This window comes from Macaca nemestrina, chromosome 11 (assembly GCF_043159975.1).
Source record: "Macaca nemestrina isolate mMacNem1 chromosome 11, mMacNem.hap1, whole genome shotgun sequence".
Classification (NCBI taxonomy): domain Eukaryota; kingdom Metazoa; phylum Chordata; class Mammalia; order Primates; family Cercopithecidae; genus Macaca; species Macaca nemestrina.
Genome location: NC_092135.1, coordinates 37,888,996 through 37,961,084, shown reverse-complemented (window position 1 = coordinate 37,961,084; position 72,089 = coordinate 37,888,996). Strand labels below are relative to the sequence as shown.

Below are 72,089 nucleotides of genomic sequence, written 5' to 3'. Positions count from 1 at the left end.
CTAGTTTCTAGAAATTTTATTATGCAGTCAAATCTTTCACTCTTATTCTTTATGACTCTTGAATTTGGCATCATTCTTAGATATGCTTCCTCAATCCACAAAGTTTAATATATTTGTGCATACACATATATGTGCATATGCACTTTATATATCTTTGCTTTATTTATATATTTACATTTCACCTGATATCTCAGCTGCATTTTATTATGGTGTTCCATTATAAGGTAGATATAAAAATATATTTTTGCCCTGAATGTGTGACTTTATTTATTTATTTATTTATTTATTTATTTATTATTATTATACTTTAAGTTCTAGGGTACATGTGCATAACGTGCAGGTTTGTTACATATGTATACTTGTGCCATGTTGCTGTGCTGCACCCATCAACTACTCAGCACCCATCAACTCGTCATTTACATCAGGTATAACTCCCAATGCAATCCCTCCCCCCTCCCCCTCCCCATGATAGGCCCCGGTGTGTGATGTCCCCCTTCCCGAGTCCAAGTGATCTCATTGTTCAGTTCCCACCTATGAGTGAAAACATGCGGTGTTTGGTTTTCTGTTCTTGTGATAGTTTGCTAAGAATGATGGTTTCCAGCTGCATCCATGTCCCTACAAAGGACACACACTCATCCTTTTTTATGGCTGCATTGTATTCCATGGTGTATATGTCCCACATTTTCTTCATCCAGTCTGTCACTGATGGACATTTGGGTTGATTCCAAGTCTTTGCTATTGTGAATAGTGACGCAATAAACATACGTGTGCATGTGTCTTTAGAGCAGCATGATTTATAACCCTTTGGGTATATACCCAGTAATGGGATGGCTGGATCATAAGGTACATCTAGTTCTAGATCCCTGAGGAATCGCCATACTGCTTTCCATAATGGTTGAACTAGTTTACAATCCCACCAACAGTGTAAAAGTGTTCCTATTTCTCCACATCCTCTCCAGCACCTGTTGTTTCCTGACTTTTTAATGATCGCCATTCTAACTGGTGTGAGATGGTATCTCATTGTGGTTTTGATTTGCATTTCTCTGATGGCCAGTGATGATGAGCATTTTTTCATGTGTCTGTTGGCTGTATGAATGTCTTCTTTTGAGAAATGTCTGTTCATATCCTTTGCCCACTTTTGGATGGGGTTGTTTGTTTTTTTCTTGTAAATTTGTTTGAGTTCTTTGTAGGTTCTGGATATTAGCCCTTTGTCAGATGAGTAGATTGCAAAAATTTTCTCCCATTCTGTAAGTTGCCTGTTCACTCTGATGGTAGTTTCCTTTGCTATGCAGAAGCTCTTTAGTTTAATGAGATCCCATTTGTCAATTTTGGCTTTTGCTGCCTTTGCTTTTGGTGTTTTAGACATGAAGTCTTTGCCCATGCCTATGTCCTGAATGGTATTACCTAGGTTTTCCTCTAGGGTTTTTATGGTATTAGGTCTAACATTTAAGTCTCTAATCCATCTTGAATTAATTTTCGTATAAGGAGTAAGGAAAGGATCCAGTTTCAGCTTTCTACTTATGGCTAGCCAGTTTTCCCAGCACCATTTATTAAATAGGGAATCCTTTCCCCATTTCTTGTTTCTCTCAGGTTTGTCAAAGATCAGATGGCTGTAGATGTGTGGTATTATTTCTGAGGACTCTGTTCTGTTCCATTGGTCTATATCTCTGTTTTGGTACCAGTACCATGCTGTTTTGGTTACTGTAGACTTGTAGTATAGTTTGAAGTCAGGTAGCGTGATGCCTCCAGCTTTGTTCTTTTGACTTAGGATTGTCTTGAAGATGCGGGCTCTTTTTTGGTTCCATATGAACCTTAAAGCAGTTTTTTCCAATTCTGTGAAGAAACTCATTGGTAGCTTGATGGGGATGGCATTGAATCTATAAATTACCTTGGGCAGTATGGCCATTTTCATGATATTGATTCTTCCTATCCATGAGCATGGTATGTTCTTCCATTTGTTTGTGTCCTCTTTTATTTCACTGAGCAGTGGTTTGTAGTTCTCCTTGAAGAGGTCCTTTACATCCCTTGTAAGTTGGATTCCTAGGTATTTTATTCTCTTTGAAGCAATTGTGAATGGAAGTTCATTCTTGATTTGGCTCTCTGTTTGTCTGTTACTGGTGTATAAGAATGCTTGTGATTTTTGCACATTAATTTTGTATCCTTAGATTTTGCTGAAGTTGCTTATCAGCTTAAGGAGATTTTGGGCTGAGACAATAGTGTTTTCTAAATATACAATCATGTCATCTGCAAACAGGGACAATTTGACTTCTTCTTTTCCTAACTGAATACCCTTGATTTCTTTCTCTTGCCTGATTGCTCTAGCCAGAATTTCCAACACTATGTTGAATAGGAGGGGTGAAAGAGGGCATCCCTGTCTTGTGCCAGTTTTCAAAGGGAATGCTTCCAGTTTTTGCCCATTCAGTATGATATTGGCTGTGGGTTTGTCATAAATAGCTCTTATTATTTTGAGGTACGTTCCATCAATACCGAATTTATTGAGCATTTTTAGCATGAAGGGCTGTTGAATTTTGTCAAAGGTCTTTTCTGCATCTATTGAGATAATCATGCGGTTCTTGTCTTTGGTTCTGTTTATATGCTGGATTACTTTTATTGATTTGCAAATGTTGAACCAGCCTTGCATCCCAGGGATGAAGCTCACTTGATCACGGCAGATAAGCTTTTTGATGTGCTGCTGGATCCGGTTTGCCAGTATTTTATTGAGGATTCTTGCATCGATGTTCATCAGGGATATTGGTCTAAAATTCTCTTTTTTTGTTGTGTCTCTGCCAGGCTTTGGTATCAGGATGATGTTGGCCTCATAAAATGAGTTAGGGAGGATTCCCTCTCTTTCTATTGTTTGGAATAGTTTCAGAAGGAATGGTACCAGCTCATCCTTGTACCTCTGGTAGAATTCAGCTGTGAATCCATCTGGTCCTGGACTTTTTTTGGTTGGTAGGCTATTAATTATTGCCTCAATTTCAGAGCCTGCTATTGGTCTATTCAGGGATTCAACTTCTTCCTGGTTTAGTCTTGGAAGAGTGTAAGTGTCCAGGAAATTATCCATTTCTTCTAGATTTTCTAGTTTATTTGCGTAGAGGTGTTTATAGTATTCTCTGATGGTAGTTTGTATTTCTGTGGGGTCGGTGGTGATATCCCCTTTATCATTTTTTATTGTGTCTCTTTGGTTATTGTGTCTTTTCTTCTTTATTAGTCTTGCTAGCGGTCTGTCAATTTTGTGATCTTTTCAAAAAACCAACTCCTGGATTCATTGATTTTTGGAGGGTTTTTTGTGTCTCTATCTCCTTCAGTTCTGCTCTGATCTTAGTTATTTCTTGCCTTCTGCTAGCTTTTGAATGTGTTTGCTCTTGCTTCTCTAGTTCTTTTAATTGTGATGTTAGAGTGTCAATTTTAGATCTTTCCTGCTTTCTCTTGTGGGCATTTAGTGCTATAAGTTTCCCTCTACACACTGTTTTAAATGTGTCCCAGAGATTCTGGTATGTTGTATCTTTGTTCTCATTGGTTTCAAAGAACATCTTTATGTCTGCCTTCATTTTGTTATGTACCCAGTAGTCATTCAGAGCAGGTTGTTCAGTTTCCGTGTATTAGAGCGGTTTTGATTGAGTTTCTTAGTCCTGAGTTCTAGTTTGATTGCACTGTGGTCTGAGAGACAGTTTGTTATAATTTCTGTTCTTGTACATTTGCTGAGGAGTGCTTTACTTCCAATTATATGGTCAATTTTGGAATAAGTGTGATGTGGTGCTGAGAAGAATGTATATTCTGTTGATTTGGGGTGGAGAGTTCTATAGATGTCTATTAGGTCTGCTTGCTGCAGAGATGAGTTCAATTCCTGGATATCCTTGTTAACTTTCTGTCTCGTTGATCTGTCTAATGTTGACAGTGGGGTGTTGAAGTCTCCCATTATTATTGTATGGGAGTCTAAGTCTCTTTGTAAGTCTCTAAGGACTTGCTTTATGATTCTGGGTGCTCCTGTATTGGATGCATATATATTTAGGATAGTTAGCTCTTCCTGTTGAATTGATCCCTTTACCATTATGTAATGGCCTTCTTTGTCTCTTTTGATCTTTGATGGTTTAAAATCTGTTTTATCAGAGACTAGTATTGCAACCCCTGCTTTTTTTTGTTCTCCATTTGCTTGGTAAATCTTCCTCCATCCCTTTATTTTGAGCCTATGTATGTCTCTGCATGTGAGATGGGTTTCCTGAATACAGCAGACTGCTGGTTCTTGACTCTTTATCCAGTTTGCCAGTCTGTGTCTTTTAATTGGAGCATTTATCCATTTACATTTAAGGTTAATATTGTTATGTGTGAACTTGATCCTGCCATTATGATATTAACTGGTTATTTTGCTCGTTAGTTGATGCAGTTTCTTCCTAGCCTCGATGGTCTTTACATTTTGGCATGTTTTTGCAATGGCTGGTACCGGTTGTTCCTTTCCATGTTTAGTGCTTCCTTCAGGGTCTCTTGTAAGGCAGGCCTAGTGGTGACAAAATCTCTAAGCATACGCTTATCTGTAAAAGATTTTATTTATCCTTCACTTATGAAACTTAGTTTGGCTGGATATGAAATTCTGGGTTTAAAATTCTTTTCTTTAAGAATGTTGAATATTGGCCCCCACTCTCTTCTGGCTTATAGAGTTTCTGCCGAGAGATTAACTGTTAGTCTGATGGGCTTCCCTTTGTGGGTAACCCGACCTTTCTCTCTGGCTGCCCTTAAGATTTTTTCCTTCATTTCAACTTTGGTGAATCTGACAATTATGTGTCTTGGAGTTGCTCTTCTCGAGGAGTACCTTTGTGGCGTTCTCTGTATTTCCTGGATTTGAATGTTGGCCTGCCCTACTAGGTTGGGGAAGTTCTCCTGGATGATATCCTGAAGAGTGTTTTCCAACTTGGTTCCATTTTCCCCCTCACTTTCAGGCACCCCAATCAGACGTAGATTTGGTCTTTTTACATAATCCCATACTTCTTGCAGGCTTTGTTCATTTCTTTTTCTTCTTTTCTCCTTAGGTTTCTCTTCTCGCTTCATTTCATTCATTTGATCCTCAATCGCTGATACTCTTTCTTCCAGTTGATCGAGTCGGTTACTGAAGCTTGTGCATTTGTCATGTATTTCTCGTGTCATGGTTTTCATCTCTTTCATTTCGTTTATGACCTTCTCTGCATTAATTACTCTAGCTATCAATTCTTCCACTATTTTTTCAAGATTTTTAGTTTCTTTGCGCTGGGTACGTAATTCCTCCTTTAGCTCTGAGAAGTTTGATTGACTGTAGCCTTCTTCTCTCATCTCGTCAAAGTCATTCTCCGTCCAGCTTTGATCCGTTGCTGGCAATGAGCTGCGCTCCTTTGCTGGGGGAGATGCGCTCTTATTTTTTGAATTTCCAGCTTTTCTGCCCTGCTTTTTCCCCATCTTTGTGGTTTTATCTGCCTCTGGTCTTTGATAATGGTGACGTACTGATGGGGTTTTGGTGTAGGTGTCCTTCCTGTTTGATAGTTTTCCTTCTAACAGTCGGAGCCCTCAGCTGTAGGTCTGTTGGAGATTGCTTGAGGTCCACTCCAGACCCTGTTTGCCTGGGTATCAGCAGCAGAGGCTGCAGAAGATAGAATATTTCTGAACAGCAAGTGTACCTGTCTGATTCTTGCTTTGGAGGTTTCCTCTCAGGGGTGTATCCACCCTGTGAGGTGTGGGGTGTCAGACTGCCCCTAGTGGGGGATGTCTCCCAGTTAGGCTACTCAGGGGTCAGGGACCCACTTAAGCAGGCAGTCTGTCCCTTCTGAGATCTCAACTTTTGTGTTGGGAGATCCACTGCTCTCTTCTAAGCTGTCAGACAGAGTCGTTTGCGTCTGAAGAGGTTTCTGCTGCTTTTGTTGTTGTTTAGCTTTGCCCTGTCCCCAGAGGTGGAGTCTACAGAGACAGGCAGGTTTCCTTGAGCTGCTGTGAGCTCCACCCAGTTCGAGCTTCCCAGCAGCTTTGTTTACCTACTTAAGCCTCAGCAATGGCGGGCGCCCCTCCCCCAGCCTCGCTGCTGCCTTGCTGGGAGATCGCACACTGCTGTGCTAACAATGAGGGAGGCTCCGTGGGCATGGGACCCTCCCGGCCAGGTGTGGGATATAATCTCCTGGTGTGCCCGTTTGCTTTAAGTGCAGTATTGGGGTGGGAGTTACCCGATTTTCCAGGTGTTTTGTGTCTCAGTTCCCCTGGCTAGGAAAAGTGATTCCCTTCCCCCTTGCGCTTCCCAGGTGAGGTGATGCCTCGCCCTGCTTCAGCTCTCACTGTTCGGGCTGCAGCAGCTGACCAGCTCCGATTGTCCGGCACTCCCTAGTGAGATTAACCCAGTACCTCAGTTGAAAATGCAGAAATCACCGGTCTTCTGTGTCGCTCGCGCTGGGAGTTGGAGACTGGAGCTGTTCCTATTTGGCCATCTTGCTCCGCCCCAGAATGTGTGACTTTTTAAAAGAAATCATGAAATCATGTATTTATGTATGCAGCACTATTGAATATTTTCCCTGTTTCAAGGTGTAATCCAAGTATTGAAAAAGAGCAGTGGGAATGTCAGAGTAGGTGTCTAATCTAATGATAACTAGATTCTAAACAGGAATAAGAGAAAATAAATAGGTTAATCAATCAAATTTTGAAAGATATGGTGTGAAAGCTATTTTAAGTTAAGAATTTAACAGTGATTTTACTTCTGCAAAGCCAAAGAAACTATCAACAGAGTAAATAGAATAGACAACCTGCAGAATAGGAGAATATATTTGCAAACTATGTATCTAATCTTTAAGGAATTCAATCAAACAAATCAACAAGCAAAAAACAAACAACCCCATTAAAAGATGAGCAAACAACATGAACAGACACTTCTCAAAAGAAGACTTACGTGTGACCAACAAATGTATAAAACAATGCTCAATAACACTTATCATTAGGGAAATGCAAATCAAAACCACAATGAAATATCATCTCTCCTCAGTCAGAATGGCTATTATTAAAAAGTCAAAAGCTAACAGGTGCTGACAAGGTTGCAGAGAAAGAGGAATGTCTATACACTGCTGATAGAAACACAAATTAGTACAGCCATAGTGAAAAGCAGTCTGTCGGTTTCTCAAATAACTTAAAACAGAACTACCATTCAACTGATCAATACCATTATTAGGCATATACCCAAAAGAATGTAAACCGTTCTACCATAAAGACACAAGCACGCATATGTAACTCTCAGCACTATTCACAATAACAAAGACATGGAACTAAACTAGATGTCCATCAATGCTGGATTGGATAAAGAAAATATGGTACATATGCCCTATGGAACACTACACAACTATAAAGAAATGAAATAATGGCCTTGCAGCAACACAAATTGAGCTGGAGGCCATTTTCCAAAGTGAATTAATGCAGAAACAGAAAAATAAATACCACATGTTCTCATCACTTATAAGTAGGAGCTAAACATTAAGTACACAAGGACAAAGAAGATAAAATAGACAATGGGGCCTATTTGAGGATGGGAGGTGGGAGCAAGGTGAGGATGGAAAAACTATCCATTGAGTACTATGCTTATTACCTGGGTGACAAAAGAATCTGTATATTAAACCCCTGTGACATGTAATTTAACTATATTACAACTGCACAGTTATTCCTCAACCTAAAATAAAAGTCAGAAAGAAAATTTATAAATAAATACATAAAATAGATAGGGTATAAAATGAAATTCTAAGATGATCCCAAAAACTCCCACCCTCTGGTGCACAGGCATCTATAATTGCAAAGCTTTGAGTGTGGGCAAAGTTTTGAGTGTGAATGTGATTGGATACTTGCTTCCTCAGTTACATTTGGTTTTATAAGCCTCCATCTTAGCCAGCTGGAGAGATAGACTCCTAATGCCTTTGAAGAAGAATGCTTTCCTGTTGTAGGAGAGGCACATGGCTAGTATCAGAGGGCAGTCTTTGGTTGCTGAGAGAACCATCTAGCCTGTCAGCAAAAACGAACCTCGGTCCTTTAACAGCAACTGAGAAGATGATCTCAGCCGGGCGCAGTGATTCACGCCTGTAATCCCACCACTTTGGGAGGCCAAGGTGGATAAATCACTTGAAGTCAGGAGTTGGAGACCAGCCTGACCAACATGGTGAAACCCTGTCTCTACTAAAAATGCAAAAATTAGCCAGGTGTGATGGCGGGTGCCTGTAATCTCAGCTACTCAGGAGGCTGAGGCAAGAGAATTGCTAGAACCCGGGAGGTAGAGGCTGCAGTAAGCCAAGATCATGCCATTGCACTCCAGACAGGGCAACAAGAGCTAGACTCTATCTCCAAAAAAAAAAAAAAAAAAAAAAAAAAAAAAGGTGGGGTGGGCAGTCCAAGATGGCCAAATAGTGACAGCTCCAGTCTACAGCTCCCAGTGTGAGTAAGGCAGAAGATGGGTGATTTCTGCATTTCCAACTGAGGTACTGGGTTCATTTCACTGGGGCTTGTTGGATAATGGGTGCAGGACAGTGAGTCCAGTGCACCGAGCATGAGTCAAAGCAGAACGAGGCATCACATCACCCAGGAAGTGCAAGGGGTCAGGGATTCCCTTTCCTAGCCAAGTAAAGCTGTGACAGATGGCACCTGGAAAATCAGGTCACTCCCACCCTAATACTGTGCTTTTCCAATGCCTTTAGCAAATGGCACACCAGGAGATTATATCCTGCACCTGGCTCGGAGGGTCCCACGCTCATGGAGCCTCGCTTATTGCTATCACAGCAGTCTGAGATCAAACTGCAAGGTGGCAGCAAGGCTGGGGGAGGGGCACCCGCCATTGCTGAGGCTTGAGGAGGTAAACAAAGCTTCCAGGAAGCTCGAACTGGGTGGAGCCCACCACAGCTCAAGGAGGCCTGCCTGCCTCTGTAGACTTCACCTCTGGGGGCAGGGCATAGCCTAACAAAAGGCAGCAGAAACCTCTGCAGACTTAAATGTCCCTGTCTGACAGCTTTGAAGAGAGTAGTGGTTCTCCCAGTATGGAGTTTGAGATCTGAGAACTGACAAACTGCCTCCTCAAGTGGGTCCCTGACCCCTGAGTAGTCTAACTGGGAGGCACCTTCCAGTAGGGGCAGACTGACACCTCACACAGCCAGGTACCCCTCTGGGACACAACTTCCAGAGGAACAATCGGCAGCAACATTTGCTATTCAGCAATATTCGCTGTTCTGCAGCCTCCATTGCTGATACCCAGGCAAACAGGGTCTGGAGTGGACCTCCAGCAAACTCCAACAGAACTGCAGCTGAGGGTCCTGACTGTTAGAAGGAAAACTAACAAACAGAAAGGAACATCCACGCCAAAACCCCATCTATATGTTACCATCATCAAAGACCAAAGGTAGATAAAACCACAAAGATGGGGAAAAAAACAGAGCAAAAAAGCTGAAAATTCTAAAAATCAGAGCGCCTCTTCCCCTCCAAAGGAATGCAGCTCCTCAACAGCAACAGAACAAAGCTGGATGGAGAATGACTTTGACGAGTTGAGAGAAGGCTTTAGAGGATCATACTTCTCCGAGCTAAAGGCGAAAGTTTGAACCCATCACAAAGAAGCTAAAAACCTTGAAAAAAGATTAGACAAATGGCTAACTAGAATAACCAGTGTAGAGAAGTCTTTAAATGACCTGTTGGAACTGAAAACCATGGCATGAGAACTATGCGACAAATGCACAAGCTTCAGTAGCTGATTCAATCAACTGGAAGAAAGGGTGTCAGTGATTGAAGATCAGATGAATGAAATGAAGTGGGAAGAGAAGTTTAGAGAAAAAAGAGTAAAAAGAAATTAACAAAGCCTCCGAGAAATATGGAACTATGTGAAAAGACCAAATCTACATCTGTTTGGTCTACCTGAAAGTGATGGGGAGAATAGAACCAAGTTGGAAAACACTCTGCAAGATATTATCCTGGAGAACTTCCCCAACCTAGCAAGACAGACCAACATGCAAATTCAGGAAATACAGAGAATGCCACAAAGATACTCCTTGAGAAGAGCAACTTCAAGAAACATAATTGTCAGATTCACCAAAGTTGAAATAAAGGAAAAGATGTTAAGGGCATCCAGAGAGAAAGGTCAGGTTACCCACAAAGGGAAGCCCAACAGACTAACAGTGGATCTCTTGGCAGAAACTCTACAAGCCAGAAGAGACTGGCAGCCAATATTCAACATTCTTAAAGAAAATAATTTTCAACCCAGAATTTCATATCCAGCCAAACTAAACTTCATAAGTGAAGGAGAAATAGAATCCTTTACAGACAAGCAAATGTGGAGAGATTTTTTCACCACCATGCCTGCCCTACAAGAGATCCCGAAGGAAGCACTAAACATGGAAAGGAACAACCAGTACAAACCACTACAAAAACATACCAAATTGTAAAGACCATCCATGCTAGGAGGAAACTTCATCAACTAATGAGCAAAATAACCAGCTAACATCATAATGATAAGATCAAATTCACACATAACAATATTAACTTTAAATGTAAATGGGCTAAATGCTCCAATTAAAAGACACAGACTGGCAAATTGGATAAAGAGTCAAGACCCATCAGTTTGCTGTATTCAGGAGACCCATCTCACATGCAGAGACACACATAGGCTCAAAATAAAGGGATGGAGGAAGATCTCTGAACAAATGGAAAACCAAGCAAATGGAAAACAAAAAAAAAGGTGGGGATTCCAATCTAGTCTCTGATAAAACAGACTTTAAACCAACAAAGGTCAAAAGAGACAAGACCATGACATAATGGTAAAGGGATCAATTCAACAAGAAGAGTTTACTCTCCTAAATATATATGCACCCAAAACAGGAGCACTCAGATTCATAAAGCAAGTCCTCAGAGACCTACAAAGAGACTTAGACTCCCACGCAATAATAATGGGAGACTTTAACACCCCACTGTCAACATTAGACAGATCAACGAGACAGAAAGTTAAAAAGGATATCCAGAAATTGAACCCAGCTCTGCATCAAGAAGACCTAATAGACACCTACAGAACTCTCCACTCCAAATCAACAGAATATACATTCTTCTCAGCACCACATTGCACTAATTCCAAAATTGACCACATAGTTCGAAGTAAAGCACTCCTCAGAAAATGTAAAAGAACAGACATTATAACAAACTGTCTCTCAGACCACAGTGCAATCAAATTAGAACTCAGGATTAAAAAACTCACTCAAAACCGCTCTAATACAAGGAAACTGAACAACCTGCCCCTGAATGACTACTGGGTACATAACGAAATAAAGACAGAAATAAAGATGTTCTTTGAAACCAATGAGAACAAAGACACAACATATCAGAATCTCTGGGACACATTTAAAGCAGTGTGTAGAGGGAAACTTATAGCACTAAATGCCCACAAGACAAAGCAGGAAATATCTAAAATTGACACCCTAACATCACAATTAAAAGAGCTAGAGAAGCAAGAGCAAACACATTCAAAAGCTAGCAGAAGGTAAAAAATAACTAAGATCAGAACAGAACTGAAGGAGATAGAGACACAAAAACTCTCCAAAAAAATCACTGAATCCAGGAACTGATTTTTTGAAAAGATCAACAAAATTGATAGACTGCTAGCAAGACTAATAAAGAAGAAAAGACAGAAGAATCAAATAGATGCAATAAAAATGATAAAGGGGATATCACCACCGACCCCACAGAAATACAAACTACCATCAGACAATACTATAAACACCTCTATGCAAATAAACTAGAAAATCTAGAATAAATGGATAAATTCCTGGACACATACACTCTCCCAAGACTAAACCAGGAAGAAGTTGAATCACCAAATAGACCAATAACAGGCTCTGAAATTGAGGCAATAATTAATAACTTACCAACCAAAAAGAGTCCAGGGCCAGTTGTATTCACAGCTGAATTCTACCAGAGGTACAAGGAGGAGCTGATACCATTCCTTCTGAAACTATTCCAATCAATAGAAAAAGAGGGAATCCTCCCTAGCTCATTTTTGAGACCACCATCATCCTGATACCAAGGCCTGGCAGAGACACAACAAAAGAAGATAATTTCAGACCAATACCCCTGAACATCAATGCAAAAATCCTCGATAAAATCATTGCAAACGGAATCCAGCAGCACATCAAAAAGCTTATCCACCATGATCAAGTGGGCTTCATCCCTGGGATGCAAGGCTGGTTCAACATACACAAATCAGTAAACATAATCCAGTATATAAACAGAACCAAAGACAAAAACCACATGATTATCTCAATAGATGCAGAAAAGGCCTTTGACAAAATTCGACAGTGCTTCATGCTATAAACTCTCAATAAATTAGATATTGATGGGATGTATTTCAAAATAATAGGAGCTATTTATGACAAACCCACAGCCAATATCATACTGAATGGGCAAAAACTGGAAGCATTCCCTTTGAAAACTGGCACAAGACAGGAATGCTCTCTCTCACCACTCCTATTCAACGTAGTGTTGGAAGTTCTGGCCAGGGTAATCAGGCATGGATAGAAATAAAGGTTATTCAGTTAGGAAAAGAGGAAGTCAAATTGTCCCTGTTTGCAGATGACATGATTGTATATTTAGAAAACCCCATCGTCTCAGCCTAAAATCTCCTTAAGCTGATAAGCAACCTCAGCAAAGTCAATGGATAAAAAAATCAATGTGCAAAAATCACAAACATTCTTCTACACCAATAACAGACAGAGAGCTAAATCATGAGTGAACTCCCATTCACAATTGCTTCAAAGATAATAAAATACCTAGGAATCCAACTTACAAAGGATGTGAAGGACCTCTTCAAGGAGAACTACAAACCACTGCTCAGTGAAATAAAAGAGAACACAAACAAATGGAAGAACATTCCATGCTCATGGATAGGAAGAATCAATATCATGCAAATGGCCACATGGCCCAAGGAAATTTATAGATTCAATGCCATCCCCATCAAACTACCAATGACTTTCCTCACAGAACTGGAAAAGGCTACTTTAAAGTTCATATGGAACCAAAAAAGTGCCCGTATTGCCAAGTCAATCCTAAGCCAAAAGAACAAAGCTGGAGGCATCACACTACCTGGCTTCAAACTATATTACAAAGCTACAGTAACGAAAACAGCATGGTACTGCTACCAAAACAGATATATAGACCAATGGAACAGAACAGAGCCCTCAGAAAAAATACCACATATCTACAACCATCTGATCTTTGACAAACCTGACAAAAACAAGAAATGTAGAAAGGATTCCCTATTTAATAAATGGTGCTGCGAAAACTGGTTAGCCATATGTAGAAAACTGAAACTGGATCCCTTCCTTATACCTTATACAAAAATTAATTCAGGATGGATTAAAGAGTTAAATGTTAGGCCTAAAACCATAAAAACCCTAGAAGAAAACCTAGGCAATACCATTCAGGACATAGGCATGGGCAGGGACTTCATGTCTAAAACACCAAAAGCAATGGCAACAAAAGCCAAAATTGACAAATGGGATCTAATTAAACTAAAGAGCTTCTGCACAGCAAAAGAAACTACCATCAGAGTGAATGGACAACCTACAGAATGGGGAAAAAATTTTGCAGTCTACTTATCTGACAAAGGGCTAATATCCAGAATCTATAAAGAACTTAAACTTATAAGAAAAAAACAAACAACCTCATCAAAAAGTGGGCAAAGGATATGAACAGACATTTCTCAAAAGAAGACATTTATACAGCCAACAGACACATGAAAAAATGCTCATCATCACTGGCCATCAGAGAAATGCAAATCACAACCACCATGAGATACCATCTCACACCAGTTAGAATGGCGATCATTAAAAAGTCAAGAAACAACAGATGCTCTAGAGGATGTGGAGAAATAGGAACACTTTTACACCATTGGTGGAATTGTAAACTAGTTCAACCATTGTGGAAGACAGTGTGGTGATTCCTTAAGGATCTAGAACTAGAAATACCATTTGACCCAGCCATCCTATTACTAGGTATATACCCAAAGGATTATAAATCATGCTGCTATAAAGACACATGCACACGTATGTTTATTGCAGCACTATTCACAATAGCAAAGACTTGGAACCAAACCAAATGTCCATCAATGATAGACTGGATTAAGAAAATGTGGCACATATACACCATGGAATACTATGCAGCCATAAAAAAGGATGACTTCATGTCCTTTGTAGGGACATGGATGCAGCTGGAAACCATCATTCTCAGCAAACTACCTCAAGGACAAAAAACCAAACACCGCATGTTCTCACTCATAGGTGGGAATTGAACAATGGGAACATTTGGACACAGTGTGGGGAACATCACACACCCGGGCCTGTTGGGTGGGGGGAGGGGGGGATAGCATTAGGAGATATAACTAATGTAAATGATGAGTTAATGGGCGCAGCACACCACCATGGCACATGTATACATATGTAACAAACCTGCATGTTGTGCACACGTACCCTGAACTTAAAGTATAATAAAAAATAAAGAATAAAAAAATAAAAAAGATGATCTTAATTATTCCATCAAATAAATGGAAGTCCTATAACTCCTATAAGTTATTGATTTAAGCTAATAGATTTTATTCCCAAAGTAGGAAATATGTTGGACTTGGAAACAAAGTACATTAGTATTTAGTCTATTCTTTTTTTTCTAAAGTTATTGATTTAAGCTAATATATCATTTCAAGTATTGCTTTAGTTATATTACCTGAGATTTGATATGCAAGATTTTTATCATCACTAATTCCTAAATAAAATTGTATGTCTATTATGAGTTTTCCTTTTTCTGTCCTGAGTTGAGTTGTGTCTTAAAACCTATAAAACTTTCACGTTTTTTTAGTGTTCTTTTTGCTCTTGATTTCTAACAGTCAGAATGTAGTTAGGGAATTTGTCTTTCATGAGGAAAATTATTTGAAATTTCTTGGAGCTGGCTTTATAGCTTTATATCTGGCAGGAGAGTAAATGGTTCATACTATTCTTTCGTTGGGTGAACTATTAGATAAATGGCCATTAAATTAAACTTGCTAGTGTCTTAATCAAATCTTACAGATGCTTCCAGACTTTTTGCCTGTCAGATGTCTCAATTACTAAATAGATGTGTTAATAATCTCTAACCGTGATAATGAATTCATTAGTTTCTACTTTAACTTTGTCAATATTTGCTTTATGTATTTTAAGTGTGTTTCTTGGAACATAAATTGAGAAACATTACTTTATTGCTGAAGTAAACTTTAACCTTATTTCTGGTAAGGTGCTTTATATTTAGTCTATTATATCTAATATAGCAATATGAGCTTTCTGTTGGTAAATATTTACCTAGTATACGTTGTTCTAGAATTTTATTGCAAAAACTTTTGTGTCCCCTTATTTTGTATTTTATGACTTTGCAAATTGGACATAGCTAGAATTGTTTTTAATTGATTCCGGTTATTATTGCTTTTTGAATTGGAGAGATTAGTCTTTATACATTAGTTGTGATTACTGATATATTTGGTGTTTTTTGTTGTAATAACTCCAAACTGTACAATGATAGGTTAGTAAAATGAACTTACCTACTGGGATCCAATTCTTCATGAGTCTTTTGTGTTTCTGCCAATCGTCCAAGCAAAGGCACTAAACAAAGAGGTCTTTGTTCTGGAACATCTTTTAAAAGTCATTTCTATAGTAAACAGCTTTGGAAGCTAGAGATAGTGTCTCCCTCTGGAGCAAAGAGAAAATGTATTTACTGTTTACTATAATAAAGTTATCTCCTTCTCAGGCAAAGGTAAGGTAAGCAAACAGTTGATCATAAAAGATTCATTTCCCTAAGCTCAAGATTCTTCTTCTGTAACACAATCTATTTCACTGGTGTAACCTGGCCCTTTTCATGTTGCCCTATGGAAATTGTGGATCAGGGAATTAGCACTGATACTCTGTTGCAATGACTGTGAATTATATAGTCTCATCTCTAATCATGAAATTTTGTCATCTTTTGTCAGTGTTCATGAAACTATGGCAAGCTAAGTTGTTAGTTTGGAAGTAGGATAAAATCTGAGGAACTTTGTGTTCTTTGCCTCCGCTACCCCTGTAACAAGGCTTCAATAGTGATCACCTGATGACACAGTGTTTCCTATATACATCTATCTCCATCTACCTCCTATCCCAAGGTCATAACATATATCATTTCACACATAAGCATTTCAGTATGGGTCTTTAACGACTAAGAACTCTCTAAAGATTAAATATCATGATTTCATCTAAAACAATTTATTTTTATTATCAAATATTCAGTCAGAGTCTACATTTCACAAATAGTTTAATATTTGTTATTTCTTATATTTGATATTTGAAACAGGATCTGATCAAAGTCCACACACTGCAACACCGTTTGGTAGTTCTCTTAGTCTCTTTTAATCTATACATCATTGTTACCCTACCCTCCTACTTTGCTGCCCTTTGAAATCACCTGAGAATCTTCAAAACATACAAATGCCTGGTTTTCATCCTCATAAATTTAAATTCATTTAGTATGGGCTGTGATCTGGGTGTCAATCTTTTTAATAGAAAACCACTGCTATTGATAATGCTTCTCTCTTTCACGCACCCACCCCTGCATCGCCCCCCACTTCTACTCTCTCCTTGTCCCTCTTTATTTCTGTCTTGTCTGGCAAGTTAGTTTTTGTCTGTAGAATTTTATCATTTTCTAGATTCTACTGATTGCATCCCTAATTGTCATATAGCATGTTCCCCCAACATCAGAATTTAATGTAAATCGGTAGTTAAATCTAGGAGTTTTATTAGAGTTAGATTTGACTGTTTGGTAAAGCATTTTTAAACATGGCATTCTGTATTATTATTATTAGGATTTCTGTACTATTTGATTATCTCTATTTGTGTGATACTAGTAACCATTGGTGAATATTGTCTACATCTTATTTTATCACGTTCTTCATTTATTATCTGAAATGCATGTATAAAGAAGTTGAATTTTTTCTCTATATCTCAGTTTTCAAAATAATAAGTTCCCTACCATCCTCCAAAAATTATAGATAGATTCCAAAGATGTAGATGCACACACATAAGCACACCTAAATATATTTCATTTTTAAGTAGTGTTAACTCATGGCTATAACAAAGTTTTGTCTTCCAGGAAACTATCCAATTTGGCTCATGTATGTATTTTATATGATCTTTGTTGTCTGTGGTAGCTTTTCTGCTTTACATAGTACAAGTTGATGCAGACTCACCATGTGCATTTCCTACCCTAAATTTGGAATCAGCCATTTCACTAGAAGCTTTGGTTTCTTTTTACAGCCTTTTAAAGAAAATAGTAAGGTATTAGAGAGAGCACAGCATGGTGTCCCATTTGCTTGATTCTGGACTTTTCAGTGGCTATGAGAGGCTCCTTCTAATTTTGTTTTTAGGGCCAAAGGATTGTATGCAACCTCATCAAAAAGGAGCATATTTCTCCTTTTTTCTATATTAAAAATACTGGCCTTTAACATTACCAATACAATTTTGGATTTGTTCCATCCTGAAATACACATATAAAGTAGTCATGGACAGCAATACCAAGACTCCTTCAAAAGTGTGGTTATTAAAAACATGACCGGGTGGGGTGGCTCACCCCTGTAATCCCAGTACTTTGGGAGGCTGAGGTGGGTGGATCTCTTGAGGCCAGGAGTTCAAGAACAGCCTGGCCAACATAAAGAAACCCCATCTCTACCAAAAATACAAAGATTAGCCAAGCTTGGTGGCACATGCTTGTAATCCCAGCAACTCTGGTGGCTGAGGCAGGAGAATAGCTTGAACCCAGGAGGGAGCTTGCGATGAACCAAGATTGGGCCACTGCACTCTAGTCTGGGTGACAGAACAAAGCTCTGTCTCAAAAAAAACCTACCAACAAGCCAAACAAACAAACAACAAAAAAAGGAAAAAAAAAAAAAAAAAAAAGCAGTTTCAGCTTTGTTTTACCCTTAGACTATATCCCACTAAATATATACAGACAAATTGCAGTATTTTGAGGTAACTTAAAGTAGTTCCTCCTGTGCAGTTACACTTAATAACTGGATAGACATTTATTCATTTGCTTATTTGTCTCATTTTGAATCAAATTTTCTAGGGGTTTCAACTGAGTTAATTTTGTTTTGTAATTATGCAAAATAATTTCATGGTTTCAAAATTATGAATTAAACAGGTATCTGCGGAAAATCCATCTTCTATCTTTCTCGTTTTCAATTTGTTTTCATCCTCACTTATACATATCTGTCTTAGACCACGTTCCGTAGAAGCAGCTCCTAAGATAGAAATTTATGTGCTTGTAATTTAAGGAAGTATTTTAGGAGAAAGTGAGTGTGACATACAGAACAAGGGAAAGGAAGGCAAAAATATGATTTCGCCTAGAATATACGTGTTGTCTTGGTGTAGGGAGCTCTCGAGAGAGAAATGCATCGTAATTAGCAGCACCTTGAAAGAAGGGTGGTAGCTCTTATACTCCAGAATCATTTATGGTGAGGTGCTTACTAAGGGGACAAAATTCCCCAGGCAGCAGGCTGCCATTTCACTTGGGTTTACTCTGTGGAAAAGAGAACTGTGAACTCTTAGCAGTCACAATTATAGCATCTGGATGCACCAGCCTTATACATGGAATCTGGTGCAATAAATTCACTGCAGTAATTTATTGAAGTGTGTCATTTGATTGTAAAGGCAAACCTTTTATTCCCTTTACTTTTTTTTTCTTTTTCACAAATTGAAGATTTGTGGTAACCCTGAGTCTAACAAGTCTATTAGGGCCATTTCTGCAAAAACACATGCTTACTTCATCTCTGTGTGACATTTGGCAATTCTCAAAACATTTCAAACTTTTTCATTATTACAATATGTGTTATGGTGTGGTCTTTGATGTTGTTATTGTAATTGTTCAGGGGCACCATGAACCACGCTCATGTATGAACTGGCTACTCCCTGTCTGTCTCTTTTTGTTGGGACCACTCTATTTGTTGAGGCATAGCAATATTTAAATTAGGCCAATTAAGTGTTCTAGACAAAAATAGGGTCACACTTTGCCATTTTAAGTCAAAAGCTAGAAATGATAAGGCTTAATGAGGAAGGCATAGTCAAAGCTGAGATAAGTCAAAAGGTAGAGCTCTTGAACTAAAGAGTTTGCCAAGCTGTGAAGGCAAAGGAAAAGTTCTTGAAGAAAATTAAAAGTGCCACTCCAGTGAACATATGAATGATAAGAAAGTGAAACAGGCTTCTTGCCAATATAGAGAAAGTTCGACTGGCATAGATGGAAAATCAAACCAGCTACGATATTCTTTTAAGCCAAAGCCTAATGCAGACTAAGGAACTAATTCTCTTCAAATCTATGAAGTCTGAAAAGGGTAAGAAAACTGCAGTAGAAACGTTGATAGCTAGCAGAGGTTGTTCGTACGGTTTAAGAAAAGAAGTCATCGCCATAATATAAAAATGCTGGCAAAACAGTAAATGCTGATGGAGACGCTGTAGCGAGTTATCCAGGCGGTCTAGCTGAGACAACTGCGGAAAGTGGCTACACTAAACAACAACTTTTCAATGTAGTCAAAACAGCCTTATCTTGGAAGAGTGTAACAGGTAGAACTTTCATAGCTAGATTGTTGAAATGACAACAAAAGATTTAGAATATTCCATAAACTTAACTGATCAAGCGGTGGTAGGGCTTGAGGGTATTGACTCCAATTTTAAAAAGATTTCTGTGAGTTAAATACTATCAAATAGCATAGCATGCTACAGGAAAATCTTTTGTGAAAGAATCAACTGATGCAGCAAACTTGACCCTTGTTTTATTATAAGAAATTGCCACAGCCAACCAACTTCAGTCGTCACCACTCTGATCAGTCACATCAAGATGAAGGTAAGACCCTCTACCGGTAAAAATAGTATGATTTGTTAAAGGCTCAGATGATAGCATTTTTTAGCAATACAATATTTTAACTAATGTAAGTATATTTTTAGACAAAATGCTATTGCATACTTAATACACTACAGCCTTTTGTGTAAGTGAAACGGGGATAGTTGCCTTGACCCCTTTGCAGGACTCATGAAGGGGTGACTCCCTTACTCAGCCCATAGCTCTCAACCCCTTGCTGGAGGGAGAGCATGCAGATGAGCGGGTGCAGAGGGCAGGATGGGTGCTTCTGGGAAACTGGCAGGAACAGAACTCGACAGGCCTGAAGCAGCATCTACAGGTTGCCAGTTACTCCCAGAGCCCCAGAGGGCATGTGTTAGAGTGCTTCTTCTCTTCTCTCCTTCTCTGCTGCTCCACTGCTCTGCCGCTTTGCCGCCTGTGGAGCCTGGGGTTTTTATGGATACAGGTTGGGGGACTTGGCAGGCCAGGGTGGTTTTGGAAAAGGCAACATTCGGTGGGAAAACAGAAATGCTCTTTGGGCTGGGGGTCTAGGCTTGAGTGTGAGGCTTCACCAGGGACCCTCTCTTTTCTGCCTAGTATTTCCCTGCCTCCTATACAAATTATTTGCATAACTTTTAAATGTACTAGGAAACAAAAATATGTGTGTCACTTTCTATTGCAATATTCATTTTATTGCAATAGTCTGGGATTGAACCAGCAGTATCTTCAAGGTATTCCTGTAACTTTCAATGTAAATGTTTTATAGTCACTCTATGGAGGATGGGAAGGACACACTCCCAATGGAATAGTTCGAATATCACGAAGACTGATGACACCACATCCACTAACAGCATAGGGAAATATTTGTAACTCATGCCATAGGGTTTTCTAGAGTGAGCAGGGTTGGTACAGGCTGGTCCAGGTGGCAAGAGTAAATAAAGCAAGACTGGAAATAAGAATGTGGTTGAAAGGTGGGCCAGGGTGCACATTTCCACTTGACGGATGGGGTCTGCATGGTTAAAACTTCCCACTGACCTTAAGGTAAGGTCATGCCTGTTTATTTTATTTTAAATCAGATTCCCAAATGTGATGAAAAAGGGGGAGAGGTATTAGTTTGAAAGCTATCTTTACTCAAACACTGAAACTGAAGTCTTCCTCTTTAATACAAGGATTTGTGGCCAATACAGGTGATTTTAATTTAGTCTTGTGAAAGTTGTCAGAATTAAAATGGAGTCACTTGAGTTAAAAACCCTGACAAATCAAGCCTATGAATGCCATGAAGAGAAGGGTCTCATGCACAAATTCTTGATAACAAAAACTATCACAAAAGACTGCAAAAACCACAGCCTTGTACAAAGACCATCACAACCTTACACAAAATAATACTTCTGCAAGGACATCTGCTCAGCAGCTGTCTGTCCAGCTTCACACTGGCATCACCCTTGTTATTGATCCTTGTAGCCAAGGATAGTTATCTCAAAACAATTATGTAATCCTCTCTATATTTCCTCTAAAAACCTTTGTCTTCCTTTACCTTCTTGAATATGCACGTAGTTTATTACGGCACACATATTTCCCTTGCAATACCTCTTCCCTAATAAGTGTTATTTTCTTTTAGAGTCTTCCTCTCTGTTGTTTAAGTTGAAAGCCTATAAACCTACTTGAAGACTGGCTTATAATTATAAATTCCCAGGATAGATATTTTTGCTCTCAATTCAGTACCAAAGTTGAAGGAAGTGAGTTTCTTTGGTGTCCCCTCTACATGATCTATTTATTTCTTTCTGCCTTACACAGATGGTATGACCTTTTGGGATTCCATCTTTATACATAAATCTTTTACAACACTGTTTTCCTAATGTGGACCCTAAACTTTAACCCCAATGGCCCATTGGTACTCTGGGAAGCCAACCAAATATAAGCTCCAAGCCATCACTGGCCTATAGATACCTTCACTTCTACCCCAGGATTCCTACTTTAAGTTTATTTTGGCCTCTAAAAGTTCTGTATTTCCTTGTAGCTCTACTATGTATACATAATGTGTATGTCTGTGTGCATGTGTGTTTGTGTGAGTTTTAACACTTTTAATGTTTTCATTTTGTTTGTTTTGTTTTGTTTTTAGCAAAAGGACTATTCAGGGTGTCTTGATGGTCATTCTCAAAAAACAAAGTTTTGTTATCTTTTTGTACACTCTAAACTAATTTAAATAAAATGAAAATACATAAGTTCTTAATAACAGTAGAAGTCACCAATTAAACCATATGAACAATGTGGTTTTTGGTAATAGTTCCTAACTTAGTTCAATTTCTTCTTTCTCCAATTTGGTAGTTAGCATTTTTCTAAGACATTTTTTATTTAATTGTTGTTTTTCAGTTTTTAATATAATATATATAGTATTAAAATGTTAATATTCTCTATTTCTATGTAATTTATTTTAATTCCTGAAATTATGTGTACCTGTATATTTTTGTCCTGATTATATTTGCAAAAGCATTTTTGCTTTATTATTTTTATTTCATTACATTCTCCTTATACATTTTTCATATTTTAATGTAAAATGAAAAATCCCTATGAAATAACCTTGTTTTTTTTAATATCTAGTACTAGATTTCTATTGCTTTTATACCAAAAGTATTTTTTGGCTGGATATAGAAGATTTAAGACACAATCTTTACTATCACTCTCAAAACTGTAAAATTCTCAATCATCTTTTTTTTTTTTAGCATTTTGCATATTTGAGGAAGAAGAAATTTTGGAGACATTCTATCCTAAAACGGTAAAGAAGTAATTGACCTGTTGTAGTTTGTTAATTTCTTTTTTACTCAACATAAACTAGGTGAAATGTGTTATCGTAACAATAGACATATAGATTGAAAAGAAAGCAAAAGATCAGCACAGTTCCCAACAGGAGTTGAGTAGACCACCTACGGTAACACTGCAATGTCTATTGCCTTCCAAACTGCTGGATCACCCACTATTTTTCAAACGTAATACTATATTCGGTAAAGATCAAAATGAGATATGATATTTGCCCTTAATCAACTTGTATTTTAATTGCAATGTCAATTGCAATATGAAGACATGAGTGACTGAGAATGTAAAATAAACTGTCAAATTATTTGCTAATGAATGTGAAAGGATGTCAATTCATGGCTGAAAATATTTAAGTTTAGGATAAATCACAATTTCTCCTTGACAGAAAGGTTGCTAACACCTAGTAAAGTTGATTCTAATCTCATTCAGGGCTGTGTTCATTTTTCTGCTCTGTTCCTCTATTGAGGTCTGCATTTCTTGTCCATATGTGACTCTTAGAAAATTCATTTAAAAACTATTTCCAGGCCCACTTGGAAAGTCAAGAGAGTTTTGTCTGTTTTATAAATGTGTGATTAAATTTACTTCACATTAATAAAATACCATTTTCAGAGCTGGGATGTTCCCTGAGCTTCACAGAGTCAATGAATATACTTATAAGAGGAGATATCATCTTTATGAATTAAATTAAGTGATGAAAGATAGTTGCCTGTCCTGTTTTATTTCTAAATTATTTTCCTACTATTCAATTTCTTTTCTTGAATTATATTTATACTAGTAGCTTGGAAAATCATCATCCACTCACTACATACATTTCCGTGTAACTGTTATTATTACAAATCATTTATTTACTTTTTGATTCACTTTTCTTCCACGAAATGTATTAAAAACCAAATGAAGAGGAACTGTTAATAAGTAAGATAAATGAATTGAAAGGCCTTTGACTAAATTGAATAGAAAATCTTTTTTTCTGTCATTCTTGCCAAGATAATTTTTATATGCTGCTATCGAAACCAAAGACTGAAGTATGACTTTTTTTTTTAGAGAGTATTTTACCAAAGCCAAGTTATGATTACGTTTACAAGATTATTGCACATTGCATAGTACCTTCCTTGTCAGAGGAAATTCAATCTGTTGAAATCTAATGACATAAAAAACCAAGATGATTAATTTCTACCACCTCACTTTACTCAATTCGTAGAAGAATTAAAAAATTCAAGTTTTACCCTCTACCCAATCTGAGTAAATGCTTTGCCATTTGTAAGTCTTCTGATAAATCCAGCAAACTATCAAAGATGAACATCATCATTCAGTACTTTTTCAATCTTTTTTTTCACTAGTACATGTAGATTACTATTTTTCTATTTTGAAATAAGAAATTGATGTGATGAAAATTTCATTTTTAAGTACTGGATGTTCTGTTAAGAGGTTTGGACCATATTTATATAAGTGTGTAAAACATTACTTAATGAGGAGTGAAATAACAGATTTTACTGTGCAAGTAGAACTCAATGACAAAGAGGGACAATAAAAGGTCTCTGTGATAGAATTCTTCTATATGTTCTATTCTGAGGTTACTGTAGTTCTCCAGTCATTACTTTAGGTGAAATAGATCAACCTGGGGAAGTTCTCAGCTTGTCAAATGATTTCGGAGAGTATAGCAAGGTTAAACTGAAGATCTGCTTAACTGATTCCCTGGCTTAGTTCCAGCATGTGCAATGATGCAGTTCTGAAGTGCAAAGTGCTTAATCATTAAGCTTACTCTGGAAGGAAAACACTTTACAAGTTTCACTACACAAGTATGATGTTGAATTCTCTTTGAATGCAAGTCTTTTCAACTCAAGGTGAATTTCCACTCTGTATTAATTTCTGGATGCTGGCTTTTGTAATTTTGCTGCCCATGTTATTAAATGTCCTTGAAGGATTTTGATGCACTTCTGAGCACCCACTATAGGCACTAAGAAACATACAAATAAGTAAGAGATTTCCAAAAGTCAAGGAGGAATGAGAGACTGCCAAAATCACATAAACAGCATATGAAAAATTCCATGTAAATTGTACAAAGAAAAAAAAACACAAAAAGTTTTAACAGAGAAATTTTATTATCAAGAGGCACCAAGAATTTCTTTATAGATGATATGAAATTTAAGATAATGACAGGAAATGGGGATAAGGAAGCAGAAAAGGTGAAAAGTAGGATATGTTCCTTGGAGAGATAAGACTGAGCAAAAATCAGGTAGGCAGAAAGCTTTAGAGCGCAAGTGACAAACTACAAGCAGTCCAATATGGTTAGATCATAGAGGACTTGTGGAATTACATTTGAAAAATAGTTATAGATAATTCATAAGTGATGTTGGATATTAGTTTTGGTTGATATGTGTTAGCCACTGAAGCTTTTTAAACAGGGAGTATCAAGCCAGAATGTGGGTAAGCATTTACTTAGCTGAGTAGTAAGGATGAATTGAGTTGGGAAGAGTTAGAAACCAGATTTATTTGTGGTTTATAGAAATAGTAGTATCCCAAATTTGTCTAATAGTAAAAAATGAATTGAAGTTTGTGGCTTTCTAAGATAATGCAGAAATTGAAATTGTACAAATATGGGAGACAGAAAAACAAAGAAGAGAAGATTTGTAGGATGCCGTGGTTTGAATGTTTGTTTCCTCAAAAACTCATGTGGAAATTTAATCATCATTGTAGCACTATTAAAAGGTGTGACATTTAAGGGGTTATTAGGTCATGAGGACTCCAGCCTCATGGGTGCATTCAATGCCTTAATAAGAGAGTTTTTAGTTATGGGCTCCCTTTCTTTTTTCCCTCTTTTGTTCTGTCATGTTTTGACATAACAAGAAGATCCTTGCAAGACACCAGCACCTTGATATTTGACTTCCAGTCTCCAGAACTGTGAGTTAATAAGTTTCTTTTTATTATAAACTACCAGTCTGTATCCTATTATAGCAGTAACATAAGGACTAAAATATATGGGAAGGTGGTAAGACTTTTGAACATGTTAAATTTTAAATAAAAGCAGGTGAACATACCCAGGAAATAAGAGAGAGAAAAAGTTTAGTTCATGAGGAAGTTGTCAGAGCAAGTAATAAATATTGAGGAGCAATTGACTGAGGACTAGCCGTTGAAGCCTTTGATTTTGCGTCAAAATGTGTTCTGCCCCTCCCATAACCTAAAGTAGATCCCCTTCTTAGTTTTTTTTTAGTTATTTTCTTTTCTGTTTTATTTTTTAAAATGCATGATTACATTTATTTTGGTGTCTATTTGTTTGACATCGGTCTCCACAAGGAGACTATGTAACTGTTAAAAAAACATGAACCTTTCAGGTGCAGTGGCTCATGTCTTTAATTCCAGTGCTTTGGGAGGCCAAGGCGGGCAGTTCACTTGTGGTCAAGAGTTCGAGACCAGACTGGCCAACATGGTATAACCCTCCCTCTACTAAAAATACAATACAAAACAAAAAATAGCATGGCATGGTGGCAGACACCTGTAATCCCAGCTACTCAGGAGGCTGAGGAAGGAGAATTGGTTGAACCTGGGAGGCAGTAGTTTCAATGAGCTGAGATCGTGACACTGCACACCAGCCTGGGTAACAGAGTGAGACTCTGTCTCAAAACAAACAAACAAACAAACAAAAAAAATGAACCACAGTTGATGTCTCAAATGAAAAAGATTTAATACAATAGTTTGTATTTGGGGGTGGGGTAAACAATAATGAAGTGACAACTTTATTTTAGCTGTCTTGATCCCTCTCATAACACCAGGAGACCATTGTCTCAGCTTCATTTTTTTTTTTTAGAGACGCTCAGTGAACACTCCATAGATTTTTTCAATGTCTCCAAAAAACTTGCCTGCTTTGTCTTATTTTTTCACTCTCTCCTCATCTCTCACATCCCAATGCCCTTCAACTAAACTTGACTCTCCAGAGTGCCCAACGTGTGCCCTTCCTCACAGTCAGTTACTTTTCCCTAATGAAGTAATTTAATTAGTCTCCATCAACTTTTTCCAGTGAATTGCAAATTTAACATAAAGGACTAATCAAAGGGGTGTGTGTTGACATCCGGAACATATTGGTGTGTAGAGGTGAATGACCAGATAGTGGACATGGCTTACGTCATCTTTTGAGCTTGGGGAAAAAGATCCATTAACCAAGCCTCAGTTTTTATAAAAGCAACAAAGTATTAGAAAAAGTTCCAAGAGAAGAAGTGTTCCCAGGCTGGTGGGACTGAGAAGTAAGGCAGTTTTTCCTTGCCCAGCTATGCCTCTTGATTTCCATGTGGCAGAGAAGGGCTCCAGCTCCTTTTCTGCTGCTCCTGACTCCAGCAATCTCTGTGACTATCTGTGAATGATCCAGGGAAAAAAGATGAGCCCTTCTGCTCTTGGTGCTCTCCCTCTCTGAGTATTTAAATCTGTAATATTGTATTGTATTTTATGCTGAAATTTATTAGAGAATAGATATTACCACACATGAAAATGGTGACTATGGGCTGAGCACAATGACTCATGCCTGTAATTCCAGCACTTTGGGAGGCTAAAGTGGGAGGATAGCATAAGGCCAGGAGTTCAAGGCCAGCCTGGACAATAAAGTGAGATCCATCTCTACAAAGAATAAATTGAAAAATTAGCCAGGCATGGTGGCATGTGCCTGTAGTCTTAGTTACTTGGGAGGCTGAGGCTGGAGGATCTCTTGAGCTTAGGAGTTTGAGATGGTAGCAAGCTATGATCACACCACCGCACTCCAGCCTAGGCAACAGAGAAACTCTGCCTCTAAAACAAAAAATGGTAAATATGGAAAGTGATGGTTCTGTTAATTTGTTTGACTGTAGTAATTATTTGTACTATCTATATGTCTACTGAAACAGCATTTTGTACACCTTAAATCTAGACAATTAAAAAATCTGAATCAGGTTTTTTACTCTTTAAAGACTAATTGTATTTATGGAAAATCTGCCCCCCTCGGTTTTTGACCTCAATGAGAAACTCATGTTTCTCTTTAAAAAACTTAGTTCTGTCTTGGGTTTTTATGTACCAATCTCTTACCTTAACATGCTAAGAGAGCAGCATTTCCTCTACCCTATCCACATGGACTTATATTATAAATCATTTTACTTTGATTCCTCAAGGTCAAGTTGCTGTCAAAATATAAGAGTGGTCAAAAGCCTCAGTTTTTTCTCTTTCTTTTTTTTTTTTTTTTTTTTTGACAAGAGGAACCTGAACAGTCTGCTGAAGCACCTGATGTTTGGCCTTTCTGAATGTCATGGAACATGTGTGAGTATATTTCTTTTTTGTTTGTTTGTTTGAGAGTTTTGCTCTTGTAACCCAGGCTGGAGTGCAATGGCACAATCTTGGTTCATTGCAACTTCTGCCTCCCAGGTTCAAGCAATTCTCCTGCCTCAGCCTCCCAAGTAGCTGGGATTATAAACATGTGCCACCATGCCCAGCTATTTTTTTGGATTTAATAGTGATGGGGTTTTACCATGTTGGTCAGGCTGGTCTCGAACTCCTGATCTCAGGTGATTCATCTACCTTGGCCTCCCAAAGTTCTGGGATTACAGGCATAAGCCACCCTGACTGACCCTTGTTAGTGTATTTTTAAACAATTGTTACATTAGAGAAAAACACACTTGCAAAGTCTATGTAATATAAAATGATCTTAATTTTTGTAATTTGATGCAATATTTGAATAGGATTACTGCAGGTTAAGGAATATGGGTTTTTAAAAAAAAGGAGAATGAAGTGTGAAGTGAAGAAATATGTAAGAAAAAAAAGTTAGAAGAAAGAAGAGAGGTTTCAAAGGGAAGGCAACCACAAAGTCAGGGGAGAAGAGTAAAGCAAAAAAAAAAAAAAAAAGTAAAAAATTTTATTCAAAACCTATATGAGCTCAGCTTTTGTCAGGCTTTTGGGGCTCATTTACACATTCTAACTGTAGACAAACCTTGCCTGATTCTCATGCCCCTCAAAACTCTGAATACCATTTCTCAAGAATATATCAATCCTCAAAGCCAAACAGAGTAGACAAGGAGGTAAACACAAGAAACTGGCACATAACATGTCTCCCAGGAGGTACAAGGCAGAATGGTGAGCCTGATTGAAAAGAAAATTGGCATCACATAAAGAAGAAAATAAAAATAGCAGCATCCCAGCATGTACAAATAATTCATGCAAAACTTTGGATGTCTGTGTAAATCAAAGCTGTACATTTTTGTCATAAATTAAATCATACTATGCCTGCTATTTGTCACTAATATTTATACTTAAAATATATTATGAGAAAAAATGAATGAAAAAGAAAAACGTACATATTAGATAGATAGATAGATAGATAGATAGATAGATAGATAGAGGTATATGAGTATCTTTCCATGCCAATAGATGTAGGATAGCATTAATTTATTAGTATCTTGTCTGGTTTAGGAAAATTTCAATAGATATTTGTTGAATACATTGATTTTAATAACCACTAAGAATTCCTTAAACAATATTATTTAACAAATTAATCATTGTTCGATATTTCAGTTTCATTTTTATTACTCATATCCCCTCTTATCTTCTTCCCCACCCTCCTTCCTTCTTCCATTTTTTCTTTCTTTCTTTCTTTCTTTCTTTCTTTCTTTCTTTCTTTCTTTCTTTCTTTCTTTCTTTCTTTCTTTCTTTCTTTCTTTCTTTCTTTTTCTTTCTTTCTTTCTTTCTTTTCCTTCTTTCTTTTTTCTTTCTTTCTTTCTTTTTTCTTTCTCTCTCTTTTCTTTCTTTTTCTTCCTTCCTTCCTTCCTTTCTCTCTCTCTTTTTCTTTCTTTCCTTCCAGTTTTTAAATAATTCCATTTTAATTCTGTACTAGAAATAAAATTGTTGAATAAGATGGTATGCACATTTAAGTTTACTAGATTGGGCTTTAAAAAGTTTTTAATATTTTATATTCCATGTAAATTTATGAGACAACCCATTTGTCACCCTGGGCAGTATTTTTAATAATTTCTATATGTTACAATTTCAAGTATCAAAAATATTGTGTTGAAATTCTGTATTTCTTTGAGCCCAGTACTGGAACATTTTTTTGTTACTTTATTGGCTACTTGCATTTATTCCTTTATGAAATGCTGGTTTGTGTCCTTTGCAGAAAATGTGTAACTTTTGGTTGCCTGGCATTAATTTCTGTTTTCTGTAATCTTCCTGATTAACCTCTGTAGATTAGTCCTTTCTCTTATCAGGTAATAGTTTAATCAGCTGCTGAGCCCATTCCTATTCAAGGCTTAGACAAGTGAGTCAATCATAAACTCCTTGACTAAAATGTGAACCTGGAGCACACTAAAAAAGAGACCAATAAAATCATTGCAATTCATTCATTCTAGTCATGTCCTGCCCTCACTCTGCTTCTCTACCTCTTTCTCTTATTTCCACATCTGTGTAGCTCCCAGGTATCTCCATTTCAAACCTAGGTGCCTGGCATTCCCTTAGATTACATGATTACTCACAGTTTCTAGCGGTTGCCATCAGAGATTAATGGTTCAAATTTCTATCTTTTTTTTTTTTTTTTTGACGGAGTCTGTCTCTGTCACCCAGACTGGAGTGCAGTGGCATATCTCTGCTCAATGCAAGCTCCGCCTCCTGGGTTCACGCCATTCTCCTGCCTCAGTCTCCCAAGCAGCTGGGACTACAGGGGCCTGCCACCACACCCGACTGATTTTTTTTGTATTTTTAGTAGAGATGGGGTTTCACCATGTTGGCCGGGATGGTCTCAAACTCCTGACCTAGTGATCCACATGCCTCAGGCTCTCATAGTGCTGGGATTACAGGTGTGAGCCACCGCACACAGCCAAAATTCTCTCTTTTATCCTATTAGGTTGTAGACCTTTAAAAATTATTGACTTATAAAGCTTATTTTATATTTAGACTTTTAAAGCTGTGGCACACATATTATTGAATATTGCTTTGCAATTTTTAATTTGTCCTTTATATTTTTAAGATTTCTGTCAAAAGAAAGTTATACAGTTTATATGTTTAAATATGCTAATCTCTTAAATTAGGAAACATTCCCTCCCAAAGATTACAAAATATGTTAAAATAAATCTTTAAAGTATATTTTCGTGATTGCTCTAGAGTACTTATTGTTAGATATCCGAAGTGAAAAGACAGAAGTAATCTCTTGAAATATGGGTGATCCTGTGGAGCTTAAAATGTAAACTTTTAGGGACATTGATCGGTGCTATTATGCTATTTTCTTTAGTGTGTAAACATAGAAATGGAATTACTAATATTTTCTGAAATCCATTATAATGATCCCTCTGAGTGATTTTTTACGTAATCCAAATTGGGCCTGAAATAAGCCTTGTCTACTGGATGTTATCTTATTTTTCATATTTAAAAGTCAGTTTTTAAAATCTCATGTCTAGAGTAGAATATTCCAAATGGAAGAAAATAATCATCTGAATTTCTTATTAAATAAAAAGACTAGCCTGCCTCTTTTCTGAATATTATAATAATGTAATTCTGAGCTGTTGTCCTGGAATCAGCATATTTTTAAAAACTCTTTAGGAAAGTATTGGTTTCGTTATTCATCTGTCATCACTACCACAGCCCCTGTCGTAGGAGTCAGGTAGTGAAGAGGAGGAATGTGGCTTTCAAGACATTTTTTTACTTTCCAGAGCACAACCCAGTATTGGCCCTTTTTCTAGCACTTTTAGGTTGAAAGCTGCAAATAACAGTCTCTAGTTTTTTGTTTTTGTTTTGTTTTCATCTTTTAGTAGCTTTGAGGATATACACAAACACAGTCTTAAAGGGCAGCAAGGGGAAAAGTGTTCTATTGCTCATTATAGAGATTCTTTAAGTGTGAAGCAAGATATTAAAATATTACCTGTTGGAATTTTTCTCTTTATTCTGCAATGGACCCTCCTTCCTGCCAGTGGCAACTCTGAAAGACATTATTCTTTGCCAAACAGAAAGACTTAGAAAAACATAATAACATCCTTGACTTTTGCTTTTCTTGACCTTTACAAGTTACAAGTTGATGGCCAACAGGCTGTAATCTCTCAGACATGGAGCTTCGTCTCCCACTACCTTAACTAGTTGAAATTAACATAGCCTGGGGGAAGCTAAAAAGTATTAATAGAACCCAGAGTATTACATGTTAGTTGATGACTCTGAAAATAAACCTGTGTTCTCCTCCCCACTAGCATTCTGCTGGGAAGTGGTGGAAAACAGATTTCCTCAATGTGTCTGGATTTTCTAAGCATTAGAAAGATAGCTACTCATCATATGTGTGAAGCCCTTGGAAATCACTGAATGGGAAAGGTGGCAATGATGGCAGGTGGGCTTGGCATAACCTCAGAATTCCAGTGTAGTTATATGCTTCCTGTGGCATAAGAGCAGCAATGAGGAGCTAAAAGATACTGAAATCTGGTGATATATATTTTTTATTTATTGAAATAATATATATATTTTATTTGTTCTGACCTCTCTCTCTCTCTCTCTCTCTCTCTCTCTCTCTCTCTCTCTCTCTCCCCCCCCCCCCCTCTCTCTCTCTCTATATATATATAGATAGTCACTGTATATACAGGTAAATACACTGTAATTACCTACAAGGAACCACAATGATAGGATGGATGAAATTGAGTCTGTTCCAATGTGCACATCTTTGAGGATGATCATGAATAAAATCAGGAACTTCCTCCCTCCAAAACCCACCAGACCAATACTTAAACCAATACATCCCAGGAAATGTAGTCACATCCTCAAGCAGGAGGAAGAAGAGCCTTTAAATGAATGAAATTTCCCTGAATAGTTTCGAGTGAATTTTTCCTAATGGGTGGAATGAGAGACTTAAATAGATTTTTTTTCCAATTATAGAGACATCAGAGAAAGTTATATTTCACCAAACTGCTAAAACTATAGTTAATTATAATATTAAATTTTCTTGGGTGGAAAACAGATGTCCTTATATGCTAAAGAAATTTGAAAGGAGAGGATTGCATATTAGAATAAATGTTATGTTTTGAATCTAGCAAAGATTTTCTGTGGAGCTTGCCACTCCACATTTTAAAATTCAAAAAAGGAAAAGTTTTGGTGGCATGTGACATCCAGGTAATTCCGGTCCTCTAGGAAATCTTCCTCAAGTAGCCATTCTGCCAACTCCTGGAGCTAAAGCGGTACTTAAATAAGCATCAGAGAATAAATAAATGCAGGGCATTATATGCACTACATTTTGCTGGATGCATATTAGTTATTTTGCTTTACTTATTTGCTTACTTTGAGTAAGAACTTACTAAACACAATGCAGTCAACCAATATAGAATCCTATCAGCACAAAAGAGTCTGATGCAAGTTTAGCTTCCCCTAATGCTGCCTCTGCACTTGCCTCTGGATGATGGGTTAAGGATGAAAAGGATCTTTACAATGAAAATATGGTCTCAGAAAGGGAATCTTCTTGTGCTATAATTAGTTCAAGTTGAACTGATTCTAAATAATTACTAGGTAATTCTCTAGAAATGCCTTACATTGCTTGTTTACATTAGAAAAAAAGCAATTTTTTAGAGCACTTGATATTTTCAGGTGGAACGAGTCCAGGTTAAATAACATGGTGAAAGATTCTGCCAAATTGGTAAATTCTCCTGGGATTCCTTGGTGGGTGGGGATGGGGAGAAGACAGATGAATACACAGTGTGGTCCAGACAGAAGGAGGGCATGAGACAGCAAAGGTGAAGAAGTAAAGACAAGAAAGAAGAGGTTCAATCTAGCTAAATTAGAAATGAATGCTTTATGTGTCCATCAAAATTATATCTGTATGAACTTGTGAATATTTTCCTATCATAATATGTTTTCAGTTTGATGCTTTCATATTTATCTACCTATCTATCTACCTACAGTTTTGTTTGCAGCTGTCATTGTTTGTAGTTATTCTATTTCTATTTCTATGTATATCTATGTTTATATTATTGTTTATAGTTATTCCATTTCTATTTCTATGTACATCTTTACTGCCTTTCTCTATCACTATCTTAATGGGTGTTTATAGTCAATTAATGTATGTATGTATGTAGGTGAATGTGTGTGTGCGTGTATGTGTATACATACAGAACCTCATACCTCAGAAATGTTGCAGGTTTGTTTCTAGAGCATGCAATAAAGTAAATATCTCAGTAAAATAGTCACACATATTTTTGTTTTATAGTATATATAAAAGTTGTATTTATACTATTTAGTATTGTAATGCCCAGACCATTTGTTCCCCAAAGAAGACCACCAGAGTCCAGTGTCAAAGCCAAGCGGCAAGGATCTTTACTACAAGTTCGAACTTGGTCCCTCCATTCCACAGTATACAAAAGGGCCCCGAACAATGCGAGCGTTTGCTTTTTATAGCCCGAAAGTTGCAGGGGAACAAAGAAATTCTTTTGGCTCCCGCGCTTTCAGTAACCTTGAACGGCTGTCTCCTTATCGGAGACTTTCCAGGTGGTGTTTGTACTGGGCTCAGGGAGTTTTGAGCCCGGGGCTGAGGAATGTGCCCAGCTCCTTTCATTCCCCCCTTCTTTTCAGGTATCTTTAGAGCCAATCTTGGGTCTTATAAGTCTGATTCTGTTTCAGCATTTACAGGTTGGTATTGGGCTCTGAGGACCATGAGTTGTACGGTGTCAAATCTCTCCCTAACAAATTGTAAAATTCTGTTAACAACACAATGTCCTACGGTAAGGAGAAATAGTAAACTTAGCAGGGGTCCAAGGAAGGGGGCTAACAGAGAAAACATAGAGGAATTTCACCATTGGTCTGCAGCTGAAGCAAACTGCCGTGTTTTTACTTCAGTGCTTAACTTGCGTAACTGTTGGACCCGGTCCTCTACAAGTCCTGATTCATTTATGTAGAAACAACAGTCTTCTTTTAGAAATATACATGTACCACCTTTTTCTGCAGTGAGTAGGTCTAGGGCTCTCCGGTTCTGCAAGGTTACCTGAGCTAGGGACGTGAGCTGCCACTGAAGGGAGGCAAGGGACTCAGCCGACTCCTCCATAGTAACGGCAAATTGTTGGTATAACTTGTTACTTTCTATGAGGGTGTGACCTAGGGCTCCCCCCGCCAGTCCGGCCGCAGTGAAGGATGCGGTGAGGGAGATTCCTGCAATGAGGGGGAGGAATATGGCTCGTGCAGGTCTCGGTCTAGGGTCTGGGTGAATAACAGCACTAGTCCAGTTACCGGTATACCCTAGGAACTCGCCAGCAGTTAGTAGAGTCAACCGGGGAACTAATGTGACAGTGAGACACAGTAGGTTGTTAACAGAGGGACTAGGTAGGTTTTTAGATAAGGTTCCATTACACCAGAAGAATATGCCTGATGGAGCCCTTAAGGTGATATTAGGGGGCGTTGCAGTGATGCTACAGAGGCTGGAATTGGTTTCTGAGAAACAGTAGGGAAGCTTCTCCTGACTGGGGTTTAGGTATAGGGGCACGTTTAGGATAGGAGCATATGAGAGGTTTCGGAGGTTGTTAGCTTGGGCAAAGGTAGAGGATCCCCATGACAGAGGGACAGCGGTTAGCGGTGGATGCCCTAGAGTGGCACACAGAAAGCAGCCAGACAGGCTGTGAAGTCCTGTAAGGTTAGCAAGTTCTAGTCCTTCCTGTAATAACTTTAACCAGGAGAAAGGACGTAAGTCTTGTTAGTCTGTTTTCTTGTCGTTGGATATTCCCGTGGACTGGGGCAGTACTTGCACTAGGCCTCGCCACATATAGAGGTGACTGCTAGGCCATGTGGAGGAGGGGGAGTAGTATACAGCCCCATGTTGAGGCGTGGTCCAGCGGGAGTTCTAGGGGTCTCTAACTATTCATGTATATGAAAAGTCTCTATTCCCGTCTATGATGGAAGGGCCACTTAGGGTCTAACTGTTTTCTCTCTCCCCAATAATGGGGTCTATGGATGTTATAATAGTTATAAGGACAGCCGGCATTTTGGTGCCACCAATAGTGTTTACAATTGTATTTAGTCTGATCAAACTCAAAGCATATTATTGGTGTCATAGGTTTGGCTATTTGGAAACCAGTAAAATTTAGTAGAATTGGGCTGTTGCACCCTGAGGAGGGGCAATCAGCACTGGCCAATAATTTCCCGGGCTTATGAGGTTGTCCAGGGTGGGTTCGGTTTTCATAAAGCCAGAATCTCCAGACAAAGGGATTAAGAGCTGGTTTTGTGATTTCTCCAGCGGCCACTAGGGCGACTAACGTTAGGGTTAGACTACCTAACTGCATGTTTGCAGTGAGCTATGCTGCCGGCGCAGGGTGAGTTTTAAGGGGTTGTTTTTAGTTCTGTCCACAGTCCACATGTCTGGTGCTTCAGCCGCTGCCGTGATTGGTCCCAGGAGGTCGGAGGTTGGGTCCACCGGCTTGACGTGGGTGTAGTGGATCCACGACGCGATGCCTTCTACCTTTAGGGCGGTGGGTGTGGTTAGGAGTACCTGGAGTGGTCCTTTCCACCTGGGTTCTAGGGTCTCTTGTCGGTGTCGCTTGACCAGGACCCAGTCTCCCGGCTGGTATGGATGGGGTGTCGGCGGGGGACCAGTCTCATATAGTTCCTTCAGCTTGGGCCAGATTTCTTGATGAATTTTCTGCAAGGCTTGTAGGGAAAATAAGAGTTCAGAGACATTTTCTGTTTCAGACTTGAGCAGATCATCTTTTAGGCTGGGAACTAAGGGTGGGGGTCTGCCATACATAATTTCATAAGGGGTAAGGCCCAGTCTGTAAGGGGTATTACGGGCCCGGAACAGAGCATAGGGGAGAAGGACCACCCAATTAGCGCCAGTCTCCATAGTTAATTTAGTTAAGGTCTCCTTTAAGGTCCGATTCATTCTCTCTACCTGTCCTGAACTCTGGGGCCTGTAAGCGCAATGTAGTTTCCACTTTGCCCCAAGGATGGAAGCCAAATCCTGACTTACCTTAGCGACGAAGGCCGGCCCATTATCTGACCCTACTGGACGGGGAAGCCATACCTGGGGAGGATATCTTCCAGGATTTTCTTTGCTACAACCTGAGCAGTTTCTTTCTTGGTGGGGAATGCTTCAGTCTACCTTGAAAAAGTATCTACAAAGACAAGTAAGTACCGATACCCGTATTTTCCTGGCTTTATCTCAGTAAAATCTATTTCCCAGTAGATACCGGGCCTGGTTCCCCTGAGCCTTGTTCCTGTTGCAGCCTGGGATTGGGGGTAGGCATTGTTAAGCTGGCAGACTTTGCAACTTGTCACGATGTTGCTGGCCATCTCAGCTGTATGTCTGAATTTGAGCTTAGAGCGTCTGATCAGGTCTATCATCCGCTGAGCACCCAGGTGGGTGGTTCGGTGGATGTGTTCTAACACTTGTTGTCCTAATTTTTCTGGTAGGATGGTTTGGTCATTAGTATCAGTCCACCACCCATTCTGGATCTATTTCAGGGGAAGCTTGTCAATCCATTGGAGATCTTGTTCTGAATAATCAGGGAAATATGGCAAGTCCCGGGGGCCCGGGTCAGGAAGCTGGAGTGCAAGGAGTTGGCTGGGAGCCTTCGCCACTTTTCTTGTAGTTTGGTCCACCAGAAAGTTGCCTTGAGTAGTTGGAGTAGTTAGTTTCTGATGCCCTGGGCAATGCACAATGGCTAACTTTTCTGGCCTCCATAGGGCTGTTAGCAGGGCTAGGATTTTTTGCTTGTTTTTTATTTCTTTTTCTTTAGCCGTCAGTAATCCCCACTCCCTGTAAATGGCCCCATGTATATGCGCTGTTGCAAAAGCATATCGGCTGTCTGTATATACCGTCAGCTTTTTCCCCGCCCCTAAGGTAAGAGCTTGGGTGAGCGCTATCAGTTCGGCCTTCTGGGCCGATGTCCCCGGGGGCAGGGGTTCCGCCCAGATTACCTCAGTCTCTGAAGTCACTGCCGCTCCAGCGTACCTCTGGCCCTGATGCATGAAGCTGCTCCCATCAGTGAACCAGACGAGGTCGGCGTCAGGAAGTGGGCGGTCTTGCAGGTCTTCTCGAACTCCGTGCACCTGAGCTAGTATCTCGGTGCAGTCGTGGAGTGGGGCGTCCAGGTCTGGGTTGGGCAGCAGCGAGGCAGGGTTTAAGGTCGTTGGGGGCAGGAAAGTTATCCCAGGTCTTCATGGAGAGCTCCATTGAACAGGGTAGGAGAGTTTTTGAATCTTTGCGGCAGTCTGGTCCATGTTAGTTGGCCACTTATGCCCCTATCAGGGTCATTCCACTCGAAGGCGAAGAGCTTTTGGCTCTGAGGGGCTAAAGGCAAACTGAAGAAAGCATCTTTTAAATCTAAAACAGTGTATCATTGATGTTTAGGGTTTAGGGTACTCAGGAGGGTATATGGGTTAGGCACAGTTGGATGTATGTCTACAATCCTCTTATTGATTTTTTTTTAAGTATTGTACAGGTCTGTATTCTCCACTATTTGGTTTTTGTACCGGCAACAATGGAGTATTCCAGGGTGAGTGACATGAGTGAAGGACCCCTTGGTCAAAGAGCCGGCAGATATGCGGGGCAATTCCTTTTTTGGCCTCTAGAGGCATCGGGTATTGGCGTGCCCGCACGGGGTCTGCCCCAGGTTTAAGTTCAACAAATAAAGCAGGATGGTTTTGCTAGTCCTAAGCCCCCCGTATCGACCAAGAACTGGACCGGGGACCCCTCTATTTGCAAAGTTATCCTAGGTTCGGGGAGGGGATCCGAACCCTGTCTTTCCTAGTCTTTATCTTGAGTGACTAGTACGGGTGTAGGCCTAGGGGGTCCCTGTCCTCGTTGTTTCTTTTTGGGGCAGTCTCTTACACAGTGGCCAGCCTCCTTGCAGTAGGCACATTGGTCTTTTCTCAGATTATCATGCCTAGGGGGCCACCTGGGTTGGGTGTACTCTGGCTGTAGATGCTCTTTCTGTACCACTGCTGCCAGGACCTTGGTCATTTTTTCAGTGGCCTTAAATTGCCTTTCCTCTGGAGTATCTCTGTTATTGTAAACCCGCTGGGCTATCTGAAGGAGGTCCTGAATCCGCTTTCCTTCCAAGTCTTCTAATTTCTGGAGTTTTTTTTTTTTTTTAATATCTGGGGCTGCCTGATTTACGAAAGACATTACAACAGCTGCCTGACTTCCTGGAGCCTCTGGATCTATGGGGGTGTACTGTCTAAAAGCTTCCATTAATCTCTCTAAGTAGGTAGCTGGGCTCTCTGTCTTTCCCTGTAGAATAGAATATACTTTGGCCAAATTAGTGGGCTTGCGAGCAGCTGCCCGGAGACCTGCCATTAGAGTCTGGCAATAAAGGTGTAGTCGTCCCCTACCTTCTGCCGTGTTGTAGTCCCACGCCGGCCTGGTCAGAGGAAAGGTTGCGTTTATAAGGTCAGGGTTGGCAGTTGGTTGACCGTTGTCCCCCGGGACCAGCTTTCTAGCTTCTACCTGTATTCTTTTTTTTTTTTTTTTTTTTTTTTTTTGCTCTTCCGTGGTAAACAAGATTCGGAGGAGCTGCTGACAATCATCCCAAGTGGGCTGGTGGGTGAACATGACACTATCTAGTAAAGCCAGTAAATTTTGGGGGTTGTCTGAAAACCGAGCACTCTGAGTCGTCCAGTTATACAGATCACTGGTGGAGAATGGCCAGTACTGGAGCTTGGGGATTCCTGTGTCATCTGGGGGTCCTATTTCCCGAAGGGGTAAAGCCACCATGGAGTCAGGCGGCTGGGGGGGGGCTAGTCCGCGAAGTGCGCCCTCACGTCCGCCCCGCCAGCCCTTCAAAGTTACTTTCCCTTTCAGCGGGCTCATGAGTGCCGGCCACCTCCCCTCCGCCTGCTCCCTCCTGCGACTCAGCCCGGGGGCGGGTCTGGGTGCGGCGGCCGCCTCCCGTCCGCCTGCTCTCTCCCTCTATCTGTCATCCCGTGTCCTCTCTCCTTTACACTCAGTCTCTTTCTCTTTCTGATTTCCCTCTCTGACTCTCCACGTCTGCCGTTTCCTCCCCTTTCTTTTTCCGATTTCCCTTCTCACTTTCTCCCTTTCTCCCTCTCCTGTCTCTTATGGTCTCTCTCTCTCACTCATTCTCACTTTCTGTGTCTCTTCCTGTAAAGGAACGTGGGTTAGAATCCCTGTAAAGGAAATCTGATCTGACTTATTAATGATATCTAGTCGCAGGTGCGCTTTGGAAGTCCGGGAACCGGGCCGCATGCGCACCGGAAGCCGGAAGTCCGGGAACCAAGGCGGTTCAGATCGCGCGTGCGCGCCAGGAAGCTGGAAGCCCGGGAACCGGGGCAATTCAGACCACACGCGCGCGCCTGGGAACCGGGGCAATTCAGACCGCACGCGCGCGCCCGGGAACCGGGGCAATTCAGATCACATGCGCGTGCCCGGGAACCGGGGCAATTCAGACCGCATGCACGTGCCCGGGAACCGGGGTCAGAGACAGCTAGATCAGACGAGAGCCAGGGGACGTCTCCCACTGGCCTCCACTGGCTGTCCTATAGCGCGTCCGCCAGGACTGTGCCAGCTCCAGTTTCAGACCTCGTGAGTCACAGATTCAGATTCAGAACAGACATACAGACACAGACAGACAAACGGAGACGAGCCAGCTCACCTATCAGTAGATCGATCCTAGCAGATCCGTTGACCAGGGGTCTGGTGGGCTTGGGGAATCCCATATGGGCCCCCAGATGTAATGCCCAGACCATTTGTTCCCCAAAGAAGACCACCAGAATCCAGTGTCAAAGCCAAGCGGCAAGGATCTTTACTACAAGTTCGAACTTGGTCCCTCCATTCCACAGTATACAAGAGGGCCCCGAACAATGCGAGCGTTTGCTTTTTATAGCCCGAAAGTTGCAGGGGAACAAAGAAATTCTTTTGGCTCCCGCGCTTTCAGTAACCTTGAACGGCTGTCTCCTTATCGGAGACTTCCCAGGTGGTGTTTGTACTGGGCTCAGGGAGTTTTGAGCCCGGGGCTGAGGAATGTGCCCAGCTCCTTTCAGTATACGATAGCATTGTGTCTGAAAACACTGTACATATCTTAATTAAAAACAATTTATTGCTAAAAGATGCTAACAATCTGAGCCTTCAGAGAGTTGCAATGTTCTTCTTGGTGGAGGGTCTTGCTTCCATGCTGATGGCTGCTGACTGATCAGGGTGGTAATTGCTGAAGTTAATGGTACCTGTAACAATTTCTTAAAACACAACAACAGTGGAGTTTTGTTACATCGATTGATTCCTCCTTTCACAGAAAATTCTTCTGTAGGATGCAATGATGTTTGTTTTCATGCCAGTATTTAATCCATGGTAGAACTTCTTTCTAAATTGGAGGCAATCCTCTCACACCATGAAGCTGCTTGAGTAACTACATTAATAGAATATTCTAAATGTTTTGTTGTCATTTCAACTATGTTTACAGCATCTTCACTTGGAGTGGATTCCATCTCAGAAGCACTCCCCGCCCCACCTTTTTTTTTTTTTTTGAGATAGAGTCTCACTGTATCGTCCAGGCTGGAGTGCAGTGGCATAATCTTGGCTCACTGCAACCTCCGCCTCTCGTGTTCAAGCAATGCTCCTGCCTCAGCCTCTCGAGTGGCTGGGATTACAGGTGTGTGCCACTATGCCCAGCTAAGTTTTGTATTTTTAGTAGACACAAGATTTCGCCATGTTGACCAAGCTGCTCTTGAACTGCTGGCCTCAAGTGATCTGCTCACCTTGGCCTCCCAAAGTGCTGGGATTACAGGCCTGAGCCACTGCACCTGGCCATGAAACCACTTTCCATGCTCATATATAAGAAACAACTCCTTATCTCTTCAAATGTTATCGTGAGATTGCAAAAAATTCGGTCCCATATTCAGGTCCCACTTGTAATTCTAGTTCTCTTGCTATTTCTACCACATCTTCAGTTATTTCCTCCACTGAGGTTTTTTACCCTTTATGAGAGTTGGAATCAATCTCTTCCAAATTCCTGTTAATGTTGGTATTTCGACTTCCTCCCACGAGTCATGAATGTTCCTAATGGCATCTAGAATGGTGTCCTTTCCAGGTTTTCAACTTACTTAACCAAGGTCTATCAGAAGTTTCACTATCTATGGCAACTCTAGCCTTACAAAATGTATTTCTTAAATAATGAGACTTCAAAGTTACAATAATTCCTTGATCCATGAGCTGCAGAATGAATGTTGGGTTAGCAGGCAGAAAACATTAATCTCCTTGTACATATTCATCAGATCTCTTGGGTGACTAGATGCATTATCAGCGACCAGTAATATTTTGAAAGACATCATTGTTCTGAGAAGTAGGTCTCAAGAGTGGGCTTAAATACTCAATAGGTTTACTGCAAAGTGATGTGCTGTGATCCAGGATTTGTTATTCCATTTATATAACACACGCAGCATAAATTTAACATAATTATTAAGGGCTCTAGAGTCTTTGGAATGGTACAGGAGCATTGGCTTCAATTTCAAGTCACCAGATGCATTAGCCTCTAGCAGGAGAGTCAGTCTGTTTTTTTTGTTGTTGTTGTTGTTTGTTTGTTTGTTTTTTGTATCCTTGAAGACAGGTATTGACTTTTTCTCTCTTGCTATGAAAGTTCTACATGGTATCTTCTTCCAACATAAGGCTGTTTGTCTATATTGCAAGTCTGCTGTTGAGTGTAGCCACTTTCCTCAATGATCTTAGCTAGATCTTCTGGATAACTTGCTGCAGTTTCTGCATCAGCACTTGCTGCTTCACTTTACACCTTTATGTTATGGAAATGACTTCTTTCCTTAAAACTCATGAACCAAACTCTGCAAGCTATCATTTTTTCCTTCTGCAGCTTTCTTACCTTTCTCAGAGTTCACAGCATTAAAAGAGTTAGTGTCTTGGTCTGGATTATGTTTTGATTCAGGAAAGTGTTACAGCTGGTTTTATCTTCCATTCAGGCCACTCAAACTTTCCCCATATCAGCAAGAAGACTGTTTTGTTTTCTTATCATTCTGTGTGCACTGGAGTAGCACGTTTAATTTCCTTCAAGAACTTTGCCTTTGCATTCAGTTTGGCTATCTGTTTGATGCAAGAGGCCTATCATGATTTTAGACACAACTTCCTCATGAAGCTCAATCATTCCTAGCTTTCGATTTAAAACAAGAGACATGTGAATCTTTCTTTCACTTGAATATTCAGAGGCCATTTTAAGGTTATTAATTGGCCTAATTTCAATATTGTTGTGTCTCAGAGAACACAGAGAGGGTATAGGAGAGGGAGGTAAGTGGGAAAACAGCCAGTTAATGCATTGGCACAGTTCATGGAACCCAAAAACAATTACAATAGTAACACCAAAGATCACTGACCACAGGTCACCATAACAGATACAATATTGTGAGAATTACCAAAATGTGACAGAGACCTGAAGTGAGCACATACTGTTGGAAAAATTACATCGACAGATTTGCTTCATGCAGTGTGGCCAGAAACCTTCACTTCGTAAAAAATATGTTGCTTCTCAGCCTTTTGACTAAGATCAAGTGTAAAAAATGCAATATCTGCAAAGCACAATGAAGAAGGTGCAAGAAAATGAGATATGCTTTTATCTACATATGTACATTACATATATATGTATGTGTAGGGGTGTTTTTATGTGTAGCTTTCCACTTTCCATACTGAGGGCTTTTTGCAGTTTGTACTTTTTATCTGTAAAAAAATTATTTTACATACATCTTGTGTACAAGTGAGAATATTTATTTAGGCTAAATTCCTAACACAAGAAAGATTTCCAAGGGAAGATACAGTCTGTATGCTTATAGATATGCCAGATTATGGCCATAAACATTTTATACACTTACCAAAACTTCACACCACATAAAGGTGCAAATTGTCATGAGATTCCAGAAAACAAGCAGGGTGAGAAGGACTTTCAAACAGTTTAGGGGCTTAAAACAAGGCATGAGGGCTTGATCAAAGAGATATGGTGTCTACCCCAGAAAAAGGATAGCAGGGCAGATGCACATTCATTACATACAAAGAAGTTAAAGTTAATAAAGTAAATATTACATTTCCATATAAAGGAGTTACTTAAAGTAAATAAGGTAAATATTAAAGATACGTTTCTCACTGCCAAAGTTGTTAGTTATAAATATGAAAAGGAAGAAAATTAGAATAAACCTTTAGTGTTGGATTGAGATTTGAAGTATTGGTGTTGACGTACGGTTTTTAATGTAGAGAGAGGGATGGTTGGATAGATAGACAGATGGTTGGATAGAATGGACACATAGAAAGATAGAAGGATGATAGATAGATGATAGATAGATAGATAGATAGATAGATAGATAGATAGATAGATAATAAACTAATATATATGTAAATAAATACATTTATTCCTATGTTATCTTCACTCATGGTCTTTGGAAACAATTGCTTACCCAATAGCAATGAACCCACCCAGTATTTGAATATTGTTTCTAAATACTCTTTTTTCATTAAGAAATGATCAAAAGGAATTGCAGAAATGGCTGGTTTCAAGGCTTGTGAAGGTAAAGCATAAAATGAAACTAGAATTCTTGTGACATTAGGCAAGAAAGTGCTCAAAGGATGTATACAAAAGAACACAAAAGCATAAGAAAGTGCTCAAAGGAAATATACAAAGAATACAAAAGCCAGTTTAAATGAGCTCCCACTGGCCAAATCTGACATACCTTGAGAATTAAATAAATAATTATAATAACACATTATAATCCAATGAGTGAAATAGGAAACCATAGCATAATGGAGATTAAAAATTAAATTAATTTGAAATTCTGATGGAGAATAAGATATTTACAGCATTTCAAAATACCTTCTCACAAAATACCCATAATTAAATGGGGGAAAGAGTTACCTTATAATAGAGAAGACTAGAATACAACATTTTAAACAAGTGATAAATATCATTAATAATGAGAGAACTGGAAAGAGTAAGCCATTGGATAGGATGTAATAAGAGGAATGTAGCATCATTTTTGTGATGTTTCTGCAAAAAATGCAGCTCTGAAACTAATCATAAGGCAACATCAGACAAATATTCTAAAGAAAAAGCTGTCCTGTAGTCTGAAAACGTGTCAAACTCATGGAATTTAAGGAACTGTTCCAGATTAAAAGAGATTAGAGAGACATTACAGCTAAATGTAACAGGAAATTCTGAATTGGATTAGACATTATTGGGGCAACAGGAAACACCTGAATAGACCCTGCTAATTAGATAATGGTAATATATCAAAGATAATATTCTGATTTTGACGGTTGTCTTGTTTATGTAGGAGAATAGCCTTGCCTGTAGAAAATACACAGTAAAATATCGGGGAATAATGGATGAGGTAGTGCCAAAAAGTGTTATTTGCTCTGTATTTCCAACGAGAGAGAGAGAGAGAGAAACTATTTATTATGTATTTTGAAATTTAACCATACTTGTTAAAAGAATACCAACAAAAACATATTATGCAATAGAAGAAATTAAAAATTGATGATTTTTGATAGTCTCACATTATTTCTATACATTTCTGCAGTATTCAATATTCACTGCAAATTATTTTTTCTGTTCTCACCTTAATCCAGAAAAGGCATGATGATATCATGGTTATTTTCTCACAGCTTTCTGAAATCTTGTTCTCATCTTCTTTCCCAGACTCATTCTTTTTTCCAGCTAAAAATAAAGAGAATTGGAGTAAAAAGAAATTCTCTAACATGAGAGGGAAAAGCCTTTGAAGTGATCTCTTCTGGAAGTTTTATGTTCATTGCTGTCCTTCAGTTTTCCCAAAATGCTCAGAAGCCAAATATTTCCTGTGTTATGTCTGTAATTTGGTAGTTTTCATTTAAATTATGCATTACAAATGAATATCCATCCTAAAACAATTGGAATGATTAATTCTATACTAAATTTTTCATCTGACAGAAGGCAGTGTTTTATGCCAACACTTACATAGCTAAGAGGCTTTTGAGTTTCTTAGATTTTAAAGTTCTTGACTTTTAAGTCAGAAAGACACATTTATGTTGTCAGGAATCAAGCTAAAAACCAAGTTAAAACTCCTTTAGTCCAGGTTTCTAGTTTAGATTTTCTACTTCTTTCTAGATTTTATTTTAAAATCTGCATTTCAGAAACCATATTTTCAAGAAATTAATTATTGAAAACTAGTACGATTTACAATGAGAAATATATGTGGAAAAATTAATGGCATAAAAGTTAAGACTTGCTTTGGTTAACAGGTACAAAATTCTAGTCAGAAGAAATCATTTCTAATATTTGATAGTACTGTGGAGGAACTATAGTTAACAATGATTTCTTGTATATTTTAAAATGGCTACAGGAGAAGAATTCTAGTATTCTGAACACTAAGAAAAAAATGAATGTGTGAGGTGATGACTATCCCACTTATTCTGATTTGATATTACACATTGTATACAGGTATCAAAATATCACATGTAGCCCAAAATATGTACAACTATTATATATCAATTTTAAAAGCTATACACAAATAAAGAGAATTAATGGCACCAAAAATTAAGACCTGCTTATTAAATCTAAATGCATATTTTTAAGTACAAATCACTTTACTATTTTCAGGAAATTTTAAAATAACTGTTAAAATCTTATGAACTGAAATTTATGATGACTATATTACTGCACCTTTTAATTATATAAGCTGATTTTTAAAATATTTTATAGAAAAATAATAAATACAGTAACAATGCAGACTTTTCTATCATAAAAAGGCAGTATTTTTATTTTTAGAGTATTATGCAAATGTGTATATATTTATATATAATTATAGAAATAATACATATATACACATATATTAATCTCTCTACATGTATAAGTTATCATTAAATGGTCTATTTGTTTTCTGGAGTTGCTGTAACAAAGTACCACCAATTAAATGACTTAAAACAACAGAAATGTATTCTCTGAAAGCTCTGCAGCCTAGAAGTCTGAAATACAGGTGCTGGCAGGACTATGCTGTCTCTAAAATCTCTAGCGGGCATCCTCCCTGACCTCTTTCTATCTTCTGGTGCATGCCAACAATCGTTGGTGTTCTTTGTCTTGCAGATACATCACCCCAATTTCTGCTTCTGCTGTGACGTGGCATCCCCCATGTATATCTGTCTTCCCTCTGTGCCTGTCTCTGTATTCAAGCTTTCCTCCTCTCATAAAGACACCAGTCATTGGATTAGATTCCATTCTAAAGCAGAACTCATGTTAACCTGATTATGTCTTTCTAAATAAGGTCTGATTTACAAATAACATCATGTTTTGAGGGTCCAGGTTCCTGACATGGGACAGGAATTTTGGGAAACACGAATCCAATACTGATGATAACCATTTCTTCCACACTTTAGTCATGATTATTGTGTAATGAAAATTTTCTATGGGAAGGATATATACACATAATGAAAAAAATTATAAAATTGCATTGTAAGGTCCTATTTTCTGAATCCCTCTGTAAGAGTGGAATAGAATTTGTGATGAGGGTATAGGCTTTGTGATGATACCTAAAGTCTCCAAATTCCTAGCTCTGTGATCTCAGGAAAGTAACTAAACATCTCCCACTGTTTATCTGTTTATATGGTATACAAAGCAACTGGACAAAATAATAAATAAACTTCTGGGCCTGTAATCCCAACACCTTAGGACACTGATGCAGGAGGATCCTTCAAGCCCAGGAATTCAAGACTGTAGTGAGCAGTGATTGTACTACTGCACTCCAGCCTGGGCGACAGAGTGAGACCCTGTCTCAACAAAATTAAAAAATAACAAAAACAAATAAGTAAACCTAAGTAGGTCATCAATCTTTTAATTGTCAGTTTGAGTTTTCTATTTTTTTTTTTTTTTCTTTTTTTGAGACTGAATCTCACTTTATCGCTCTGTCACCCAGGCTGGAGTACAGTGGTGTGATCTTGGCTTACTACAATCTCCGCCTCCTGGGTTCAAGCGATTCTCCTGTCTCAGCCTCCTGAGTAGCTGGGACTACAGGCGCCTGTACCAGGCCCAGCTAATTTTTGTATTTTTAGTAGAGATGAGGTTTCACTGTGTTGACCAGGCTGGTCTTGAACTCCTAACCTCAGATCATCCACCCACCTGGGCCTCCCAAAGTGCTGGAATTACAGGTTTGAGCCACTGCACCCGGTGAAGTTTCTTTTATTTATTTATTTATTTATTTATTTTAATTAATTTATTATTATTATACTTTAAGTTGTAGGGTACATGTGCATAACGTGCAGGTTTGTTACATATGTATACTTGTGCCATGTTGGTGTGCTGCACCCATCAACTCGTCATTTACATCAGGTATAACTCCCAATGCAATCCCTCCCCCCTCCCCCCTCCCCATGATAGGCCCTGGTGTGTGATGTTCCCCTTCCTGAGTCCAAGTGATCTCATTGTTCAGTTCCCACCTATGAGTGAGAACATGCGGTGTTTGGTTTTCTGTTCTTGTGATAGTTTGCTAAGAATGATGGTTTCCAGCTGCATCCATGTCTCTACAAAGGACACAAACTCATCCTTTTTGATGGCTGCATAGTATTCCATGGTGTATATGTGCCACATTTTCTTAATCCAATCTGTCACTGATGGACATTTGGGTTGATTCCAAGTCTTTGCTATTGTGAATAGTGCTGCAATAAACATACGTGTGCATGTGTCTTTATAGCAGCATAATTTATAATCCTTTGGGTATATACCCAGTAATGGGATGGCTGGGTCATATGGTACATCTAGTTCTAGATCCTTGAGGAATCGCCATACTGTTTTCCATAATGGTTGAACTAGTTTACAATCCCACCAACAGTGTAAAAGCGTTCCTATTTCTCCACATCCTCTCCAGCACCTGTTGTTTCCTGACTTTTTAATGATCGCCATTCTAACTGGTGTGAGATGGTATCTCATTGTGGTTTTGATTTGCATTTCTCTGATGGCCAGTGATGATGAGCATTTTTTCATGTGTCTGTTGGCTGTATGAATGTCTTCTTTTGAGAAATGTCTGTTCATATCCTTTGCCCACTTTTTGATGGGGTTGTTTGTTTTTTTCTTGTAAATTTGTTTGAGTTCTTTGTAGGTTCTGGATATTAGCCCTTTGTCAGATGAGTAGATTGCAAAAATTTTCTCCCATTCTGTAGGTTGCCTGTTCACTCTGATGGTAGTTTCTTTTGCTGTGCAGAAGCTCTTTAGTTTAATGCGATCCCATTTGTCAATTTTGGCTTTTGCTGCCGTTGCTTTTGGTGTTTTAGACATGAAGTCTTTGCCCATGCCTATGTCCTGAATGGTACTACCTAGGTTTTCCTCTAGGATTTTTATGGTATTAGGTCTAACATTTAAGTCTCTAATCCATCTTGAATTAATTTTCGTATAAGGAGTAAGGAAAGGATCCAGTTTCAGCTTTCTACTTACGGCTAGCCAATTTTCCCAGCACCATTTATTAAATAGGGAATCCTTTCCCCATTTCTTGTTTCTCTCAGGTTTGTCAAAGATCAGATGGCTGTAGATGTGTGGTATTATTTCTGAGGACTCTGTTCTGTTCCATTGGTCTATATCTCTGTTTTGGTACCAGTACCATGCTGTTTTGGTTACTGTAGCCTTGTAGTATAGTTTGAAGTCAGGTAGCGTGGGAAGTTTCTATTTGTTACCAATTTTGTGAATTAGATACACAATATATACTTCTCATGTGTTTGTTACTGCTTTCCCCCTACCTCCCTCTCCCTGTAAAAATATGAGTATATTTATTTCACATACTAATTGATGACGGTGCTCATTATAAAAACTACATTTTTATGAATGACCCTACTAGTCCTACTAGTCTGCCACAATATACAAAACAATTTAATTCAGGATTTATTTAGAAACAAGAACCACAAATTTAATATAGAGTTCAGATATAATATGCTCTGAAGAGCATTAGGAATTGACTAAGTAAGCTTTGCTAGCTTTATGATCTTAGCAAGTCATTTCCCCTATATGAGCCCTAGTTTCTTCCTGTATAAATGATAATAATTGTCTTTCAGGCTTGTGAGATTCCAGGAATTAGACAGGTGCATAAGGTAGATAGAACTACCTCCAGTGTAACAAACATGGGGGATTGCTGCTCAGTGTCATCAGGGACTCCTTCAAGTGTGTCTTCCTGTACAGAAAAGGTAAAAATAATAACATCACTTACATTTGTTATACACAATATTTTGCAAGATAATAACATCTCAGATTTCCGTACAGCTAGAGTTCCACTTGTTTTTTAAATTCAGTCAACCAGGGACATTTATTTGTAATTTGAAAGATACATTTGAGGAGAGTATCATACTTTTATGATTTCTTCTGACAAGTGTGGTATTAACATTGTGTGCGTGTTTGTGTGGTTGCATTATTAGGATCACTATCTTTGTTCTTTGAGTGCTGTGTTAGTCTATTTTATGTTGCTTGTAACAGAATTTCTGAACCTGGGTAATTTATAAGAAAATGGATTTATTTCTTAAGTTCTAGAAACTGAGAAGGTTGAGAAGCCATATCTGGTGAGTGCCTTCTTGCTGGTGGAGACTCTCTGAAGAGTTTTGAAATGGCACAGCACATCACACAGCAAGGGGCTGAGCATGCTAGCTTGGATGTCTCTTTCTTTTCTTGTAAAGCTACCTACCCCACTCCCATGATAATCCACTTATCCATTAGCCCATGAATCCCTTAATCCATGAATGGATTAATTCAGGCTCTGCTCTAGTGACCAGATCACCTCTTAAAGGTGATTAATATCACCTCTCAATAACACCACATTGGGGATTACACTGGGAATCAACATGAGTTTTGGAGGGTACAAATATTCAAACCATAGCAAGTTCTTATTGTGAGCTATTTCCCTGGCTTTAGTGCTAGGTGTTAGACGTTGGCTCATATCTCTTGTACACTGGCAAGTAACTTAAAACTTAGGGTGACAACTGATGACAGAAGTATACAGAGTTTTTTTCGTGAACACAGAGGAAAAATAGCATATTTTAAAAATTCCAATAAAAATAGAGAAAAAAAAACCCATATCCTTCAAATCAAATAAACTAATTTTGGGACAATAACAAAAATGAAGTAACATATAGGTGTTAGAATTTTAAACTAAATTAAATACACTAAACAGATTAAAAATTAATTCTAAAATCTTGTGAAGCAAATAAAATAATGTTCTGATTCATTTCCATGACTTCCAAATCCTGTAATTAAGGTTTTCTCTGATTTATTCTGGTGATATCAGTCATTTTGGGGCAGTTCTACTTACTGTCTCATACTCAGTCAAAAATCTAATTCTCCCTTGTCTCATATATTTGTGGTAAGATATTTAAATCTTAGTTCAGAATTTTATTCATATTAATTTTGTTCCAAAATTATAATAATAATTTACTAAAATTACTTAAATATGTGAGTCTCCAAATGGACTCTCAAATTTATTTTCAAAGCATGATCTGCTAAGGCCTATCAGCTGGTACAAGCTATAAAGGTTATCCTCAGCAAATAATTTAAAAAGGCAAATCTTTTCTTCAACTCTTAGGTGTTAATGCCACACAATCTTTTATATGCCTGTGTTAATTTCTAGTAATCTACCAAGTGGAATTTTTTGTTTCTATACTGTGGTGTTTATAAATTGCTTTTTAAAACTCTGTAGCCTATAGAAAAGGCTGATTGCTGTACAATATTTAGCAACTTTATAAACATTTAACACAACACAAAGAATCAGTTTGTCCAGTCAGTCACGTGAGAGATCTTAGTCATTTTAAACTTTCACTAACAATTTCAAAGTTTGGGATAATTTTGAGGAATAAATAAGAGCACATGGAGCCATTTTGGAATTCCAGCCTACCTCATCAGCTCTTCTGCTGCTCTCATGACTTGTTCTGGCCCCGCATTTAAGAGATAAAGTTTGTAAATGAGAAGTGTAGCCTTATCGCATAGGTGAAATGTGCTACTTACATCATGAACACCTTAATTTTATCCTCTAATTGCGTCTTGGAGTATGGGGCATTTTCCAGAGAGCCATACCCGATAAATTCATAGATTTAGATTGTTTTAACACAAGCAATCCTAAACAACCCAGATATGTTGTGCTAAAAACATTCCATAGATTAATAGATTAATATTCCACTTGTTACTGTTGGCTTTTTTTTTCTTTCTTTCTTTCTTTCTTTTTTAAATTCCAGAAGGTTTTTCACTAGCATATTACAAAGAAATTAGACTGAGGCTCCTACCTTCTTTTTTTCCTGGGAGAATCTTTTACCTGCATTTGGGTTAACTTTTCAATGTTTAGAGATGTATATGTTTAAAGTTTTGGCCAATAATTGCTGAGTAGCTGAATTTTAACATATATGCATCACATAAGCCACCCTTTAAACACAGATGATTTATATAACTCTTGCTAAAACAGTTATAAACTTGATTTCCCAAAATTTACTTATAGGAATCCTTTCTCATGAGGCCTACATTTTTAAAAGTATTTAAATTGCTTTGTATGTTCTATCAAAATTGGTAAAATTAAAATATCTATTGTGCTTTTTAGCGTAAGTCATGTAATTTCCTATGAAATGATCAGTACATGTTTTATGTCTGGTCCTTCCCAATTCTTTGTTATTACATCTTATTTTTTCCACTTGTTTGTAAGAGAAGGTGAATAAACCTTATTTTAAAAGATTTAAGAATTATTGGACTAAAGTGTCATTTTCATTGTAACTTAAATTAGCCAAAGCTAATTCTTAGCATTGTCATCTTTTGATATGTTACAGAAAAATAAAAAATTAGAAATAAGGCATTCTAGTTCAGCTTTCTTGAGGGTATGATTTTTCTATAAAAATCCGCTGAAAGATGCTGCTTTGGCAGGAAAGCAGTGCTCAAGTACTACTTTCAAAGAAATAAATCTAGGATATAGTAATGCTATTTTCTCAAGCAATAATTGATTGTTGGCAAAGATAACCTGAGACTCTCATTAAGTTTAACTGGCTTTATTTATTTATTTATTATTTAAAAATGCATTCTTTTTTAATGAGGTCAGTGTGAATTCATACCAAATGAACTCCCTTAACTCTGGACTTCAAAAAAACTGCCTAAATTCCTTTTAGCCAGATCTGATGGCGTATTAGTAAATAAAAAATGCCAACAGATTTGGACAACTGTCGACTTTTAATCTGCTTTTTAAAAGTAAAAATAAACAAATCAACACACACATAGATTCAACTAAATGATAGGTGAACCTTTAGTGTGTTTTGCCTTCTTTTTGTTTTCGGTTGCAAATGGTTGACCTGTAGCATTTCATTTGAGAGTTAAGTTTTTTTCTAGTTTTGTTCTGTATGTTGTTTTCAAAAATGGGTAAGAGCTTTATCTATTTGACTATCTTCCTTTTTAAACACTGCAGAAGGAAAATCAATCACAGGGGAAGTTGATTCAGGACTTAGAGGTCACTTCTGTGTCTTGTAGGCGCCACCTTTTACACCACGGGTTTCCTTTGGTTTTTAAAACATTGTAACTAACAAGCCTCTAACCAAGACTAATTAGATGAGTTAGAAACCTCAAATTGTAAGCAATTTACTCAGCTAATTTGAGTCTCTAAATATTCACAAGTATTCATGCTTTTATTAATTGTGTTAACATTTTTAAAAAGCATTGACAAAATCAGGCTCCAGCAATATTAGGTTTTGACCTTGCATTCTCCATTTCTCTAAAGATAATCTATTATTCTCCTCCTTTGATCCTTTCATTTGAAATGTTACATTAATTTGCACCCTAATTTTAAATATATATTCACTATTATAATATCTTTGCTCATGCTTATTTTCTTATTAACTTGATATATAGCTCAATTTGATTTGCATTTTCTTTTTTTATTTCTTTGTTATGTGAGAAAGAACTGTATTTTTCTTCTGCAATATCTAAATCATGCTTCAATTTATGGTTATACTAGTTTCATAAAAGTAACTGGAAATATTTCATTTCGTTTTATATTTTAGTTTTCCTCATATAATTTATACTATGAACAATCAGGTCACCCAGGTGGAATATCTTAACTAATGGACTAATAATATCTGAATATTTACTATTTTTTTACAGAATTTTTAAACCAAAACTAAGATGTTTGAAAAAAATATTTCTGTTTTGTATTGTATGTTCAATGATGCAAAATGAAAGCTATGGCATTTGTGTATATACATTACCAAATATCAGAATACAGCTGACATCTAATATATGATAACCCCTGAGTGACATTTTTCAAAGAAAACAGTAATCTTGAAGAATTTTGCTGACATAATTATCATTTTAACTTCATTATTTGAAAAAAAATTGTTTTATAAGATGCTTTCATATATGGGTGAAAATGTCAGATAAATGTCATTTTAGGCAGCTGCCTAAGAAGTAATGAAGAGTTTTTATTTTGAACTCTAGGTAAACTAAAAAGAGCCTGTCTTTCTTCCTGATTATAAAAAGTTAAATCAGCCTTACCAGGAAGTTTAAGCATTACATTCATTATTTTTAGTGAGAATGTTGAATATGTTCTTTCCAGCAATGATTCCAAGCAATTATATCATGACTCTTTAATTGTGTTCCTGACTTAACACCTAACATAAGTAGTTGTAAAAGGAGTATTTTGTGTTCATAGTGACTATTCATATCAGCCAAGCTACCAACATTCTCTCTCTGCCTTACAACATAAGTCCTTGGATTTAAGTAGAAATTACTATGAATATGGTTTGACTATGAATTTTATCATGATATTAATTTTAAATGGTTACATTTGAGAGTGAATATTAATGCTCTTACTTAAGCTTTATAGACAAAATCAGATCGCAATAGTATGGATGTAATCAGCTTCTTTAAAAAGTCAGTAGGTTTTATATTAACATTTTTCTGAGGACCCATAGTCTGGAGGATGGAGAGTTTTGTTCGAAATACACTAGGCATTCTTTTCTTGAGTGATATATTGGGAAATATATTTTAATTGGGAAATAAGAACAATTAGAAGTGTAAATACTATTCAAGGTATATCTCACTTGAAACAAATTATCATGTTAATTCATTAATAAAAATGAATTCAAACTAATGTAAAGAAACCAAAAGCACAGGAATTGGGGCCATTTAGTGAAGGAATACGCACACACAAGTGTTTTATAGTAAAAGTACATTGATATTTAAGGTGCAGTTACTGGAAAGCTTAAAAGATAGGCACAAGAAGCTGTATAAGAAGGAAGGAAAACTCACAAACTTAAGACATATTTTGTCCCCAAATATGCAAAAAATTGCATTGGCAAATACAGTGTAATACCACAAACATGTGGAAAATATGAATACACAGTGAAGAGCACATTCATTTATTAAATTATCATATGCTTGGACATCAGTGTAAAGCACTTGCTTGTCTATTTTTCCCATTTTATTCCCAAATGAAATGATCTGTTGTCTTAATCTCTTTTAATATAAAAGAAACTTAGACTCACAGAGGTAAATAACTTCCTTAAGGACATATGACAGTAAGCGACAAATTGGGGCTTTTTGAATCTATGGTTGTCCAACTATAATGTTACTTTGCTTCCTGGAGGGTTCTGAGCTGCTGAGCTTTTCCTGTAAAATAAAATCTCAGATTGTGTTCCTTATGATATCAGATTTGCTTTCCTCTCATGCTTAATCCCTTGATTTTGGTTTGGTATTCTATTTATTATGTTGTATCTACTTTTCACTATGTAAAAACTTCCTTCCAATGAGAAAGAAAATCAGAGTTTTGGCTTTACAATTAGCATCTCAAAGTTTTCTAGAGATCAGAGTTGCATGACATAAGTTGCTGCCATTCTGAATCACCATGGATCATCGATATTTAGCAAGACTAAAGGTGCTAATCTCATTTTGTCACTTACATGTTAGATTTTTCGGTGGTTAAAGACCAGTGGTTGAAACAGTGTCAAAATTAATCTTATGCTAATTGTTGTATTTATCAGCTTAAGTGATTAGATTTAGATTATTTGTGTGTGAGTGAGCATGCAACCATCCCTGTGAATTCTTAATAACAAAATGCTCTTTTTGTCCCTATCATTGTTAATGACTATTGTACTTTCTTATCTTCTATACAGCCTCGTTTACATCACTCACTGTTACCCCTATTATGATCTCAATTAGAATCCTACCTTTATGCTCATATCAACCTCAGACTATTGACTTTAAAACTTCCCCTTGTTTATATTCGGATGCTTGCTATTTCAACTTACTCTTTCTTGATCCAAAGCACTTCTTTCAATTCTCAGATTTTCTTTAATCATAAACTTTATTTTGGCCTAGCTCTGACCTGGGGTACCTTCCTACTGCTTTACTGAATTACAAAACCTGATTTCCCAGAAACTCACTTATGAAGAGGAGAAGACATTTCTGCACTTTTATGATAATTATTTCCAATTATGAAATCACTTAGTTCATATCATTGCCTCTAGGAAAACTCCTCACAAACCTGGGATCATAAGAATTTACGCATTTTCTTGGATCCTAATTGAATTTTTAGTCTCTTTTTCATATTGTTTAATAGGTAAAAATTTAGTTTCCCCAGAAAATCAACACTTTCAGATCCAAATTATTCCTTTATGCTTTACTTTTATTGCATTTTCTGTTATTTTATATTTGTTCAAAATAAGTAGTGAATTATAATTAAGCCAGCTGAGTTTATTCATGTTAAGAATTAATATAGATTTTCATTCTGTTTTTCTTTCCCTTGGGTGTTAAGTAGCATTAGCTGCATGCACTAAGAGAAAAGCCACATATGCAGATAAAGCAAGAGGTACTCTGCTATAATGATGCAAATTATCTCTTCTGCTGCATTAGCCTCTGAGAGTCCAGTTGAGGGGTTAGAAAACAGACCTTTTTACCTCTGTGTATCTCTTATAAGCACTTTTAATCATGGCACAAAGAGAACACTCAATAATTTTTGTTGGATGAATAAGAATCTGTGCTCCTTAGTTTATCTGAAATAGAGTAGCAATGAAGTAAATATCTCTAGCAAAGTACAAAATGGAATAATTACAGCAAAAGTCAATATGTTGTACTAAAAATGGAAAGTATCAGGCATTTGAATCCCTGCAATTAAAAGAATGTTATCTTGTGGTCTACTGAGAAAAATGAAGGAAGTTTTAAATTGCTTTTCTAAAACTAATTTGCAACAAAAGGCATTTAAGGATTGATAATTATTAGTTTGTTGTATTATGGTAAAATATTGCAGCCTGAAAGAACTGAAAAGAGAGCAAATTCCTTTTTCCTTTAAACTTAATATTTAAAGTAAATTACGCAAACTGAATAGTAGTCTATTGAGGAAAAGCCTATTGTTTTATTACCCAGCTAAGCTCATAATTGAAATGATAGTGATTTAAACCAAATGCTCTGTAAAGAGCTATCACATTTTTGAATTAGGAAAAAGTATATGAATCAACACATGGTTAATCTGCATAGCAATTGTCCATTTTCTTGTCAGAGAATTTAGCACTGTATTTAGTGTAAAATTATATCTAGTGGACCTAGATTTTTAGAAAGAGAAAAGGCTGCTTCAAAAAATTTCATTGTCAAGGTTGTATTCGTTATCTTTTTTCCTCTGAGGTAATTGCATGATTAAATTATGTGTGAAAAGAGAATTTTCAACTACTACCTTGAATAAAGGTTAGGAAAAGGTTATGTTTAGCATAACTCCATTTCCAACACTTTGTTGCTCTGTAGGCAGAATAATCTAATTTCATTTCTTTTCTGATTCCAATGGAGTACTGTATCCTCAGTTTTTTTTTTGTGTGTGTGTATATATATATATCTTTTCCCTTATCCATATTTGCATTCCTTCCACTGATTGTGTGGACAAATAGGATGATAGAAATGCAATGATTTGGGAATCACGGTATTTTTTAGAATGTCCTTTATTTTCCCACACTTCCATTTCTACTACCATGAGATACCTCCCAATGATAGTTTTTCTCTTTAAAATCCTAAATTAGTTTCTTTCTAAGATGTTGCTCAATTTGACTCAGAAAGAAAAAAAAATAACCAAATATTTCAGTTTTGTTTTTGTAACACTGGAATAACGTAGTGTCAATACGGTATTGGCATCCAGACCAAAGAAATGCTTTATGCCTATTATGAATATATTATTTCCTACAAATAAATGAAATATCTAGTTTTTCATTCATTCATGTACTACTAATTACTTGCTATGTGCCAAGCATTATTTTACAAAGATAGCCTATAAAGAATTATTTTTAAAACATAGGTGTATGATTTGAGAATTGTTGCACAAAATGAGCAATACTCCTCAAAACTAACAAGGTCATCAAAAACAATGAAAGTTTGAGAAACTCACAAGCAAAAGGAGTCTAAAGAGACATGACAACCAAGGCAATGTGGTATATTGGATGGGATCTGGTAGCACACAAAGATATTAGGCATACAGTTAGACAATGTGAATAAAGTACAGACTTCAGCTAATCATAATGTATCAGTGTTGGCTCATTAATTGTGACAAATATGCCATCTCAGTGTAAGTTGTTAATAATAGGGGAAATGGGTGTGAAGTATATAAGATTTCTCTGTACTATCTTGACAATTTTTCCATAAGTCAAAACTTCATTTTAAAAAAGCTGGGAAGAATCTTAGCTATAATAGATTTAGCCCTAAACTCCTCATTTTATAGAGGAAAAAACTAAAAGTCATAAAGCCTGTATAGCTTTTCTAGGGTAAGATACAGCTTATGAATTAAGGAACTGAAACCAGACAATGGCACCTAACTGAAATGAATTTATTCTTTAGCATAACTAAAAACAAAAACTGTAATATTTTATTACACTATGAAAATAAATGTATCAATCTTTACAGAAAAAAATACCCTTAGTACATGTTTTTTGTTCACTAACCTCATTGGTGCATTATATTAATGAGGTCCAATAGCCTCTCTAACCAATGGTATCCTGCAGTGGCTTAAAATATGTGTGTGTGTGTGTGTGTGTGTGTGTGTGTTCTGTGCCCTCTAAGTACTTTCTGGATGTTCTTTCTCATCTTGACACTTATCAATGATCCATTTATACGCTTTCTTTGTCTCTGCACAACTGATATCTGTTACACTTAATCTCCTTTATTTCTACTTATTTTGAAAAATTTTAATTTCTTGCTTTATGAATAACTTTAGGATACAGATTTTATTACAAAGTTAGAAAGAATGATCTTTTATGCTATATTGGGCTATGTTTGAGCTCTGCTGAAATAAAGCCAAGATAGTGATTAACAAAGCTAAATGTAAAACATATATATGTGTGTGTGTATATAGATATAGATATAGATATAGATATAGATATATACACACACAAATTATTTGATCCATATGCCCAGTTACCAACAAGGTTTGAAAAACATAAAAGGATAATCCCCTCATATTCACTTTCTGATGTCCAACTACAGTTGACCCTTGAACAATGCAGGGGTTAGAGGTGCCAACACTGTGCATAGTTAAAAATCTGTGTATAACTTTTGACTCCCTAAAAGCTTTACTACTAATAACCTGCTATTGACCAGAAACCTTACTGACAACATAAACAGTTGTAAAACATGTGTTTTTGTGTTATATGCATCATATATTGTATTCTTACAATTAAGTAAGCTAGAAAAAACAAATTGTTCTTAAGAAAACCATAAGGAAGAGAAAATATATCTACTATTCTTTAAGTAGAGATGGGATCTTCATATAGGTCTTCATCCTCATCATCTTCACATTAAGTAGGGTGAGGAGGAGGAAGAAGAGGGGTTGGTTTTGCTATCGCAGGAGTGGCCGAGGTGAAGAAGGTAAAAGGAGAAGCAGAAGAGGCAGGCATACTCAACATAACTTTTATGCATAAGTGGACCTGTGCTGTTCAAACCCATGTTGTTGTTCAACGGTCAGCTGTAGTTTATGTTGATCTATAGAAATACCCTCTGGCACCTATGAGAGATGTGGAAGGATCCTGTCAGCTATATTGAGGCTATTGTTCATAGGTGATTATGATACTTGTTGGGGGCTCCCTGACTTCCTACTTTATATCATTTATTTTAATGCAAAGAAATGCTTGACGTGCTTGAGTAAATGCAAAAAACTAGAGTTCAATGTGAATAAGAAAAAAGAGATAACCACAGTCTGATAAAGTAAAATCTCTAAGTGAGTATTTAAAAGACACTAGAGTAAATGGGGGGAATGAGGTATAGTTACAGAATTTACTGTTTTGGCACAGATAATAAAGTTCCTTGACTCTGTCAGTTCAAGATGTACCATAAAATAGTAGAAATTGTACTATATCTGGATATAATCGAATCTTACTTTATTGAACAGAACAAGATCCCAACATAGTTGAAAACCAAGGCATAGGTAAAATAAACAATTTTTTTTTTTTTTGAGACGGAGTCTCTCTCTGTCACCCAGGCTGGAGTGCAGTGGCACAATCTTGACTCACTGCAAGCTCCGCCTCCTGGGTTCACACCATTCCCACCTAAGTAGCTGGGACCAGAGGCACCCACCACCATGCCTGGCTAATTTTTTGTATTTTTAGTAGAGACAGGGTTTCACCGTGTTTGCCAGGATGGTCTCAACCTCCTGACCTTGTGATCCACCCACCTCAGCATCCCAAAGTGCTGGGATTACAGGCGTGAGCCACCGCGGCTGGCCAAAATAAATAATTTCAAACAGGTGAAGAAGAGAAATACAGAGAGAATCACAGTACAGTATCAGGTAGAGTTACTAATGTGTCTCTGGAGACACACTGCATGTTAAGTCTATACCTATATTAAGTGTTTTTGTATGTTAGAACAAAAACTTTTGTATGTTAGAACAAACTTTGTATGTTAGAACAACGTGTGGATAGGTTGCATTGCACATACTGACCATATGAGGATTACAGCTTTTGATATTTTGCAGGGAGTATAATTAGAAAAATATTACCATATGTTATTAGGACCATGGACAGACAATGAGAATCGTGAAAGAGTCTGTGCCGAAGTTTCAATAATGTGATCAAATTAACAAATGGAGACAGAATAAAATTTGAAATGAGCACAAAGGAAACGCTACATGTCATCCCAACAGCTGTTTTTAACAGACTTAGGAAACTAGTCGAGGGTAAGTGGGTTGCTGACAAGCTACTGTCTTGAGGAAAATGAGGGAGAGAGAACTGGTAACTGCACAAAAGATATGTCCACTTACTTTTTCACCCACCCTGGATTTTCAATACTCTTCACTTGACAAGCAAAAAAGTAATAAGGATGTGTGTAAAGCTTTTTATCCCACTGAAAATTGTTGGGCAGAACTTTTCAGGGACATCTGGTCTCACTTTTAGAGCAGAATGACAGAAATGTTCAACATTCATAAGCACCTTGGAAAATGGGGTATGTGACAATTTATGCCCTGTTTCTCCTCTTTATGTGTGGGTAGCTTAGAATTTGTTGATTGGGCATAGATAAGTTCAACAGGTTTAAAGCTAAAACACGTTTAGGTTCAAGCCTGTCTATACAATTTCCTTGATAATGAGAGAAAAAAAAATTTAAAAAGGAAAGGTGTGGCCATTAAATATATTAGACTACCCCATTCCATGTACATTATTTGGGGACTGTTATGAAGTAAACACTTCATAATGGTTATTCCTTATTACTTAAATCATTGTGGAAATTTGCTCCTTCAAAAACGGGCGTACAATTCTCTAGTAATGACAACTTCAGCACTCAGGAGACAAAAAAACCTAGGATAGCAGGGATTTTCCATACTGAGCTTTGCTCCAATTTTAGAGCCAATAAGCTAATTTCTCTCCTTCATGCTAATAGGTTTTCAAGTCACTTAGGTATTTAAAATACTACTTTTAGATTACAGAACTGGAAGAGATAATAGATTTGACATTTTTCAAACTACCTTTTCTAGATGTGCCCCCAAACTCATCCTGCCAAATGCAGATTGAAATAAAAATCTGAAGCACTTTTTCAGAAGAATCGCTGATGCTAGTACTGCGTGGGTATAGTTGGAAGGATAAATTTGCAATAGATTCTCATCAAACTCCATATTCCAATCAATGAGAGGGGAAAATATGTAGGGGCAAGAAAGAGATATTGTATAGTATTCAGCGCTCCCCTGCAGCCTAATTCTGTAGTAAGTCAGGTGAAGCAAGAGCCTCACCTCACCTACCCTAACTTACTCCTCAGCCTCTCAATACCTGGCAGGCTGGACGTACACCAGCCCTTGTTCTGGAAGAACCATATCCTTTCCCTCATATTCACTCTCTTAGGTAAGTTTTCCCAGTGAAGTCATATGGTTACATTTTAAAAATCTGCTGCTACTTTTTTAGTGCATGCAGTCCCGGGGAGCAGGAGTGAGGGAGGAATGGAGCAGGGAGGAAAGGAGAACACATGCCAGAACACAATATTCAAAGGCCACCGTTTGGTACAGAGCGTGACTGATTGCTCAACCTCGTAGGGTCAGCATCTGAGATGCTTTAGAAAAGGCTGCTTACGAATGCCATCTCAAGACCATAGTGGATCTTGGGTTAGGTAGCAGGTACCACCAGCTTTCACAACAGAAGTCCGGGAATTTAAAACATCTGTTGTTCTGTATTGCAGACACAGAACTAGCAATTTTACAACTGTCTGTTCTCCTGGAAATTAATTTCTCCCAGTTCTCATTTCCCAATTTTAAAAACTTTGGCTTTATTTTCTCAACCCATTTTCTGATTTCCTACATGAATTACCACTAGTTCATATGTCCACTTTGCTTTCTATTTTGATTCACACAGATTGACTTTGTAATCCATTTTTCACGCTCCCCAGCCACCCCAGGTTTGTGCACAGGTTCTTATGACCAGAATGCATGAGATTTGATGTTCTCTACTTTAATTTGCTGGCTGTAGGTAAGGGATATTCTCCCAGTTCCTGTTGTGTTCCAAGATAAAATCTTAAAGATCTCTCTAGATAAGTGACATACTCATACAGTATTTTTTTTACCTACTTGAATTGCATATATATGTGTGTGTGTGTGTGTGTATATATATATATATATATATATATATATATATACACATATGTCACTTAGCATTTTATAAATTACTTTCATATATTTTCTTTTTAGACTTCACCATCAATTCATACAGCAGATATCATCATACACAGTCTGGGTGTTGATGATTTGGGCCCAGAGAGACCAAGTAAGCGAATTGCCTGAAGACACATTGTTGGTGAGTAACAAAATACGGGGACCTGGAGCAATACTAATTTCACAACCCTATTTACTCTCTTCTGGAAAGTAAGAAAAAAAAAATGGTATGACTCTGGAAAAAATTGATGAAGTTCCCAGGTCTCAGATTAAAGCATAATATTGGAGAAGCAGAAACTCTGTTTATCACCCAGTGAAGTGAATTTGAGGATTAGATCTTTCTCTGTTAGTTATAGTGCATTATTCAGGGCAGATACATGTGCCTGACCATGTTGATCAGATAAAGCAGATGACCATTAAAGTCCCCTATCACAGTATGAAATATGACTGTATGTTCTGCTATTCCTATTTAATGGAGAAATGTGAGAAAGCTGTTCCTTGTTGAAAATCAACTCACAAAATAAACAAATAACATTGTATCTATTAACACTAGCAAATGAGAACAGAAAATAGATGACTGAAAATCATACTTTTAGCATAACATATGAATGATGCAAATTCCTCGGGGGTAAAAAAAAATTAGCAATCTGTTCATACTGGTTGCCAGAAAGTTCTTGAATTTAAATATGAATACTTCTATTGTGACTATGAAGGCTGACAGAGCTGTATGTCTGAAATTTAATCTGACCAGTGATGTTAGGATATAACAGCAGATATTCGGGACTGAAAGTGGGTACTCATCAATACAAATACTACACTGAGATGTAATAAATATCTCCTTGCCAACTTTTTTCTATGATGTCACTGTGAGCTTTATGCAAGAATATTTGTTACTTTATATTTTAAAAACCTTTAAAATAAATGATATATGGAATGAAAGATTAGCAGTAGCAGATAAATCATCACCATTTGATCGTTTATATTTGACGATGGTAAAGTGATAGCCTTAATGTCATTCCATGCATGTGAAGCACATTGAAATTATTAGAAACATATCAAGAATTCTGAATGAAACAACACACCTAAATCTGAAGTCTTCTCTCTACTCTCCTTATCCTCTAATGCTATGTATATCTGGGCTGTCTAATTATAACACATCTAGGTAGGTGAGAAACTGTTATTTCAAGATGATGCTGTGCAAAATTCTTGGTTAGATTTGTGTTTAAGGTCTAAATGAATGCTATTAGTATATTATGGAGAGTGTCTGGCTTGGAACAAAGTATTGACATACTTTCTAGAAACAGAATTAGTAGGAGCAAAACTCATTTCTGTAGGAGATCTGGACTCTTTGAGCAGTGAGAAATGTCAGGGTCACATGTGCAGTCGGAGAATGTGAAGGAGACAAGGACCATAGAGACAGAAAGGCTGATTCTTTCCTCTGCTCAAACTTGTCCAAGGTACTTCCTAACAACAAGAAAATGGCAGAACCTGAAAAAATGAATGTTCGTAAGTCTGAATAGCAGGAATGGAATCAAATTAAACATCAAAATGCAGGGTTCACAAAAATATTTTAAATATATATATATATATGTATTTTTTTTCTTTTAAGCAAGCAACATTTGTCTGCACTGTTCTATGTTTATGTTTACGTGTGTGTTTTGCAGTAGACTGGTAATAAGAAAGAATAAAATCACTTGCTTGACTGAAAGAGTCTGTTAATAAGTAGGGGAGAGAGACATGTTCACTTCATGGATAAACATAATATGATGAAAAGAGACCCTATGCAAAAGGAAGGATTAGAAGGGTGTCTGTGAGAAAGAATGATAGTCTGATACTAATAAAAAGCATTGATTAAGGAGAGCAATGTCTTTTCTTCAACTTGAGCTACTGAGTTTAATATTTGCTCTTTCTGACTATGCTGAGATCAGAGCACAAAACTTTTCCCTAGCCAGGTAGTTATTAGAGAAACCCTGAGCTCTACTGGTGAATCTACAATCACCACTTGATGATGGCAAATGGGATTTATGATTAGACTATGAAATAGATAAGAGTATCTTTAACTATCTTTGAGAAGTGCATGGTTGTGCAGACAGGTAATGCTGTGGTCCTTACCTGTCTTAGACGGGACCCTGCCTGAGGAAGACTGAGTTATAGCCAGGATTCCTGTCTAGAACAACTGTTTAGAAGCAAGAGGTGGGAGGAGTGGACAGAGGTGTTGTGTGAGGTTACAACATGAAAAATGTTTGTTTGTTTGTGATACTCACTGGTCAACCAGAGCAGGCCTTTTCGGTGCTGTTCTGAGTTGTTTTTTATTTCATTTTTAAAACTTAAAATCCTGTAAGGGACTGCCTAACCATCCTGATTTATATGTACATGAATAAGTAAGCTCTTGTTAACATGTGTGATACATAGTATTTGACAGTGCTTCCAGGAATTCAGGACACTACTCAAAAGCTTATTAGATATGCTATACTTCATGAAAACACCCAAATTATTTATCATTAACTCTCATTTTACTGGAGAGGAATATTGCTGGAAGAAATTAGATTTTCCAGGGTAAGCTGAAAATAATTTATTTCATTCTGAAATATCATTCTTTTTATTTCCTTCTTTTCTTCCTTTCTTTCCTTTTCTTTTAGTTAACCTTGGAGCAAATTTTTTTTCTATAAAAAATGACTCTAAACAGTAACCTTTGGCTACCATTTCTTAGTACCAGATGATTTACCCACAGTAAATACATTCAGCCAAAGATGTGACCAATTTTTTTTTTTTTGAAATGTGATTTTTAGAAGGGAAGGCATTCTCCAGACTGATTGACGGAAATGGACTACCCCTGGTCCAAAATAAGCCACTGGCATCTTCTGCCAGCCCATGGTGCAGCTTCCTGAGTTTCCTTTCTTTCTTTTGTAGAGCTCTGTGGCTTCTTGACTAACACATGAGGCCACCTCACAGAGCTGTTTGAACTGTTCCTGCTGATAGGGGAGGGCATTTCTCCAGCCCTGCTTCTAGACTCCCTCTTACTCTTCAGATGGCCTCTCACACAGTTGCATATTGAGTTATCCTTTCAAAAGGTAATTTCACAAAAATGTACAAATATTATCTTCTGTAAGTTATTTGCAATGGATACGTGGGCCAAAAGCTAAGGTGAGAGACACAGACTTTGAATGCTAAATCTTGTTGAGTTTTAAAGATATATTTTTATATTGTATGGATTCCTGCTGAGCAGAGATGGTCTCATGGCGAAAGATTAATGTTCCAGACATGGAGGTTGCTGGACCCAAACGATCTCAGGAAGAAGCTATTCTTCACACACAGCTATCCAGGTTGCCAATTTAGAATGCATTTTTATCTAAGCAGAGTATATGTGTGGACATATTTCCTGTAACTTCTGCAGTCACAGATATAAATATTTTCTGATTAGTATTTCTATGGCCAACTTAGTTTCTGACCCTACCTTGTCAAGGAATAAGGTTTACGTCTCAGTCTGTGACCTACTTTTTTGTCAGGATTGTCACCTGTGATCTCAATCCTGCTTTCAACCTGCTATAAACATAATTCTAGGCCAGAGGTCAGAGATCATAGGCCAGTTTACAAATATTGCATTTATTGTTCTAATTCTTAAACAGTGTATATAGTTCTCTGTGGCTAGGCAGAGAGAGAAGAGTAGACATGACAAGCCAGCTGGGGCAGACAAACTCACCTTGAAAATTTCATGCAGAATAGTTCTTACATCTGATTTTACCTATATCTTATTTGGAAAACTTCTAACCCAAATTACTAAAAACGTTTTCCCTTATTGTAATCAAAATGTAATCTACATATGTCAAAGTGCAAACATTAATATATACAGCTTACCAAATAGAAATAGAACAAGAAATATCAGCAACATTTCTTTTTTAATCACATTCTTATCACTAGAAAAAGTTTTAGTAACTTTCGTATTTGCATATTTCTTTATAAATTATATATAGAAACTTGGGTGTAATATTCATCATAAAACATTCTTAAAAATATAAATTAAAAATGTGAGAAGCTAGCAAATGAAAAGGAAGCTACAATATTTTTTTCTTATACTGATATAGTTTGGATATTGGTTCCTATCCAAATCACATGTTGAATTTAATCGGTAATGCTGGAGGTGGGGTCTGGTGGGAAATGTTTGGGTCATGGGAGCAGATCCCTCATGGCTTCATGCTGCCTTCCTGATAATGAGTTCTCTTGTGAGATCTGGTAATTTAAAACTGTGTGGCACCTCCCCTACCCCCAACTCTCATTCCTGTTCTCACCATATGAGAAACCTATTCTCCTGCTTTGCCTCCAAAAGTGATTGTAAGCTTCCTCAGGCCTCTTCAGAAACAGATGCTGCTATGCTTCTTGTATAGCCTGCAGAACCATGAGCCAATTAAACTTATTTTCTTTGTGAGTTACACAGTGTCAAATATTTCCTTGTAGCAATGCAGGAACAGCCTAATCCATAAATCACTAAACATTCTGTCCTGGGAAGCACGTTCCTTCCCTTTGGAGTTGCTTGTATGGCTCATGATGCATAGTTGCTTCTTTCTGTCTTACTGATCTCAAGTTGAGGACACTCATCGTCTTCTTGGTTTCTCTCTGTTAACTCGCTTCATTATCTCTTCCTGATTTCTGAACTCTGGTATGTAGATATTCAGAATTGATATGCACTTCATACATTTTTACAGTTGTGTAGATCTGGAATATTTGGTTTAAATTCTCAGACTTAGTTCAGCTCTGGTAGCCAACTTCTCCGAGTCTGCCTTGTCCAGTGGTTGCCAACAAATGGACACAGTGTGTGTAACTACATATTTACAACTTGTTATGTAACAAGTGAAAATATCAGGTCCTCTATCTCAGTGTAAGCTATTACATTATGTAGTGTGGATCTTTTTGGTACTAACTTATCATTATCCTTTGCATTTAAGTGATGTCAAGTTTTATAAGTATCTGTGTAAGAGAAACAAATATGGTTTATATCTGTATCCAATCCTGACATGGAAATATAGTCTTTTAAAATATAAAATTACAGTGTCTGCTGGTCTTTTAAAATATAAAATTACTGTGTCTGCTGTTTGATACTATTTGTCATATTCAAACATGTTATGCTGAGAATTTTTCTCTCTGTGATGATGGACTGCGAGGTTGGCCAGTCTTCTGCTGTGCTGTCTTAGTATCACTCCATTATGCTTTGTGATCTAGAGATTAGAACCACTGGTTTGTCTTCATGTCTTACAGATAATTGCTCCATTGCATGTGTCTGTGTGTGTGTATTTGTGTGTGTGTGTTTAACATTAATACTTATAAATTTTTTATTTTGAAATAATTTTAAGCTTGGAAAGTTGCATAGATAATACTTAGGATTTTCTTGGAAACTTTACCCAGCTTTCCCTAATGTTGACATTTTAGATAACCACAACCAATGATCAAACCCAGAAATTATCATTGACAAATACTACTACCTAAATGAATTAACTTGTTTAAGTTATATTAATTATCTCAGTAAAGCCTTTATAAAGTGTATAATCTCTTTTCATCTGGAACACTTCCTCAAATCTTTATCTTTCTTGAGTCCTTGCCAATTGCTTTGTAAGCTATCCTTCAAATTGTGTTTGACGTGTTTTCTCATGATTAAATTCAGTTTAGAAATTTCTGGCAGAAATAACACATAAATAATGGGGTTTTTTCCTTACTCAGTGTATTACTTCAGAAGTTACATATATAGTTATTTTTTACCTCTGGCAATACGAACTATGTGATCATCTATTTAGGGTGATGTTTAGGTCTTTCCTAGAAAGTTATTTTTCCCTTTACTTTTATCTTCAGAGACAGCTTTCTCTCTTCCTCTGTTTATTTCTTTGTTTAATTGTTTACTTACTAGTATGGACTCATGGATATATGCTTGATTTTAGGTTATAATTAATTAATCAATCAGAGTATAGGTTATCATGCATTACTATGATCTTCTATTTTCTTGCTCTGATTGTCCTAAAATTGGACATGGGAGCCTCCTCATGTTGACTTTTATTTTCTTTGACATTCCACCACTTTTTAAGACTTCCTTACTTTCTGAGACCACAAAATGTTCCAGTCTTACCTTATCCATTCAATGTACCAGTCCAGTAACATAGCTTGCTCTAAAAAGCATTATTTCTTTCTGTTGGATAATGGTGTTTAGAAATCATTATCTGGATAACAGGTGTTCTCCTTGCACTGGTATGCCATTGTTTCTAGGTCTTCTCAATAAAAAGAGCTAGTAAACATATGTAAGGAAACACATGCATATTTACATTTTATATTTATCTATTTAAAAAACAATTAGTTTATCCTAATACCTTTAGTTCTGATCCTATACCACAAGTTTCATTTTAGATTATTTAAAACTCTTTTATTTAATAGTAAGAAATCTGGCTCTCACTATCCACGTTATATTCATGTATTTGCTCAATTCTGGAATACACATAGTCTCAACATTAGTCGTTTATATTTATGTAAAAAACAATTTACTAATGAGAGTGTAACAGTTGTGTACAGTTTTTTTGTTTGTTTTTGTTTGTTTGTTTGTTTTTTTGTTTTTTGTTTTTGTTTTTTTGAGACGGAGTCTCACTCTGTCTCCCAGGCTGGAGTTCAGTGGTGCAATCTTGGCTTACTACAACCTCTGCCTCCTGGGTTCAAGCGATTCTCCTGCCTCAGCCTCCTGAGTAGCTGAGATTACAGGTGCCCACCACCACACCCAGCTAATTTTTTGTATTTTTCTTTTTCAGTAGAGATGGGGTTTCACTGTGTTAGCCTGGGTGGTCTCGATCTCCTGACCATGTGATCTTCCCACCTTGGCCTCCCAAAGTTCTGGGATTACAGGCATGAGCCACCATGCTCATCCAGTTGTGTAGAGTTTTAATTCACTTAGAGTACATAGTCAAAATACTGTTGTCTAAAATTAATTAGGTTAGTTATTTTCTCCTGCAACTCCTTCAATGTGTTTATGATATTTATTTGAAATAAGGAACATTTCTTTTTTGGCCTCATTTTTGATTCCTTCATATGACCTGTTGATTTAAATTAATTGTTTTAATGTTTTGAGAATATGAAATATTAGCTTGGTTCTAAAAATGACACCCCAAAAGGCGAATTTATAGAAGTTTCACTCTCTCATTGTCCCTTCTACTGTGCTCCCATTTCTCATTCTTTCCATCCCATTCTCACTCATCACCTACAGGCAAACAAGCTCATTCATTCCGGTTAGTTTTTTCTATTGTTCTTTTTGTTTTTCACAAAAGGGATATATGTATATATGGAATATATATATATATATATGGAATATATATATATATATATATGGAATATATATATATGAAAAAAGACAGATAGATATTACATGACAGATAACTTACTGCAGAGTCTCTCTCTCTCTCTTATTTATTTATTTATTTATTTTCACTTAATGGTTATGCCCTGGAAATTACTCCATATCAGTTCACAGGGTTCTTCCTCATTCACCTTACAACTATATTTACATTGTGTATATTGTTTACTAACCTATTCTCCAATGTTTGGGAATTAAGATTGATTCTAAGATATTTGCACTGACAAACGATGTGGGAATAAATAATTTTCATTTTTTTTTAACTGCTGGATACATATCTTCATAGTTTCCCATTTTAAATGTGTCATGTACTGATTCTTCTGTATCTTTCTAGAGTACATGCTTTCTCTGTTAAAGCTGTGGCAAATTTCTAGACTTGGCATCAGGTGGCTTTTGATGATTCTCAAAGATAATATTCATCTAACATGAATACGTTTTATTGCTCCTGGGGACAGCTATAAGAATGCCCTACTGCTGCCAGGCACAGTGGTTCATACCTGTAATCCCAGAACTTTGGGAGGCCTAGCGGGGCAGATCACCTGAAGTCGGAAGTGTGAGACCAGCCTGACCAGCATGGAGAAACCCCATCCGTACTGAAAATACAAAATCAGCCGGGGCATAGTGGCACATGCCTGTAATCACAGCTACTTGGGAGGCTGAGGCAGGAGAATTGCTTGAACCCAGGAGGTGGAGGTTGTGGTAAGTTGAGATTGAACCATTACACTTCAGCCTGGGCAACAAGAGCAAAACTCTGTCTCAAAACAATAACAACAACAACAACAAAATGCCCCACTGCCTAAAAATGTATCCTAAACAACGAAGTTCAGAAATGTTTTAATCAATGAAAGCAAAAATAAAATGTGCGTGGAGCTTCCCAAAGGTAAAACATTGCTTAGCAAGTGTTAGTTTTCTCATTAAGACAAATTTTAAGTCATTGCTATTTATTTTCTTTGCTATATACCAACTGTTTCGTAAAAGTATCTTTTGTAATTTTTTTTAAAAAAGTATGCAAATCCCCCCACACATATAAAGCTCAATGTATTTTCACAAAGTTATATGTATTCAGAAACTGGGGCAGAGTAAGAAATATACTGCTCACATTTGACATCTATCATTTCAGTTCACTTACCAAAAAAGTACACAAAAGCATGTTGTGTCTCCTTTTACACTTTGCCAATGAAATTTACAGTCCTGTCCATGTTTTGGTAAATGGGGCCAGATTGTCTCAGCTTTATTCCTAATTCATGTTCACTGAACTACAGCAAAACTCTACATCAAAATAGACCATAAATATGTTTCTTCAAATGTAAAACAGAAGTAATTATATTCTGCACAGTAAGAAAAGATTAATGAGATGGTGCCCATAAAGTATTCATTTAAAAGGCTCTGGGAAAAAAACAAATTCAAAAATACATTTTCATGACCCCTTAAAAATAAAATTAGGGAGCTCTCCAATGAAGTTGAATTTTGTGTTTGTTTCTTCTTAACTACATATTTGCTGTATGAAATTTCTTTCTTTTCTTTTTTTTTTTTCTTTCGAGACAAGGTCTCACTTTGTTACCCAGGCTGGAGTGCAGTGATGTGATCTTGGCTCCTTTGCAACCTCAACCTCCCAGTTTCAAACTAACCTCCTGCCTCAGTCCCTCATTAGCCAGAACTGCAGGAGTGTACCACTACACCCAGCTAATTTTTGTAATTTTTGTACACACTGGGTTTCTCCATGTTGCCCAGGTGGGCCTCAAACTCCTAAGCCCAAGCCAATCACCCGCCTTGGCCTCCCAGAGTGCTAGGATTACAGGCATGAGCCACCACACCCAGCTGGGAATGGTATCTTACTATTATCTTTCTTTCACATTTAGTGTCTTATTTTCATTATCTCCCTAGGTTTTTTGGGGTTTTTTTCCCATATCTTTTCTACTAAACTCTCTGTTCAGTGCCTTTCCTCAAACCTTCTTATCTTTGTCTTGTTTTCTTTCTCATGACCTCTCTCTGCTCCAACAAGCAAGGCAAAACATTTCCCGATTCCCGTTAGTAAACA

The 72,089-nt window shown here is 37.5% G+C and overlaps 1 long non-coding RNA gene across 2 annotated transcripts; it reads left to right on the top strand.

Annotated features, from left to right (window-relative positions):
* Positions 1 to 24,272: 24,272 nt before the first annotated feature.
* LOC139356965 (uncharacterized) lies at positions 24,273 to 70,937 on the top strand. Of its 2 annotated transcripts, none has more exons than XR_011609534.1 (6): positions 24,273 to 24,482; positions 25,531 to 25,584; positions 27,895 to 27,957; positions 62,713 to 62,818; positions 65,587 to 65,747; positions 70,386 to 70,937. It is a non-coding gene; the product is annotated as an uncharacterized lncRNA (long non-coding RNA). The 2 variants fall into 2 exon arrangements; XR_011609533.1 differs by having other exon boundaries at positions 24,273 to 24,527.
* Positions 70,938 to 72,089: the final 1,152 nt, after the last annotated feature.